The sequence below is a fragment of the Nicotiana tomentosiformis genome, chromosome 9 (assembly GCF_000390325.3).
Source record: "Nicotiana tomentosiformis chromosome 9, ASM39032v3, whole genome shotgun sequence".
NCBI classification, from domain to species: Eukaryota; Viridiplantae; Streptophyta; class Magnoliopsida; order Solanales; family Solanaceae; genus Nicotiana; species Nicotiana tomentosiformis.
Genome location: NC_090820.1, coordinates 22,810,148 through 22,882,236, shown reverse-complemented (window position 1 = coordinate 22,882,236; position 72,089 = coordinate 22,810,148). Strand labels below are relative to the sequence as shown.

Sequence of the window (72,089 nt, the reverse complement as noted above, 5' to 3'; positions counted from 1 at the left end):
AGCTCAAACACGAAATATCTAGTCAAGAGTGGAGGAATCTCCATCCATCCTACCCTACTCTTTGATGGTGAAACGACAACTATTGCTATGCAGTATTTCATATATTTGTAAGTGTAATAGAATATTACTTCATATTTCCTAAATCAATGCGAGGGCTTGTAAAGGCGGATTCAAAATTTTAAATTAATGAATTTTGGATTTTAGAAAATACAGCTTATTTGTTCTAGATAAATTATATATAAATATTCAATAAATTTTTTAATACAAAATATAGTGTCTCGATCAAAATTATTGGATTTTGTCAAAAGTGCAATAGAACTTAGCTTCGCCTCGAATGACTTCGAGTACAAAGATCAAACTTCTTATTTTTCGAATGAGTCTCAATCAAAGCTAATGATATTTGACTCTGTAAATGTTATTACGTTACATAAAATTAGACTAAAAAGTATTGAGGTAATAGTTTCTTTTGAACTCGGACATAAGGATGACTTAGAAAGGTATTAGTATTTGTTTGACATAATTCACAAGTTAATTAGCTTCAAGAAGCCTCATAAGAAACACGTTGTCTTTTCAATCGGATTTTGGATTCTCTGGTGGCCTAAAAGGGGAAATTCAAAATTAAATTAGCCTCATTTACAATTGCTAATTGAAAATTAGTCGCTGTTTTAAAATTAATCAAAATTTAGCTACTTATTTATGCTATAATAAAATCTGAATATAAATACCCTAAGGTAAAATGAGAAAAAATCCAGCATAATATGTTGGAGTTCGAACTTTTTACATATGGATTTCAAGCATACTATGTTGGAGTTCAAAATACTCTATGTTAGATATGGATTTTAATGATAGACAATAACTTAATCTACTTGCAGGAAACCAATTCAAAAGAAGGATGTCACGAGAATTGGAAAGATTCTAGCAGAAGATCTGAAAGTAAAAATCAAGGAGGCAAACGTGCAAGTCAAGATCCAAAGGGAAGAATCAAGGAGTACAATTATTGTGACCGCGCGTTCTATAAAAATTGGATATTCAATTCAACCATTTACGGAAGACATCAATTAATCAGCATAAGAAGATCAATCAATCAGTATAGAAGATCAATCATCTACACAAAAGATCTTCAAAGAATATTCATCTTAACGGCTCGCAAGGTAAAGGAAATCAAGGAAGCAACAAAAGGAAAAGGCCATTCTATTTCTGGAATAAAATCATCTTGATTGATTCTGAGAATCAACTCTCTTGGATTATTGTTCAATTATTACACTATCACGCAGTGAAGAATGGAGACCAACTCGCCATATGTATTCTACAGAAGATGCCAAGGAAGGATATACTTTGATCGAACCAATTTCAATCTCTTTGTTCTACTTTAAACAAGTACTGTAGTCTGCTATAGATTTTCTGTGTAACTAATAAGAGAAGAGAGAGAGAGAAAAGAACACTGGTAATGCATTGTATCGATCATAAGAGAGAAAAAGAAAGTGACAAAAGCTGTTGGTGTATAACAATATCAACCCATCTGTACTAAGCCACTTCATACTTGAAAGAGATCACCCTTGCAATCTAAGGGGACTGGACGTAGCATTCACTCTGAATCCGAACCAGTATAAAATATTATGTGTCATTTACTTTCTGCAATTTATTTTTTTATATTCAGTTTTGAAAAGCCTAGTCGACTAGAACGCAAGTTAGTCGACTGCCTTGAAAAAGAAAAGAAAAGTTATAATTCACCCCCCCTGCACTTTCAATTAGTATTAGAGCATGTCTCACACTTTTTGCTTAACAACTTGTGAGAAAATATTATGGCAAATCAAGTAACTGTTGGAGCACTCTTTCAAGAAGGAACGTCGCAAGTCAGGCTACCATATTTTAATGGACAATACTTTTCTCACTGAAAAGTGCGAATAAAAATTTATGCGAAATCCTATGATGTCAAAGTATGACACGTTATCAAAAAGGAAAACTATCCATTACCAGCAACAACTCAACCATCCGTTGATCCTGAAGATATAGATGAATACACATACGAGCAAATGACTGTCGTTCAGGTTAATGCTAAGGCATGAAACTTGATCTATAATACTATAAGTGGAGAATAGTATAAGAAAATTTCAAGCTGTGATACAGCCAAAGAAATATGGGACAAACTGGAAGTCACTTATAAAGGAATCATCAAAGTGAAAGAAACTCGGATAAACATATTGGTTCATGATTATGAACTCTTCCAGATGAAAGAAGAAGAATCCATTGAGGAAATGTTCGCAAGATTCACAAAATCATTGGCGATCTAAAAGCCTTTGGTAAATCCTACTCAAGTGGTGATCAAGTTTGAAAAATCCTAAGGAGTTTACCTACCACTTGGCAGACAAAAGTAGTTGTACTCGAATCTCAAGATCTAAATAAACTTTCATATGATGAGCAACGGGTAGATCTTATAGCATTCAAGAAAACCGATCTCAAGAAAATAAGTCAGGAAGAAAAGAAGAAAATAATTACCTTCAAAACTACAACTGAAGCACCTAAAAATGATATTGATAACGACGCAGAAGCTCTTGAAGAATAAATTACCACGGTATCAAGAAACATGAATAGATTGATGAGAAGGTATAGAAACACAAGAAGGGGAAGGATGCCATCTAGGCGAACCAAGCAATACAATGAACAAGACAAGAATGGCGTGAAGTGTTATGAGTGTGGAAGGTATGGGCATATTCAAGCTAAATGCCCATATCTTAAAAGAAAAGTCTCCAGAGGGTTTAATAAAACAAATTCTTCGTAAGCTGGAGTGATGAAGACAGTTCAGAACACGAAGAAACAGCTAATTTGTGCTTCATGACCATCTTGGAAAATGACATAAATAGATACTTTGGTTGTTGGACTAATGAAAATGCATCAGACGATGAATGCAAGGAAGATACTAGAAATTGTTTCATGGCACAAGGTGAAAAAAGCGAGGTAAGATCCTATAACTGTGATAGATATAATGAATTGTAGTATATTCTTGACCTTACCCTGAAGGAGTCTCAAAAAATATTGAATGAACTAAGAAGACTCAATAGGGAAAAGAAGGACTGGGAACTTAAGCTTGAAGTCTGTGAAATCGAAAGAGATGTACTTCAAGATGAAATTCAGGAATTGCAAATGAAACTTAATGGTATGCGCAAGTCCACCAGTAATGGTTCTGTTAAATCTAACCAGGCCGACTTACAAGTCAACTGGAAAAGGACTGGCTAGAATTGAGTTTACAAGTACTAACACAAGTGGGAGATTAAAAACTGGATCAATCTATGTGTGCTATTACTGTAATAAAGTTGGACTAAATACTCACCTTGTAGATTTCGTAAATCTAATGCTTCAGGATGGATTTGGAAACCCAAAAATAATTTTGATTCTAGTGAAACTAACCAACAAGGACCCAAGAAAACTTCGGTACCTAAAAGAAGGTGAATTTTTTTTTTTGTAGGAACAACACAGAAATAGTCACAAAGGAAAATGGTATTTAGACAGTGCGTGTTCCAGTCACATGACGGGTGACAAAAAACAGGATGTGCTATTGAAGATGAGGAAGGTAAGAACTTTCTTCCTGGTAAAAGGTATGGAAACATCTACATTCTCGATGGCATTGAAAATCTAGGTAGCCATATTTGTTTAGCATCCATATCTGATGATCAATGGCTCTAGCATAAAAAACTTGGTCATGCAAGCATGCATCTAATTGAAAAGCTCTCCAAGCATGATTTAGTTATTGGTCTTCCCAAGCTCAATTTTTCTACAAATTATGTATGTGATACATGCCAAATTGGTAAACAAACTAGAAACTCTTTTATAACCAAGGATATTGTGTCTACTACCAAGCCTTAACAATTGCTTCACATGGACCTGTTTGGACCTACTAGAACTGCCAGCATTGGACGTAAATGATATACTTTTGTTATTTTTGATAACTACTCACGTTTTATATGGGTGATTTTCTTATCTCATAAAGATGCAACGTTGAAAAACTTTGAGATTTTTTGTAAAAGAATTGAACGAGAAAAGGGGCATCTTATCACAACTATTCAAAGTGATCTTGGAGCAGAATTTGAATGCAAAGCTTTTGAAGAATTCTGCAACGGTCAAGGATACACTCAAAATTTCTCAGCACCTAGGTCACCACAACAAAATGGAGTGGTTGAACATAAGAACAGAACTCTGTAGGATATGGAAAGAACCATGATACTAGAAAATTTCCTCCCAAATCATTTCTGGGCAGAAGCAGTTAGCACAACTTGTCACATTCTCAACAGGTGCTTAATTCGACCTATTTTGAAGAAGACTCCATATGAATTATGGAAAGATAAGAAACCCAACATTGAATACTTTCATCCCTTTGGAAGCAAATGCTTTGTCCACAACAATGGCAAGGATAATCTTGGTAAGTTTAACCTAAGGAGTGATGAAGGTATATTTCTCGGCTACTCGAATAACAGTAGATCTTTTGGAATTTATAGCAAGCATACCCTATGCGTAGAGGAATTAGTTCATATTATTTTTGATGATAATAATTTTATGGCCGAGAAAATGTGATTTTGCAAGTGATGAAGAGATCATCCAAAATTAACCAAAGATTAGTGAACAGAAGACATCAAAAGAAACTGCTAACAATACGATCGAAACTCCACAGTCGACTAATGAAGACATCAGTGAGCATGATCAACCTCAGAATGAGTCGACTAATCAACGTACTAAAGCAGTACCAAATGAATGGAGAAGAGAACCAGAATATCCTTAGAAGTTCATCATTGGAAATCCAACTAATGGAATGAAAACAAGAGGAGCTTTAAAGAAAAAGGCTAACATTGCACTCATATCTCAAATTGAGCCAAAGAAAGTTGACGAAGCTTTGAAAGACTCAAGTTGGGTGCAGGCTATGCAAGAAGAACTTGATCAGTTTGATAAAAATCAAGTTTGGACATTGGTGCCCAAACCAACAAATGCAGCAATCATAGGAACCAAATGGGTATTCAGGAACAAACTGAATGAAGAAGGTAAAGTTATCCGGAACAAAGCAAGGCTAGTCGCTCAGGGTTGCTCTCAACAGGAAGGAATCGACTATGATGAAACCTTCTCTCCGGTAGCACGGTTAGAGTCAATTCGTATCTTATTAGCATATGCTTCTTTTAAAGGTTTTAAACTATTTCAAATGAATGTTAAAAATGCATTTTTAAATGGCTTCATTGATGAGGAGGTTTATGTTAAACAACCTCCTGATTTTGAAAACTCACAGTTTCTTTATCATGTGTTTAAGTTGACTAAGTCTCTTTATGGGCTAAAACAAGCACCTAGAGCTTGGTATAAAAGGCTAAGCTCATTTTTGGTTAGTCATGGATTTTCGAGAGGTAAGATTGACACTACTCTTTTCATCAAAAGATCATCTTCATTATTCAAATCTATGTTGATGATATTATATTTGGAAGTCCTAACCCTGTTTTATGCAAGGAATTCTCACATCTCATGCAAAGTGAGTTTGAAATGAGCATGATGGGAGAATTAACTTTCTTCCTTGGACCCCAAATTTATCAATCAGATGAAAGGATCTTTATATGTCAGACAAAGTACACAAAGGAGCAAATACAAAAATTCGGAATGGACAATGCCAAGGCAATTGGGACTCCCATGAGTCCAGTTACATCTCTTAACAAAGAAGAAGAAGGAAAATCAGTAGATGAATCAAAATATCGTGGAATGATTGAATCTCTACTCTATTTAACTGCTAGTTATCCTAACATAATGTTTAGCATATGCAGATGTGCTAGGTTCCAAGCAGCTCTCAAGGAGTCACATTTAACTATCGTGAAGCGGATTATTAGATACCTTATTGGAACTACTTCGCATGGATTATGGTATCCACACCTTAATAATTTTAAGCTTGAAGGGTTTTCAGATACAGATCTTGCCGGTGATAAAGATGACAGGAAAATCACAAGTGGAACTTGTCAACTACTTGGCAAATCACTTATTTCCCGAAACAGTAAGAAACAGGGATCAGATGCACTGTCTACAACTGAAGATGAATATATTGCCATTGGACAATGATGTGCTCAACTACTTTGGATGATCGTTTAAGCCTGTTAAAATTTTATGTGATAATTCTAGTGCTATATGTCTTTCAAAATATCCTCTGCATCATTCTAGAGCAAAGCATATAGATATCAAGCATCATTTCATTAGAGGCCATGTTCTTAAGGGTGATATTGAATTTTCTTTATTTAACACGAAAAATCAATTAGCTGATATTTTTACTAAGCCTCTTCTAAAGGATAGGTATCAAACCCTTAGGGATTTACGTGGCATTATTACATTTTCCAAATAAGGCTTTAATTTCTGTTTTACTTGAAAGAACATGTCAAAATTACTTTTGGTAAAAAAATTTTTTTACTGTATTATTTTATTATTACTGCATGTTGCATTAATTATGCACCTCCGTTTTTATCTCTTTTTTCCGCCTTTTTGGTTTGCCGAGATGGAAACTAAATCAATCAGTCACGTCTTTTTCTTTTCTCTGCCCTGTCAGTCACGTCGATTCAGTCACGTCGCTTCACTCCTCTCTCCACCTCTATAAGTCTGCCTCTCCTCTGAAGTTCTCTATATACACCCTTCAATCAACCTCTCAAATGGCTAAAGCCTAAAAAAATCCATCTGCTCCCACTCATAAAAGCACCCTGTCCAAAGCGAAAACCCCTTCTCAACCATCAGAACCAGTCACTATTGGCTCTAACCACTCTGAGGGTTTCTCGTCTTCTCTCGAATCATCTCCGACAATGCTCGAGCAGAAAAGGCACTAGAAAGCGACCCATGAAAGAAGGATCAGCAACGTACATTCCAAAGAAAGTAAAGATAGACTTGGACAGTGCACTGGGGTCCGAACTAAACTATTGGGATTTTCTCAATAAAGATAAGTTCGTCTCCTTCAAAGGTAAGACAATTGCTCATGGAAGGATCATCAACTTGGAAGAGATGTAAGCCCTAAATTGCAAGGTAAAAGATTTCTTCACTTTTCAAGGTTAGGAAAACGTATTTGCCCTAACCCCTCCAAAGGTCTATGAAAATTTGGTTCGCATGTTCTATGCCAATCTTCATACCCAGAAATATGATAAAATTGAATCACTCATGCTAGGTCAGCGTATTATTCTAGATTGTTCTACTTTTGATACCCTTTTTAAGTGTAAAAGTTCTGGTTATTCTGCTTTGTTTAAAAACTCTTGGCCTGATGATTTTGAATTGTAGTTTGAACAAGCCAAAGAACGCTTGTTGATTCCCTGTCTCATCCCCTTCCAAACCTATTAGGACTCAGTGACATCAATTTTGAAATCCGTATTCTTGCCCATATTGTTGCCACCACTATTCTTCCCATAAATGTTTCCCACACCACTCTGTCTCAAAGGGACACATTTTTGGTCTACTGTCTTCTCACCAAGCACAAGGTGAAACTGTCTTCCTAGGTAATAAATTTCATAATTAAATGTGTTGAAGATTCCTCGAGCCTACCCTACAGGATGGTCATTACTCGCCTCCTCGAGGCCTTCAATATCCTTATGTATTTATTTCCAAGTGCTATAATAATAGGGCGTTTGTTAGTATGGGATATGTCGTTGTGGATGGTACTTGGGTAAAGAAGCAGGAAGTTGAAGCCAAAGTGATCCCCCTCCAATTCCAAGGTAAAGGTTGATACCTCTCAGACTGCCATCAATAATCCAAAGCAGCTTGAAAAGATAACTGCACTTGATGACAAATTGATTGTCGCCAACGAACTACCGCTGGCCACTCAAACCTCTGTTGGATGCAATTGCAAAGGAAACAGGATCTGACGTGTGCAAGTTAAGAATTATGGTGCTGAAAACCGAAGAAAAGCCAGTGAAAGCTTTCAAAGAGGTGTATGATCGAGTAGATGGAGTCTCAGTCACAATGAACGCTAGTTTTGATCGCCTCAAAGAAGCTATGTGCAACACCCTTACCCATTTCCTCTGTCGTTAATCTGTGTTGCCTGTTTAGACAATTTCTTTTGGTCTCTCTGGATAATTTTCTTTTGCATATTTTTTGGATACTCTGTGGATGACTGTAATTAAGCATATTGTCTACTAATCTTATCTACTAGTAGTTAATCTTACTTAGCTCTCTTTTTGATTTATGCCAAAGGGGGAGAAGTAAAATACATTGCACTAACCTTGCAGGATATACGATATATAGTCGACTGATTACGCAAAAATCAAATAGCGTACTAACTTGCATGATATGGTCAGTCGACTGAATAAAGTCAACCACTGGAATCTGAGTAAGGGGGAGCATCTGAATGAGGGCGAGTCGACTTTAAGTACTCAACTTACCTCATACCAAGTTGAGGGGGAGCCGACTAGAATAGGGAGGTAAATGAATTTAAGTTTTTTTTATCATTATCAAAAAGGGAAAATTGTTAGATATGAATTTTAATTATAGACAATAACTTAATTCTACTTGCAGAAAACCAAATCAAAAGAATGATGTTACGAGAATTGGAAAGATCCTAGCAAAATATCTGAAAGCAAAAATCAAGGAGGCAAATGCGCAAGTCAAGATCCAAAGGCAATAATCAAGGAGTACAATTGTTGTGACCGCGCGTTCTATGGAAACCGGATATTCGATTCAACCATTTACAGAAGGCATCAATTAATCAGCGTAAGAAAATCAATCAATCAGTATAGAAGATCAATCATCTACACAAAAGATCTTCAGAGAATATTCATCTTAAAGGCTCGCAAGGAAAAGAAAATCAAGGAAGCAACGAAAGGAAAAGTCCATTCTATTTCTAGAATAAAATCATCTTGATTGATTCTGAGAATCAACTCTCTTGGGTTGTTGTTCAATCATTACACTATCATGAAGTGAAGAATGGAGACCAACTCGACATATATATTCTACAAAAGATGTTAAGGAAGGATATACTTTGATCGACCCAATTTCAATCTCTTTGTTCTACTTTAAACAAGTATTGTAGTCTGCTATAGATTTTCTATGTAATTAAGAAAAGAAGAGAGAGAGAAAAGAATTATAGCGAGGCATGGTATCGATTATAAGATAGAAGAACAAAGTGACAAAGTTTTTGGTTTATAACAACATCAACCCATCTGTACAAAGCCACTTCATACTTGAAAGAGATTACCCTTGAAACCCAAGGGGATTGGACGTAGGATTCACTTTGAATCCGAACCAGTATAAAATATTCTATGTCATTTACTTTCTGCAATTTATTTTCTTATATTCAGTTTTGAAAAGCCGAGTCGACTAGAACGCAAGTTAGTCGACTACCTCAAAAAAGAAAAAAATTACAATTCAGCCCCCCTCTTGCACTTTCACTTTGTACGTGAACTCCGGCATAATATGCTGGAGTTCGAACTTTTACGAGTTAAACCAGCGTAATATGCTGGAATTCGCATACAAGGTGTCTTTGAAGTTTGAACTCCAACACAATGTGCTGGAGTTTTGTACGCAAAGAGTTTCATAATCCAACATATTATGTTAGAATTTTTGGTATTTTAACTAAGGGTATTTTTGTCCAGATTGCATCTTCGCATTAAATAGTGTATATTTTTCAATTATCTTGAAAATAATAATTATTTTTTAATTACTAGTCCGAAAACTGGCTAGCCCATGCTATTTTGACGCCTGAAAGCGAATGTGAGACAAAATCTTTAGCGGGTATGAGGCTGGGTCAGATAGCTTTATTCCACCCAAATGATGGTCATAAGACCTAGAGGTGTCAATGGGTCTTTAAAAACCGATATAACTGTCTGAACCGAACCGTACCGAATATTAAGTTTCTTTTAATAAAATAGTGAATTTTTATATAAATCTATAACCATGCCGATAATTGAGGTAGGTTTTTAATTATACAAAAATAAACAGAAAAATACCAAACCGCATCGAATTATTTTATATATAAAATATGTTTCATATATTTATTTTAAAAATAACAAAATATTAACTTTTTTCCTTGGGCCTTGTGATTATGAAATATTTACAAGCGAATAAGTAATTAAAACCTGAAGTCTTAACTCCCAAACTTATTATGCTAGTACTATCGAAACTAAATTAGTTCTAGTTGAGAAGCATGCCACAAGGTATTCCATCAATCTTGAGTAGCAAGCTATACAATATTGAGTATCTTTCCTCTCATATGATTTAGATTTTTCTTAGTAGTTACGTAATCTTCTAATAGACTTTATTCTTGAATTCAATATTAATTAATTTATTCTCACTCGTGTGATTTATATTTTTTTTTACTTTGCTTATGTCACGGCCAAAAATCCATAAGTCGTGATGACACCTAACTCGACCCGCTAGGTAAGCCAACTAACAGTCAATACAATCCAAATGAGATTTATAGGAAACAATGAAGAATTATCTGAACATTTATACAATAACTCAAGGACTGGTAATACAAATCATAAGCTTCTAAGACTTAGAATTTACAAAAGCTTATACGAATAGACACATCATCTGTTTCAAGCTTACCTAAACAGATTAACAAATTCTAAAGCTACCAAGGTCAATTGGCAGCTCTAACCGGAATACAGGTACATCTTCAATGCCAGCTCCCGACACACACATCGACTTCAGCTCCAAAAACTGCACGCAGGGTGCAGAAGTATAGTATGAGTACAACCGACCCTATGTACGCTGTAAGTATATTGTTTAACCTCGTTGAAGTAGTGCCGAGGCTTTTTATTTAAAAGATACTTACTGAATTAGCATGTGTAGTAAACTAGCAATAGAACAGTACTACAACATAATAGAAAAGAGTACAAGAAATGAATACGCGAAGCAGTAAATGATTACTAGAAGAAATCACGATTTAATATTCCTAGAGTCATGATGGCACCTAACTCGACCCGCTAGGTAAGCCAACTAACAGTCAAAACAATCCAAATGAGATTTATAGGTAACAGTGAAGAATTATCTGAACATTTATACAATAACCCAAGGACTGGTAATATAAATCATGAGCTTCTAAGACTTAGAATTTACAAAAGCTGATACGAATAAACACATCATTTGTTTAAAGCTTACCTAAACATATTAACAAAATCTAAAGCTACCAAGGTCAAGTGGCAGCTCTAACCAGAATGTAGGTACATCTTCAATGCCAACTCCCGCCACACACAGTGACTTCAGCTCCAAAATCTGCACGCAGGGTGCAGAAGTGTAGTATGAGTACAACCGACTTCATATTCCTGGTAATCTAGAAGTCAAGTAAGATATAAAATAAGAAGGTCACGTAATTCTACAAGGCATAATTAATCATATAATTTTATCCCTGAACATGATTAACCCTGGCACATGCATATATGCTTGTCACCTCATATATTCATTCCCCCCCTCCCCCCCCCTCCCCATATAGCAAACAATGGCAATTAGTAAGAAAAATTCTCTCAACAAAGTTAGACAAGACACTTACCTCAAACAAGCCAAATCGATACACTAGAAGCGTCACCCCGCTTAAATCATCCTCGAACAGCTCGAAACTAGCCAAAAGCAACTCAAAATCATCAAATAATGCCATAGGAAGCAAACCCAATCGATAAAGGTCGAATCTTTACACATTCACTCAAAGTCAACCAAAAAGTCAAGCCCGGTTTCGCACCTCGAAACCCGATAAAAATTACAAAATCCGACAACCCATTCAATTACGAGTCCAAGTCGATGTTCAAAACTCAAAAATTCACTTTAGGAAAGTTTAGACAAAATCCCCCAATTTATCTTTAAAATCATAATCCAAATACCAAAAACGAAGTTAGGTTCACGAAATATAATCATAACCGAGTGTCGAACACTTATCCCAGTCCATGCGGTGAATATTGCTTCAAAAAGCATCTCAATCCGAGCTCCATAGCTCCAAATATGTTAAAAATACACAAACCCTCGAGTTTATATTGTTCTGCCCAGACCTTTCGCATTTGCGATCAATAAGCCGCTTCAGTGACCCGACATCCGCTTCTGCGGAAGTACACTAAGCACAGACCCCTCGCATATGTGGAAACATATTCTGCTTCTGCGACATTGCAGGTGCGAGTCTTGTTCCACTCCTGCGCCAAATCCCATTTCTGTGCCACAGGCGCCCCAAGCTCCGCATTTGCGATTACTCCAAACTCAGACCCTCTTTGCAAGTGCGATCACATTTCCGCTTATGAACATTCCAAACCTTCAAATTTTTAACTTTCGCCAATTCGTGCCAAAACCTCCTAGAATTATCCAAATGACAATCCGGGCATACGCCCAAGCCAAAATCACCATCTGGACCTAACGGAACCATCAAAACTTTGATTTGGGGTCAAATACGCAAAAAGTCAAAATCGATCAACTCTTCCAACTCAAAGCTTCTAACATGAGAATCCCTCTTCCGAACCGATCCTGAATCATCTGAAAACCAAAACCAGCAATTCAAACAAGTCATAATAGGTCATATGAAACTACTCAAGACTTCAAACAACTGAACGGGATGCAAATGCTAAAAACGACCGGTGGGGTTGTTACAACTTAATTTATCTTATGTTATAATGTAGAACAATGGTACAGATCTCTATTTTGGTTATCTTTATATTTTCTTGATTCATCGTTTTTTAAACAGTAAAAATGTCTAGAAAGTTTTGCCGAAGTCCTAAGTAAGTACGTAACTTATTGCGTTCTAACTTCTATTAGCTATTGTGACATGATATTTTAAGAAAAATACAGAAAATTTACCGAACCATAACAATATTTAAGAGAAACCGATATGATTTGGACGGTTTTAAAAAGTCTAATTTTGATTATATAATATAAAGTAACCGAAAAATTGGTATGCTACAAATTTTATTAAATAACCGTCCGAACCAAACCATTGACACCCTCTATTGTGATCGGTTCACTGAAGTTGGCCCGGACCGAGATCCGAGGCTGGGATTGGCCCGACCCGGTTGACATCCTTTACTAACTTTGGACTCATTTAATTTAATTTTCTTCTTTCCCCTCCCATCATCACCCTCCAAATTATACCAAGAAACCTACATAAAAATAAATAAAAATAAATATATATATATATATATATATATATATATAAAAAGAAATACTCCGTGTGCCACCGTCCAATAGCTAGTTTTTTATAGTAAAAAGGTGATTCCAGCCAGATTGTTACAAGGGGGCCTATAAATGGCATCTTTCCCATGCCTAAATGCCACTTTGCAAGAGTAGAGAAAGTGTTCATAAATCTTCTCTTCACACTGCTTCTTTAATTCGATTTCTGAAAAGAGAGTTTCATTTATTTAATGTATTTACTTTTTAAAACTATATATGGATAAAATCTTATGAATCCCACTTTCTGTTTTCGGCAACATTTTTATTATTAGTATTTTGGTTCATATGGTGAAGCAAACGTGTAGATCAATATTTAGTACTTAGTAAATTTGTTTGATGCTGTTTCTACGCGGAGTCAAAAGTAAAGCATTTTGCAGCTATGATTCAATAGTACAAAGCTAGCTTCTTTCACTCTTTTCAGAGTACTCTTCTTTTCCTTACATACATTAGTAGACTTACCAATTGAAGTTCTAAAGTACCAAAAGAATCACAGGAAGGTTCAATAACACTTCTAACATCTGGTAACCTATTAGTAACCTAATTTCCTCCTCTAATGCCTAATCTCATTTTTCGGGAGTCAAATTAACAGCTTTTTGGTTTTATATTATCATAAATTGTCACTTGTCAGTACTTAGGGGTCGTTTGATTATTGGGATAAGGAAATTAATCTCGCAATAGAATATGAAATTATATTTATCCATGTTTGGTTATGAATATTAGCTAGTGGTGGAATAAATTTTATACTAAAACGGTAGAATTAACTATCTCATATAGGAGGTGGAATAACTAATACCATAGGATATCCCAGCATATGTGATATCGATATCTATCCAGCCCGGTTACTTCTTAGTAGGTTTGGACACTGAGGCTCGGCTCGACTAACTTAGTCGGTCCGAGGCTTAGTTCGATTAAGTTATATAATTATTTAAAAATAAATTCATTTGTTACGATGATTAAATAAATAAGTAATTAATTTTACGTATAATAAGGAGTAATTACAAATAGTAATTTCCATGCCACTTCTTTTTCTTTCCTATGAAACCACTCTTTGCATCTCCAATTTCAAAAATCTTAGAGGTACTATTGATCTCTATCTTCTTGCACATGAGTTGGGATGCTTTCTCCACATTAAAATGGACTTTTTATGGCGACTAAAGTCGCTACGAAAACTTATTTTATGGCAACTTTAGAAGTCAAATTTTTAGGGACTTGACTATTCTTAGGGACTCTCATGTCACCACGAAAAACTTTTGTGACCACTTTTCCACTTTGTGTGGCGACACAACAATAACAATAATAACAATCAGTGTAATCCTATATAGCTGAGTTTTGGGGGGACAGTATTTACGCAGCCTTATTCTTACCTTGTGGAAGTAGAAAGGGTCTTTCCAATCGGCTCACAGAAAGTCATTTTTCTAGTAGTGTTTTTGAATTGCAAAGATATTTCACATGTGAAGTATGTATACGGTCAAAACTGGTCTCGACCTTCGTATGATTAGTCAATATTGGAACATAATGGACCGAAGGTCATCTTCATAATATCGAGATGAGATCTGAATCCAGGTTACCAAGCTCGAATTTCTGGGACCGATCAAATACCGAGCTCGAAGTCATTACTGAGCTCGAGTCCAAATCGAACTATGAAGTGAAGCGTTGTCATCGAGCTTAAGAGCCAGAGACCGACCAATATTAAGCCCAATTCGATACCGAGCCCCGAGTCAATATCAAGCTCTTGTCAATATCGAGCTCGAGTTAATATCGAGCTCTAAATCTGAAAATCGACCAATACCAAAACCGACCAAGATCGAGCCAAGAGACAAGAGCCGTTACAGCCGCCCTAAGGGAGAGAATCTCGGCGGGAATTAGGGAAAGACTAATCTATCATGAGATCCTCACTATGTATTTTTAATTATATCTAAAGTATGATTCCTCCACTATAAAAGGGATAGCTACTATTTCTGTAGAAGGATCCAAGATTAAGACATTGATACACTCTCATATTATTGATATTCACAGAGAAAAACATACTGGTATTCATATAGAGATTATCCTTTTTTGGGTTTTGTATATCGATTCATCTTGCTTGTTCATAAACCGTTTTTCACTCAGTTTGGTTTGTATTTCATTCTTTATACAGTCAATACTCAATATATTTCCACTTACTTTCCGATTTGTGCCAAGTTATACCACGTATCCTTAGAACTACGTATAAATTCAACTCTATCCATTTTTTGGGTAAACAGTTTGGCGCCCACCGTGGGGCTAAGGATAACAGTGTTATTTGGTATGAATCTCTACAAAACACACCATTTTACGCTTGCTCTTGGAAGTATCTTTGATTTTAGGTTGAAAACGACAAATTCTCAATTAATGGCCCTACCTATCGACAACGAAGCTGGCCTTCAAGATGAGAATAACAACTTAACCCCCGGGGGTGGAAGGCCACTCTCGATCCCGTTGGAGCTAAGGTCGAAGAGTCAATAGACGTTAATTCATATGTTGCCATCGAGGCGAACCAACATTCCGACCCTAAAAATAACATTCATGGTGGAACTCGGTCTGCATATTGAAATACCCAAAACGAGGAGAACGGAATCAGCTTGCATATAATTTTCGAAATGTTGCAAGCTCAACAAGTAGCAATAGCCCAATTACAGAGCCAAACCTAGGCACCGACCAGACTCGAGCCCAGTCCACCCCAAGAAGTCACCCACAAAACGGGGCCAGCCATAGTAAGGTCAAATGAGAAAGAATCGGGAACTAATCCCGAAATCGTTAAGATGTTCGAAGAACTGACAAAATGAATAGAGTCAGGAGAAAGGAGAATCGAAGAAAACAACAAAAAAGTGGAAACGTAAAACTCTAGAGTTGATCAGATCCCCGGGGCACCTCCGATATTGAAGGGCTTAGATTCTAAATAATCTGTACAAAAGCCTTTCCCCCTGAGCGCGGCTCCTAAACCAATCCCAAAGAAGTTTCGCATGCCCAAAATTCCTAAGTATAATGGAACAACCGACCCCAACGAATATGTCACCTCTTACACATGTGCCATAAAAGGGAATGATCTAGAGGACGATGAGATCGAACCTGTATTATTAAAAAAATTCGGTGAAACCCTGTCAAAGAGAGCAATGATATGGTATCATAATTTACCGTCTAACTCTATCGATTCTTTTGCTATGCTTACAGATTCTTTCGTAAAAGCACATGCCGGAGCCATAAAGGTCGAGACAAGGAAGCCGGACCTTTTGAAGGTAAGACTTAAGGACAACGAGATACTGAGAGACTTCGTATCTCGTTTCCAAATGGAACAAATGGATCTACCACCGGTCACTGACGATTGGGCTATAAAGCTTTCACTCAAGGACTGAACGAACGGAGCTCGATGGATTCACGACAGTTGAAGCAAAATTTGATTGAGTACCCGGCTATTACTTAGGCCGATGTACACAATCGATATCAATCGAAGCTCAGAGTTGAAGATGACCAGTTGGGGTCTAGGTTCGTTATTAAAAGGGATATCGACCGAGAACCAAGGTCAAGCAAGGATCGATATCAGCCGTATAATGGAGATCGTAGGGGTAGCGAACCTTCACGCAACCCCATATGAGAAGAAAGGAGAAATGATCGAGGCCAAGGGTCTCGGCAGCTGATGAACAAGAATGGGTTCGATAGGTATACCAAACGTAAGGAAGCACCACGGTTATCAGAGTATAACTTCAGCATCGATGCATCCGCCATCGTGTCGGCTATCAGACGCATCAAAGATATTAAATGGCCTCGACCTCTGTAGACCGATCCTGCCCAGAGGAATCCCAATCAAATGTACGAATATCATGGCACTCATGGCCACAGAACGGAAGATTGCATGCAACTGAGAGACGAGATATCCCGGTTATTCAATAAAGGGCACCTTCAAGAATTTTTAAGTGACAGGGCCAAAAACCATTTCAAAACCAGGGATTTCAGTAGATAAAATGAATGAGAAGATCCACAACACATCATCCACATGATCATGGGTGGGATCGATACCCCCCAGGGGCCAGTTCTTAAATGCACTAAGATGTCGATTGTAAGAGAAAAGCGATCCCGGACTCAGGATTACACCCCTGAAGGAACCTTGTCCTTTAATAACGAAGGCGCAAAAGGAATCATGCAACCACATAATGATGCACTGGTAATATCTGTACTTATTAATAAAACTCAAGTTAAACGTGTGTTAATTGATCCAGGTAGTTCGGCCAACATCATTCGATTGAGGCTCGTAGAGCAACTCGGTCTAAAGGACCAGGTCGTGCCCACAACCTTGGTACTAAATAGATTCAATATGGCATATGAAACTACTAAGGGTGAAATAATCCTACGAGTTAACATGGTCGGGACCGTCCAAGAAAAGAAGTTCCACGTGATCGAAGGCGATATGAGATACAACGCCCTGTTCGGAAGACCATGGATCCACAATATGAGGGTTGTACCCTCGACCCTCCACTAGGTTTTGAAGTTCCCAACATCGGAAGGAATCAAAACGGTCTACGGGGAGCAACCGTCTGGAAAAGAAATGTTTGCAGTCAATGAAGTGATTCCGATATCATCATTATCATCAGCAAAAGGATCGGGTTCGAAGAAGGAACGAAATACCAAATAGCAATCACAAACGTCATCTTCGACCCAATTAGAAAATTAGAAGACTGACCACTGATAAAAAGAAAAGCAATTTTTCATGGACTGCGAAATGTCAGCAAGCTTTGGAAGAGCTAAAACGGTATTTATCGAGCCCTTTGTTGCTCCATACCCCGAAGGCAGACGAACAACTTTATCTGTATCTAGCTGTCTCGGAGATAGTGGTAAGTGGAGTCCTAACTCGAGAAGAACGAGGTACACAATTCCCTATTTATTATGTCAGTCGAACTTTAGGTGAGGCCTAAACTAGATATTCACACTTAGAAAAATTAGCGCTTGCTTTAATAAGTGCCTCTAGGAAAATAAAACCATATTTCCAGTGCCATCCGATATATGTTGTAACAACTTATCCTCTACGAAATATTTTACACAAACCTGAGCTTTCAAGTCAATTGGCCAAATGGGCCATAGAGATCGTCGGGTACGACATCGATTATCGACCTCGAACCGCTATCAAATCTCAAATCTTAGCGGACTTCGTGGATGACTTTACGCCTACCTTCATACCTGAGATTGAAAAAGAATTACTAATAAAATCGGGTACCTCTTCGGGAGTCTGGATCCTCTTTACGGACGGTACCTCGAACACAAAGGGGTCCGGACTGGGCATCGTACTGAAATCGCCCACAGGTAATGTAGTTACACAGTCTATTAAAACTACAAAATTGACTAAAAATGAGGCCGTGATTGCAGGTCTCGAACTAGCTAGAAGTTTGGGGGCCGAGGTCGTGGAGGCTAAATGTGATTCCCTCCTCGTGGTAAATCAAGTCAACAGGACTTTTGAAGTCCGAGAAGATCGAATGCAGAGGTACTTGGATAAATTACAATTGACTCTACATCGATTCAAAGAATGGACTTTGCAACATATACTTCGAGATCAGAACAGTGAGGTCGACGCTCTTGCAAACTTAGAGTTCGTCGGTCGAGGACGACGAACTCAACTCAAAAACTGTTGTACAACTCATGAAATCGATAATCGAAGAAGGTCTTGCCGAGATAAACTCCACAAGTCTAACCTAGGATTGGAGAAACAAATATATAGAGTACTTCAAGAACGGGAAACTTCCATCGGATCCAAAGGAATCGAGAGCTCTATGCACAAAAGTTGCACGGTTCACCTTATCCAATGATGGAACACTATTTAGAAGGACCTTCGATGGTCCACTGGTAATATGTTTGGGACCGGGAGATACCAACTACATCCTACGTGAGATTCACGTGGGCACTTGTGGGAATCATTCTGGTGCCGATTCATTGGTCCACAAAATAATCAGAGCATGGTATTATTGGACTGATATGAACAAGGATGGAAGGGAGTTCGTTCAAAAATGTGACAAATGTCAAAGACATGCGCCCATGATTTATCAACCCGGGGAACTTCTCCACTCGTTCCTATCTCTATGGCCCTTCATGAAATGGGGAATGGATATCGTCGCCCCCTTCCCATCGGCCCTAGATAAGGCTCAGTTGATTTTGTTTATGACTGATTATTTCTCTAAATGGGTTGAAGCACAAGTTTTCGAGAAAGTGAGAGAAAAGGAATTAATAAACTTTATTTGGGACCACATCATATGTCGGTTTGGGATGCCATCCGAAATTGTGTGTGATAATGGAAAGCAATTCATCGACAGTAAAGTAACTAAATTTCTCGAGGACCACAAAATCAAAAGGATCCTATCAACACCTTATCATCCCAGTGGGAACGGACAGGCCGAATCGACCAATAAAACTATCATCCAAAATCTTAAGAAAAGACTAACCAACGCTAAAGGAAAATGGAGAGAAATACTACCCGAAGTCCTATGGGCATACCGCACGACATCAAAATCCAGTACCGGAGCAACACCATTCTCGTTGGTTTATGGCACCGAAGCTTTTATCCCGGTTGAGGTCGGAGAACCTAGCGTCATATTTTGGTATGAGACAAATGATTCGAATAACGAGACAATGAACACGAGCCTAGAATTATTGGACAAAAAATGAGAAGCAGCTCTCGTCCGATTAGCCGCCCAAAAACAGCGGATCGAAAGGTATTATAATCGAAGAGCCAATCTTCGATATTTTAAAATCGAGGACTTAGGGCTAATGAAATTCACCCTCAACACCCGAAATTCAAATGAAGGAAAACTAGGTCCGAACTAGGAAGGACCGTATCAGGTTCTCGAAATTGTCGGAAAAGGATCCTACATGCTCGGTGTAATAAACGGCAAACAACTACCAAGCAATTAGAACGTGTCGCACCTAAAACGATACTACTGTCAAGGTACGACCCTCATATGTTCTTTTATATTTCAAAATTAACCCTTGCAGGTGTTCGACCAGAAATGGGGATGGAGTATTCAACTCAAAGCCTATAGGCCTGAAAGCACGCATTGCACTCTTTTTCCCTTAGACCGGTTTTGTCACAAATGGGGTTTTCGGCAAGGTTTTTAATGAGGCAACCATTGATCGTGCTAACTTTGAATAATTCAACAGTATCCGAGGCCTCTTTATAATCGACCTCGGATACTGGGGGGCATTACCTTCGAATATATCAAATTCAATTATCATGTTCGATGCAAGGAAGTTACATCATGACAACATGGTTTCGATAGGAAAACTTATAAGAGCCAAATGGTCAAAACAAACCATGCTCGTGTAGTTTGCTCGATCCTTGGTACAAAATATGAACACATGTATAATGACATAAAGAGAAATTTTTTCTTTACCGATATCTCGTATCTCAGAATCCATCCTCTATTTCGTTATCTATTATGCAAACAGGCTTAAGGGCCGACCATTACCCCATAAATCGGGGACTGCCATCCAAAAAATCAACGAAATCAAGCCCCACATAAGCCTAAGGGCTACATCACTTCGAATTCGAACAAAACTCTCACTCGACCATAAAGCCTACAGGCTACATTACTTCGAGTTCGAGCAAACACTTACTCGACTACTAAGACGACGAGCTACATTACTTCGAGTTCGAGTAAATACTCACTCAACTATTAAACCTAAGGGCTACTCTTACTTCGAGTTCAAGCAATCACTCACTCGACTACTAAGCCTAAGGGCTACTCTCACTTCGAGTTCGAGCAATCACTCACTCAACCACAAAGCCTACGGGCTACATTACTTCGAGTTCGAGCAAACACTCACTCGACTACTAATCTTACGGGCTACATTACTTTGAGTTCGAGCAAGCACCCAGTCGACTATTAGGCCTAAGGGATACTCTTACTTCGAGTTCAAGCAATCACTCACTCGACTACTAAGCCTAAGGGCTACCCTCATTCGAGTTCGAGCAATCACTCACTCGACCATAAAGCCTAAGGGCCACTCTTACTTTGAATTTGAGCAAACACTCACTCGACTATCAAGCCTAAGGGCTACTCTTACTTCGAGCTCGAGAAAACACTCACTCGACTATTAAGCCTAAGGGCTACTCTTACTTCGAGTTAGAGCAATAACTCACTCGACCACTAAGACTACGGGCTACATTACTTCGAGTTCGAGCAAACACTCACTCGACTATTAAGCCTAAGGGCTACATCACTTCGAGTTTGAGCAATCACTCACTCGACAATAAAGCCTAAGGGCCACTCTTACTTCGAGTATGAGAAAACACTCACTTGACTATTAAGCCTAAGGGCTAATCTTACTTCGAGTTCGAGTAATCATCCACTCGACTACTAAGCCTAAGGGCTACTCTTACTTCGAGTTCGAGCAATCACTCACTCGACCATAAAGCCTGCAGGCTACATGACTTCGAGTTCGAGCAAACACTCACTCAACTACTAAGCCTAAGGGCCACTTTTACTTCGAGTTCGAGCAAACACTCATTCAACTATTAAGCCTAAGGGCCACTCTTACTTCAAGTTCGAGCAAACACTCACTCGATTATAAAGACTACAAGGTCCGACTTCGAACAAATTTCCTAAAGCCTCAAACTTATGAAAACTTTCATAAGGCATGAATGAAACAAAATCTTCACAAGGCAGAGAATAAGACAAAGATAAGTCGGGAAAGGAAAAAGATCTTTATATATATAAGAGTATTTACAAGGTCCAATCAAGACCCTACACAAAAAGATCAAAATGGAATAAACCCTAAGTTTCATGTTTATCTCCAGGGGAAGTCTCTTCTCCATCGGGCTCCTCCCCGTTCTCAGACCCACTCTTGATCTCATCATCATCGGAAGTCGGGGCTCCAACATCGGCTTCAAGTTCTTTAGCCTTTAATATCTCTTCGGTAAGATCAAAACCTCGAGCATGGATCTCCTCGAGGGTTTCCCTCCGAGATTGGCATTTGGCGAGTTCAGCAACCCAATGTGCTCAAGTTTGAGCTATCTCGACTGCCTCTCTCGCTTGCACATGGGCGGCTTCAGCATCAGCCCGATAGACGGCCACGATTGCATCTGCCTCGACCTTTGCTTTCTCGGCCTTGGCAAATTCGGAAGCCAATCGAGCTTTGAGCTCCTCTATTTTTCTTGCTTGAGCCGAGCTCTTCTACTTCATTCCTTGAAGTTGACTTTCGACCGATGATAATTGAGCTCGAGCAGTCTCTTTCGCTGCAGCAAGACGATCCATACCTTCTTTCCATCCCAAGGACTCCGCCTTTATCGTGTCGACCTCCTCACGAACTGCTCGATCCTCTCTATCTTCTACTGCAGCTGTGAGATGGAAATGTTAGCCACCGTTCCTGAGTCAAGCCCATAAGATTTTAAAATTTTCATTACCTGCTCGATCAGGACTGTCTGATCTTGGTGAGCCTTGGCAAACTCGGCTCAAAGATCTTTGATCTCTTCCTCTTTCTGCCCACTAAGAAGTTTGAGGGCATTTCTCTCCTCCGAAAACCCTCGAAAGTCGACCTCACGTTGGCTCAGCTTTGTCCGAGACTTGGAAAACTCCTCTTGATGAAGAGTTAAAGCCTATACAAAAAAGAGAAAAAGTTAGGCAGAAAATGGAAAAATATGACATCAACAAAGGAAATCGAGACTTACCCGATTCAGGGCTCGTTGAACCTCGAAGAAAAGACCTAACGCGTCACTCGGGCTGGCTGCATCCTCGATACCTGTAAACAAATCACGAAAGAGGTCCTCTCCCTCATGGCCCCCATCTACCTCAAGGGTCCCCAAAGCTCGGGCTTCCCGAATTTCCCCTTCGGAAAAAGCAGGGAGAGTAGGCGAGTCTCTGATTACTATTGCCCCAAGCGAGTCGCTTGGGGTGTTCTCCTCAGTTCGAAGAGCTTCAGGGCCGGCCCCTTCAGTTATACCCACCATTTGTTGACTTCGGTGGGAGGCATCCTTGATCTCCAACGACTCGAGGACTTTGTCGGAGTCCTTCTCTGATATCCCCTCAGTTCAAGATGGAGCCTCATCAACCGCCATCGACGCAGCTGCCTTTGGGGCATCAATGGTTTTCTTCACTCGGGCCACCAGTATGGACCCGTTGTTTTCTTCTTCTTCTTCTTCTTCTTCTTCATCCCTTAGATGCCGAACTGATTCTTCGGTCAAAGGGATGGTATTATTCCTCGGCTTACGAGCCGTCCTTGTCTTAAGTTTTGGATCCTCGGAAGTAGATGCCCTTTTTCTCTTGTTGTCCTTCGCCGGTTTTGGAACTAGGGCCGGAGTCTCTTCCTCGCCAGAGGAGGGCCTCATGACCGCATCTTTGCCCCGGCCTACACACAAGAAAATTGGTTAAGCATAAAAAAGACATTTTGTTAAATCATCGAAGATATGGGAAAGAGGCTTACTATGAGTTTTAGCCTCCCATCGGCCCTTTGATAAGTCGCGCCATGAGCGCTCGGCATATGTGGAGGTCGAAGCCAGGTCCCGTACCCAGCTCTCAAGGTTAGGAATAGCACCAGGCATCCAAGCAACCGCTACGTCACTGAAAAGGATATCGGTGAGAAAAAATTGAAGGAGCAAAACAATAGGAGCTAACAGTAGAATTATACTTACGCTTCATATTCCATTCCTCGGAAAATGGCATCTTCTCGGCCGGGATTAGGTTGGAAGTCTTCACTCGAACGAACCTGCCCATCCAGCCTCGGTCCTTGTCCTCGTTCGAGAATAACACTTTGTTAGCCCGGCGCTGGAGTTTTATTAACCTACCTTGATAGAGGCGGGGGCTGTACAGTCTAATGAGGTCGTCGAGGGTGAAAGGCATCCCCTCGACTTTGTTCACAAAGAAGCGAATCAGAATAACGATCCGCCAAAAAGAAGGATGGAATTGGCCTAGGGTTATTTGGTATAGGCGGCAAAAATCGATGACAACTGGGTCGAGTAGACCAAATGTGAAAGGGTAAGTATAAACACTTAAATACCCTTTCACATGAGTAGTAATATCTTCTTCAAGAGCCGGGATTATCACTTCTTTGTTCTCCCAGTTGCAATCTTTCCTTAACTATTTAAGATGTTCCTCGGTTATCGAGCACATATACCTCGATACTGGCTCGCATCGATCAGGAACACACTCCTCAGGTCGTGGCTCCACCGGTGTTTTATCGCCGGCGGGCCGCGAAGAAGAAGCTTTTTCTTTTTGAGGAACGATTTTTGACGTTTTCGCCATTTGGATTTGAAGATTGAAGATAGAGGAAGATGACAAGATTTGGTGTTCTGAAGAGGGATTTTGCAGTGAAAATCACAGATTTATAGATGAAGAACTCAGAAGATGTGAAAAAGAACTTAGAAGATTTGGAAATTGGAGATGTAAAAGTAAAAAATGGTAAAAAGATGAGCTATTTATAGGGTTAGCAATGACGGTTCCATATCGGCAATGGCGGACCATCGTCTGACACGTATTTAATGCCTTGGTAACTGAACCGACGGGACATCTATCACGTACGTCATGGTTGGGCTCGATGCAAATATCAGTGTATATCTAGTCATATCATTGGATAATCATGTCGTTTCTCGCCACATTCTTCCCAAGAAACGAGGGGACTATCTGTATACGGTCAAAATTAGTTTCGACCTTCGTATGGTTAATCAAGATTGGAACATAATGGACCGAAGGTCATCTTCATAATATCGAGATGAGATCTGAATCCAGGTTACCAAGCTCGAATTTTTGGGACCAATCAAATACCGAGCTCGAGTCCAAATCGAGCTATGAAGTGAAGCGTTGTCATCGAGCTTAAGAGCCAGAGACCGACCAACATCAAGCCCGATTTGATACCGAGCCCCGAGTCAATATCAAGCTCGAGTTAATATCGAGCTCTAAATCTGGTAATCGACCAATACCAAATCCGACCAAGATCGAGCCAAGAGACAAAAGCCGTTACAGCCGCACTAAGGGAGAGAATCTCGGCGGGAATTAGGGAAAGGCTAATCTATCATGAGATCCTCACTATGTATTTTTAGTTATATCTAAAGTAGGATTCCTCCACTATAATAGGGATAGCTACTATTTCTGTAGAAGGATCCAAGATTAAGACATTGATACACTTTCATATTATTGATATTAGCAGAGAAAAACATACTGATATTCATATAGAGATTATCCTTTTTTGGGTTTTGTATATCGATTCGTCTTGCTTGTTCATAAACCGTTTTCCACTCAATTTGGTTTGTCTTTCATTCTTTATACAGTCAATACTCAATATATTTCTACTTACTTTTCGATTTGTGCCAAGTTATACCACGTATCCTTAGAACTACGTATAAATTGAACTATATCCGTTTTTCGGGTAATCACTAGTCCATAAAATATGCAAAAACCGTCCTTCGAGAAGATCACTGCACCGTTTTTGTTAATACGCTTTGTTAGAGAACTAATTATGACATAATTATTTTTCTATTAGCATGTTTTTAGAATCTCACTTTCAGCTAGAAGAACACCGCCACAAAACGGCATAAAATCTAGTCAACTAGACTAGATAATCATCGTAGACTATTTCGAGATTGGATATGCAATCCATTATTAAATCATTAATACGTTAAAGAATTGAGGGATAACTCATAAGTCATAACTCACTGATGATTGAGCTTTTCTTTTATATCAAAAGTGCAAGGTTTGATTCAGAGACATTGTTTTAGTTCAGACCTTGTATATGTATTAAAAGATCTACTTAATATGTACAAATATTAAATTTCGAACCTAATAACTGATCAAATGGTCACTAAATTCGGTGACTTCCCCACTCATAAAGTTTTTAAATTATGAATCTGCCTCTTCGGGCAACTCTAATCCCGAAAAAATAAATTCCTCAAAAAGAATCTTTAATGCGTTATTATTGAGAGGTATGTTTGTTTTGAGGCAAAATGGCATTTGTGATTAGTTTTGTTTGGCACCATATTAGCTATCGGGCAACTATAGTGTAGCGTGCAAGAAAATTAAGATATGTCTCATAAAATCTGATGTTTTCAACAGTTAGATCCAGTTCAAAAGATTAGGGTAGAGACAATTGAATTCTGTTCAACTGAACGTTCTTCAAATCCTTTACAGCTTGTTTGGATAATTTTTATGTATCGTTTTATAATGTATCGTATAATATTATATTATATTATTTTGATATATACAATGTTTGAATAGATTATATTATTTGTCGTCGTTTCATGATGTCATGCACCAACAATATGAAAAATAAACTTGCAATATTATGAAGAAAAAGTAAGATACGAGGTAATATTATTATATTAAAAAATAGGGTAAAAGATAAAATAAGATTATTTAATAATAAAAAATGGCAAGATGAGAAAAAAAATAAGGTAACGACGTGACCACACCAAATTGGTTGTTCCATAAAGTGATATTTTTCGTCGTTACGTAACGGTGAATTTAACGATACGATACAATAAAATTTAAGTGATAATCAAAACAAACATTATATTTAAAGTATCAATATGATACAATACAACAGGTAACAACCATCCAAATAACCCCTTAAAGATCGTAACCGTAAGATGTTTCATCTTTATTTAACAATTGATAAACACTTTTGACGTGAAAATAAAATACAATAAAACGTTTAAGTTAATAACTAGACCTAAGTCGTACATTATTTTACATGATTAGTAGTCCTTGAACATGCCTCAGATTCTCTACCAATTTTCTAGGCATTTGTTTATGGAGAAATACCAATAATGATTTTCTTTTTTCCACCAATGTAAATAGTGGCGGAACCAGGATTTTCATTAAAGGGTTTCAAAACATATAAAAGTAAACATATGAAAAAAATTAAAGGAAATCAATATTATATATATATAGATATATACATTATTTTTTACCTATCTATACAATATATTTTTCTTATGATCTTGCTATAAGGTGGCTCCCGCTGAGTGTAGAAGCCCTACCCAATGTTAATTAATTCATTGAAAAGTGCAAAATAAGTTGGAGTTAGCATATTAATAAGCTAAATACTTTCTTATATACTAAATGCATGTGAATTGAGCATTTAACAAACACAAGTTGGTATCTAAATCATTTGCCATGTTCTAATTATAGAAGCCATGGTCAAAAGACACAAGAAAGGGAGGAAAAAAGGGCAAAAGAATTTATTTTTTGTTAATTAAACTTGATACACTTATGATTGGCATTGACCATAGAAATGCATGTGTGAGAGCACATATTTTTAATATTTAGCTGTATCATTCCTTGCACATTCAATTGAGGCAGTTTTTCCAATAATGAGATTCAGTTAATGAGGTCAATAGCTAGGATTTGAATGAATGAAGACCTGTTTTCTACTAGTCAAAATATGTATTAACCCTTTCAATTATGTTAGCCATTATCTAGGGAATAGTCAAAATCTTTCTTGAATTTTACCAAACCCCTTAAAATCTTCGTGTTGTCCTTAATTTTGAGGTTTACTTTGTCTGCACATTTATGTTGTAATTTCAAGAGGAACGGAAAGAGAAGAATATAAGGTAGAGATATTATGAGATGAACTTTGGCTTGGGTTTTATTGTCCACTTGAACTTTGGCTTGGGTTTTATTGTCCACTTCTTTTCTAATTTTGTCTTTCTTTAAAGAGTTTGTTATATATCTAAAATCTATCGACTCGATTAATTTTTAGATTTGCGTCAACAAGTTTGTATCGTTATAAGGATAAAGTATTTTCTATTGAAAGAAACTTCCATATTCTCGGTATTCGAACTCAAGAGCTATAGTTACGTAAGGAAAAATTGTTTATAATATCTGACTAAACCCTTTGGTGATGGCTGTATATATTTTGTACTCCTTTGAGGAAGAGATTGACCTAATTTACAGGGTTGAAACCTATAAAGGCTAATTAGGATGAAGTAATTATTTGATAAAGTATTCAAATCTAGGTCGTTGTCTTATGGATTTTTCCTTTAATAGGACTATCATATCACAATACACTTTATATCAAAATTGACGATCAAGATATAAGTTTGAGACTAACCGCGTTAGTTTTTCATTATTCATTAGACAATTATTTTTCCAGTCAAATATAAACTCTGATATTTAAAACTCTATGCTCGAGAATCAAAATAACAATAGTGAAATTGTAAGAACAAAAGGTTTTGAGATATGGCACAAAATTAAGATCTAACTGATCGCGTTTAATTTATCAATGGAATTTGGTTAATGCTAAATTAGAAGAGGTCTTTTGTCTTTTACTTCATTCATATTTACCAGGTTACCGATTAATAATTATCATATAGATTTACCTAATTCTGAACCAATTGTGCCAATTTTTTTTCTTTGAAAAAATAACACTGTATAGCCGCTCTTAAAATAATCGTCGAAAAATATATATATTTTTTGTATATATATATATTTTCTATGTTATATACACAAAAAATATAAATTTTATACACTTTTTTGGCTACCAAATATAAATAATTTCTGGCGCGGGTTACAAATAAAAAAAAACCCCATTTTTTTAATACCATAGTACATAATGCAAATAAAATTTTCAATTTTTCCTAAGTCATACGGAGTTTGTCATAAATAATCCTAAACAAGACCATCTTGGAATAACTTGTTGTACAATAATTTTTTCCTTTCTTGGGGAAAGTACTTTTTCTCCAGTAATATGTCTTGAATCCCTTAACAGTTCATTGAATTAAGATGATACTAATTAGTAGCATTAGATTTCTAACTTTGTTCTGAAGCCATTTCTAGATTTCATGTTCAAAGGACAAGTTTCACAGGTCCTTTATTCAACATGTCTCAATCCAAAGAACCTAAACTCTGAAGTTAGATTCAAAATTTAATTTACCAAGAACAATTTGCCCCACAACTAAAACTATATATATATTACCAATATGTTAATAAAAAATTCTTATAAAAAAATTATATACATGTGTGAGTGTACTATAAGATTATATATTCTAATGCAACTAACTCCATAACTGTAATAACTGAAACCCATTAAAATATTTGATATTTATATCATGTGACAGAGCCAAATGTCCGTTAAATAAGATAAGGGGAATCAATTTGAAAACATGGGAATTCATGTGATCACATGACCCTGAGTTGAAAAAAATATTTGTTCAATATTAGTCAATGACCTTTCTCTAACAATATTTTGCATGGCATTGATCTGCAGATAAAGTTAAATAACTTTAGGTTAATTGTGGCAAAATTATCCCATTTGGGATTAATTAATTTTAGTTAATCGTTTTATGTGAATCCTCGGTTGCATTACTTGCATTTCTCCCTTGCCCCCTTATAAGGGACTGGTCTTTAAAAATTATTCTCGTTTTTAAAAGTATTTAGAAAATGATCCTCGATTCCACACACTTATTATAATATGAGAATCTCAAAGTTGAGTTAATACAATTGTGATTTGTATCTGTACTTGCAAAAGAAAATAAAGAGATAAAGAGGTTTTGTTTCCCACTATCCACGCTTGATAATTAGATTTGGTTGAGTTTCAATTATAAGTTTGAAGTTAGTCATAATTTAGATGTTTAATTTATAGTTGGGGATAATTGAAGGTGTATATATAAAGAAAACAATTTTGAAGTACATTTCCAAAATTCTTTATTGGACAAAGAAATCTCATAATGAAGTAGAAAATCATTTTAGGACCACATAAATACGTAGAAATGGCGTGGGATAGCCACTTTTTAACATGGTATTTAGTTTTTATTCAGTATTTTTAATACTGGGAAAAATAGTCACTACTCTATTAAAATTAATACGAAAAGACGTTTTTACCCTTTCTTCATGCGCGTACAACTGGACTGCCTGATTTTAGGCACTTTTTGCTGCTGTATTTATGAATACATGGCGCGTACAACTGGACTACCCTGATTTTTAGGCGCTTTTTGCTGTTATATTCATGAATATAGCAGCGCGAATACATGTGAATACACGCGCGTACAGCTAGATTGCCATGATTTTAGGCGCTTTTTACTGCTGTATTCATGAATACAGTAGCGCGAATACATGCACGTACAGCTGGACTGCCCTGATTTTAGGCGCTTTTTGCTGCTGTATTCATGAATGCATAGCGCGAATACATGTGAATACATGCGCGTACAACTGGACTACCCTGATTTTTAGGCGCTTTTTGTTGTTGTATTCATGAATACAGCAACGTGAATACAACGAATACTACCGTAACGACTGAATAGTAGCTATAGGAAGTAATTATGTATATGGTAGCTATAAGAAGTTAATAATCACTAAACAATAGTGGTTTCTGAAAATTCCTTTATAATTAACTTCAAAAGATAAAGAGTAAACCACACGGGAATTAAATTTGCAGGGTTTTCTTATGGTCTTGGGCTTGGGCTTGTGTCTTCATTTTAACCCATAATGGACCTGGATCATATCTCTTATCTCATGCTATTTTTGAAAAAAAAAAAAGAATTAACCCAAATAGCAGCTCACCCAGTTGTTTAAACTAAAAATAGACGGTAGAGGTATAATATGTGCATAATTTATATATTATACGTGTATAATTATGTATAATCTATGTATATGGCTAGAAAAAATAAATAATGAATATGGACGGCTATTTGAGTAAAGATCCCAAAAAGGAGAATTATAAAAATAAATTTCATTGTTAGGCAACCAAATACTATAGTTTTTGGTGAATAATGGATCTTAATTTAAGAACGAATTCGATAACAAATAATAAACAGGAAAAAAAAGATATTGAGGGAAGAATGTTCAATAAAAAGAAATCATAAAACCAGAACTCAGTTCACGAAACTAAAGTAATTCACATTTCATATACTACATGATTTATTAAAAGGAGTTTATCTGGATCATACGATGTTTTTAAAGCATAAATTGTACTATCCCCTCCTATAACATAAGTTCGTTCTCTTTATTTTTTTTCTTTTACTAGTCTTATATTTTAATACATAACATACATATTTTTTGTATATTTTCTGAATGTAATAATTTTTGGTCGACTGGCCAAATTGCAACTTGCCTATATATATATATATATATATATATATATATATATCGTTTCAGGTTTGTATATAAATATTCAAATATGAATTTTGTGAAAGTTAACAAAAGTCAATTATGATCAGAATTCAGACATATCATGAAACTGAAACTACCTAAAATAAGTTAGCAAACAAATATACAAATTTGGTTTTTAGAATAATTTAAAAAAGAATAGTTGATTTATATACCATGGCATTTAATTTGTCACAACCGTACTCCCTATAAGACTTAAACTTGAAGTCTATTAATCTCAGTACGTTAACCAGTCAATTGCTAGACTAATTGTTACATGACAAAGTGCTAAAAATGGCAAATATGACGTGAAAAGAAATAGGCTAAAAGTACACATGTAAAGCAGAAGTTCATATTTCCAAGTATATTTTAGCTGCTTATTTTCACTTTGGTTTAGAGTTTAGACCAATATTAAAATTTTGGTCTAGGTGTTACAGAATCAGAATGAGTTTGGTATTAAATAGAAAAATTGAACCAACTTGTTAAATCTGGTTTCTGGTTGTTCTTTAACTCTTTCTTACAAGATAAAACTGGTTTGCTGCTTTATTACTTTGATTATAGTTGTTTCAATGGTTGTTAATTTCATTGGTTCATCAACATTCTATCTGATATATCACTTTTTTCATTTGTTTAATCATCTCATCTCATCTCACAGAGGTGAAAACATAATAATCAAGAAAGGAATTCATATCCTAACACGACATGTCCATCCTTTTCAATCCACTAAAGTATTCAAGATGATGAAGGCAGAAGGTTAGTAGGCAGCCGAGCGTCTTTCCTTTCATACTAGTAATGATAGTGTTATTCTCGTATTCCCATAATCTTAGGTGTTTATTACTCCTGATGTTGCGTATGAATCGATTTTACTATTATTTTACTATTATCTTGATGTGTTACTGCTTCTCTTCTATGACTTCTTCACTACTGCGTGTCTTTTTTTATACTGTTATGATTATGCATGCTAGCTTTGAGCAGAAGGTCTATCGGAGACAACATCTCTACCTACACAAGGTAGGGGTAAGATCCACAGACCCTACTTGTGGGATTATACCGGGTATGTTATTGTTGTTGTAAAGACTGTAGGGGTACATTATATATATGAAGTAACTTGTGAACTCATGTTGTAAAATTAGAGACCTGCGCTTTGTAGTCTTTGAATATGAGTATGGTATTCCTTTGATTGACTCAAGTTGAGAAAAGACTATACTCCTTCCAAGTAATGAGTTTCTTTTTTTTTTTTACACGAAATCCTTTATTACTGCAACTCTTGCAAGATTTTGGAGCAAGAACCATTAAAATGGATCACAGCCACAGGACATAGTAAATGCAGGTCATTTACAAAGACATGTTCATCCTGCTGAATTCGCGATTTCTGATAAAAGATTAATAGGAGCTGAAGCTAAAAGAGAATATGAAAAATTGGAGATAGGATTCCATTTCAATGTGTGCTGAAGAAGGCTATACATGAAATCAAATGTAAAAATCCTTTAGACCTTTATGCTGTGGGGGGGGGCACTAAATTGGCCATTTGCTTTTACAATACAGTACTCCAATTAGTCCTTGTTACAAAGAATCTAACTAATGGAAACTATAAAAGTGGACAAAAATGAGACAATAAGAAGAGCAAAGACTAAGTGGAACAAGCTCTAGGTTGAAAAACTTCATCCTTGCCCCTTCTCCTATCTAAACTAGACCTACAATTTTACAAGAGACTACCTTAGAGAAACTTTACAAGGGGCTTTGGATTTTTTATAATATGAAGAGACAACTATCAGAGGGAAAAAGAATCGGTTGGTGGATGTACAATAGTGAAATTCATGATGTGGTACCTTGGACGACGTCCTTCCAACAAACATGCAATTTGTGCTAGAGAAACCTCAGCCTTATTCGCGTAAAAATTGGAAGGCTGGATGTTCAAGCAGTTCTTTTGCAGGTTTTACACCGGTAAAATCAACGTCCTTGAGGGAACTGTTAATCTCCTCAACAGAGATGGGGATGCTGCATTGGAAGCAAATAGATGAATGATAGAACAGGATCAATGTTCATTTTGACAGCAAAATGGAATTTATAAAGTACCTGGAATTATCATCCAATATAAAGTTGTTATTATCCGCCTCCTGCGCATTGTCTGCATCATTCCCGTCTTCGTTTGCTTGATCCTTAAAACTGGAAATCACCTGTTCCGAGCAATATGGTTTAGAAACCAAATGCAGAAAATTTGACTTGAGCTTTGTCATTGAGAGAGAGAATCACTAAAGCTAAGGTGGTTTAACTTCCCAGATAGAAGAAAAATAATCCAAAAACCAACAGTTGAGGATGTAACCAATATCATGTATTGATGATCGTTAGTCGACTAGCAAATCATCTCTAAGGAGCACATTTCATACATAATTAGTAATTACCCCCAGCCCCAAAAGCACCCAAATACTAAGAAAAGAGATTTAGTAAAATAAAATATAAGGAGAAGGAGAACAGAAGGCTTACATCTGCAGATACACCTTGAGTATTAAAATCCTCATCCCAGTAAAGCGTGCATATTCGATACAACTGTTGACTACTCAGAATCTGAAAAGATGATCCCAAGAAAAAAGACACTCAGTGCTAAATGTGCAAATGATAACAACGTGAATGCCAAGGACTCATATCATAACATAAAGATTAACTTCAAAACATCCATCTTAACACCGCAAATAATTCATTTAAGCCCTTAACAATCTGTATACACTTCATAACTTGTCCAATAGGATGCTTTCCGTGCTAGCACTTGAACAACTAACAAAGAAATTTTTACTACCACATGTGGCAGCCTTGAACCGCCATGTATTATCAATATTTGAAATCTCCAAATTAAGTACAACTGAGAAGGCTATAAAGATGAACTTACAGGGCAGAGATCAGTTGTTAGATCTTCAGATGAAAGTCTCGACTTCTGATTAATAACCTGAAAACAAGCTATTTAGACAGGGCAAAATAGATGGTACATTTAAGTTCATTATCTCAAATTTGGAGTTAAATTTCCAAAAACGTGGTGTCACTTCCAAGTAACAGGAAACACTTCTGCAAAAGCATACTAGGACGTAAACCGGATAGAAGGCCTCTATTAGCCTAAGAGTAAACATTTTCGGAGAAAAAGAACATCTAATTGATCAAAATTTGCCCATTCAGAGAGGAGAAACATACCAAAAATCCTACTGCCTGCCTCACATGCTTTAGTTCATCCCAAGAAGAACCAACATACTGCGAAGTAAGAAGGGTTACCTCGAGTTAAAACCTCAAGAAGTATAAAATTACAGATATGTAAATACAGCTCATGATATCTAACATCTACTAATAATGTACCCTTAGGGTACCAATGACAGATTACCTCTTCTTTAACATTGCCACACCAAAGTTCTAGTTCTTGCAATCCAGCTTTTACATACTCCCCGTTGCTGAATGAACAGCACTCTTTATTAAGGAGAAGGCTGCAATGAGGATTAAATAGTATGGTAAGTGGTGTATCTATGAATTTCTGGCCAATCTTTCTGCTATGAGATAGGAAAAAAGTTACCTATTGAAAAGCTGAACATTTATGTACGAAAAAATCTGGTTTAGAATTTTCTGGACAAAAACTGGATGAACCTGAAACAAAATATTCATATAAGTCCACTCATCAGTTTATAATAATATTAGCACATCACACTATTTCCAATAATGAAAAACATACATAATTTTCTTTCAGTGTACCGAGAAGCCCATTTAGGCTCTCAATTAAGCCGTCCCAGGGACCTTGTGGAGAACGACCATCGAGGGACTTCCGTGGTGATTGCGAGGAGCCACCTTTTGATATTTGAGATGCCTAATTAAGATGGAAAGTGCAAGTAAAGTTAGAAATTTGAATATCAGAAATACAAAGACTATAATCCTGAGAATTTTTGAGTCAAAATACAAATTAGTTGGAAGCACAGTAGCTTATCACAATTTTGAGATCAATAGAAAAATTTCTTAAAAAGCCAGAATCCTAGTCAACGCGACAGTGAAAATATAGGGGCCCAATGAATCCTTGTGAGCTAGGGAAAAGTGCTAATTGAGAAGAGGATTTTATTCATGTGATATTTTGATTAACACACGCCGAATGATATTATTCATATTGTTCAGAATATGTATGTGTACTGATTTCAATTGCGTCACGTTCAAAATACAAAATTGTATAACTTCAAGACTACAAAACTAGAAATGAGGACAACATTAAGCTGACTGCACAGCCAAATAAAACAAGACATTGTCATAGTACTTCTGGAAAACATGGTGATATACCTGGATATATGAAGTCAGTAATGAAGACAAGTCCCTTTTCCAGTTATCTCGAATAATTCCATAAATCTTTTCAACATAAGCACTGAGCTGTAGCTTGAAAAGCAAAGCTGGCTGCTTTGCCTCAACTTGGCGTACAGTGTCGAGACCACCAATTGCAATGTTGGCTGATGAAGAACGGAAACTCTAGAAAAGAAGTACAATCCTTTCATCAATAAACCTGCATATTCCTGTTCCTCATTCTAGGTTCCAGTATGTTTTATTCTGAGATTTACATTATGTCCAGCCAACGAAACTGAAACAAGTAACAGTTACATCGTCTTGCTTGGAAATTCGCAGGATATGAGTACATAAACTATTAGAAAGTCAAGGACATCACCAACAGGTAGCCACCTAATAAGTAAGACAATGGTGAAAATAATGTGGTTTTATACCTTAAACCGCACATCACGCCTATATATAACGTGTATATTGTATTTCATATTAATCAAGTTAGAATCAATATGATTAGTTCTCCTTATCTCTTCCTCTACATTCAAACTTTCATCATTCTATCAGAGCCTATTCAATCTGTGTAAAACATTAAAGTTAATTCCACTTACTAGTGCAGTGTTACACATAATTTACTTCCTCTTCATCAGACCCCCCCCCCCCCCCCCAAATATTCAACATCAACAGTAGTATCAGATACATGTCCAATTTTGTAGGTAACAATGTAACATAACAGGGAACTCAAAGAATAACTGTAGAAGCTTTCTATGGATGTGCTTTCAAATACACAAAGTAATAGTGCAAAAGATATAGCCAACTACTTCAAATATGATGGTTTCTTTGCATAACATTATGCCACTCAGTTTTGGTTTATGTTAGTTAGTTAGTTGTTATGTAAATAAGCATAGTCCTACATGGAATAAGAGTAGTGTAGGTATTGTGTATTGTTATAAATAGGGTACTTGTATTATAGTTAACACATGTGAATACCGTGGTGGTGAGACACATCCGGGAACTAGAATACAGAGCCAGAAGTCACTGTGCCTTTTCCGGCGACTTTTCAAGGCTGTTTGCGTCATCTCTCTCCGTCAGTGTTGTGCAAACTCCAATACTACCACATGATCCGTCATCGTACGGAGACCAAACCCCAGTGAACATCTCCGGCAGCAGCCTCCTCACACGCCGTCAGAAGCTAGGATTCCGGCAAGCGCGTGAGCTCACGCGCCGGCGAGTACGACCACTTCCGGCCATTTTTTGAAAAAGTTTATTCATAACAGTTGGGTCGTCTACTAATTCCGACCCCACCTGTACTGTTTTTGTTTGATTCTGACCATTTTGAGTTTTTCCGGCGACCACTGATTTTTCCGGCAGCTACAGTAATTTTCCAGCAAAAACAATGTCTCCTTCGTCTGTTTCAACGAGTTTTCAATTGATTCTTTCTGTTATTTGGTGATAATTTTATAGACCTCCAATCCAACGATGTCTTTGGGAGTTGATGCTTTGGTGTCTAAAAACCCGGGGTCTAGCAGTTCCGGTATTATGATTACCTCAGAACCTTTAATGGGAAGTTCAAACTACTTAACTTGGGCTTCGTGTGTCGAGTTGTGGTGTAAAGGTCAAGGTGTCCAAGATCATTTAATCAAGAAGTCTAGCGAAGGAGATGAAAAGGCCAAAGCACTTTGGGAGAAGATCGATGCTCAATTATGCAGTATTCTGTGGCGATCTATTGATTCCAAGTTGATGCCCTTGTTTCGTCCATTCCAGACATGTTATTTGGTTTGGGAAAAGGCTCGCACTTTATAGACTAATGACATATCTCGCTTCTATGATGTGATATCGCAGATGACAAATTTAAAGAAACAGGAATTAGATATGTCTATTTACTTGGGACAAGTACAGGCAGTCATGAAGGAATTTGAGAAGTTGATGCTAGTTTCTGCTAGTGTTGAAAAGCAACAAGAGCAGCGACAGAAGATGTTTCTAGTTCTTACTCTCGCTGGAATTCCTAATGATCTTGATTCAGTATGCGATCAGATTTTGGCTAGTCCGACTGTTCCCACAGTTGATGAATTATTCTCTCGATTACTTCGCCTTGCTGCAGCACCAAGTCACCCAGTGATCTCATCACAGATACTTGACTCATTTGTTCTCGATCCTAGACAGTGGACAATCGGGCATCTCAAACTATGGAGAATAGACGAGGAAGATATCGTTTTGGAAGATCTAGACCCAAGTGTTCTTATTGTCATAACTTGGACACACTCGTGACGTGTGCTATTCTTTACATGGTCGTCCACCCAAAAATGCTTATGTTGCCCAGACCGAGACTACAAGTAACCAGTGATTTTCTTTATCTGAAGGGGAATATAATGAGTTCCTTCAGTATCGAACAAGTAAGCAGGCATCTCCACAAGTAGCCTCGGTTGCTCAGACTGATACTTCTGTTGCTGGTAATTTTTTTTCTTGTGTTTCCCAATCTAGTACTCTTGGACCATGGGTCATGGGCTCAGGCGCTTCTGATCATATCTCTGGTAATAAATCACTCTTGTTGAATATTGTATATTCACAGTCTCTTCCCACTGTTACTTTAGCCAATGGGTGTCAGACTAAAGCAAAAGGAGTTGGACAAGCTAATCCTCTATCTTCTGTCACTCTAAATTCCGTTCTTTATGTCCCTGGCTGTCCTTTTAGTCTTGCATCTATTAGTCGTTTGACTCGTGCCCTCCATTGTGGTATATATTTTATTGATGATTCTTTTATTATGCAGGACCGCAATACGGGACAGACGATTGGCACTGGGCATGAATCAGAAGGCCTTTACTACCTTAACTCACTCAATCCCTCCACAACAAGTCTAGTTACAGATCCTCCGGACCTAATTCACAGACGTTTAGGACATCCGAGTTTATCCAAGTTTCAGAAGATGGTGCCTAGTTTGTCTAGTTTATCTACATTAGATTGTGAGTTGTGTCAGCTTGGGAAACATACCCGAGCCTCCTTTCCGCATAGTGTTGAGAGTCATGCAGAGTCTGTTTTCTCTTTAGTTCATTCTGATATATGGGGTTCTAGTAGAGTCAGTTCAACCTTAGGATTTAGTTATTTTGTTAGTTTTATCGATGATTATTCAAGATGTACTTGGCTTTTCTTAATGAAAGATCGTTCTGAGTTGTTTTCTATATTCCAGAATTTTTGTGCTGAAATCAAAAATCAACTTGGTGTTTCTATTCACACTTTTCGCAGTGATAATGTCTTAGAATATTTATCCTCTCAATTTCAGCAGTTTATGACTTCTCAAGGAATTATTCATCAGACATCTTGTCCTTATACCCCTCAGCAAAATGGGGTTGCAGAGAGAAAGAATAGGCACATTATTGAGACTGCTGGCACACTTCTCATTGAATCTCATGTTCCGTTGCGTTTTTGGGGCGATGCAGTTCTCACAGCTTGTTATTTGATTAATCGGATGCCTTCATCTCCCATCCATAATCGGATTCCGTATTCAGTATTGTTTCCCCAGTCACCCTTATACTCTCTTTCCCCTCGTGTTTTTGGGAGTACATGTTTCTTTCATAACTTAGCCCCTGGGAAAGATAAGTTAGCTCCTCGTGGTCTCAAGTGTATCTTCCTTGGTTATTCTCGTGTTCAGAAGGGATATCGTTGTTACTCACCGATCTTCGTAGGTACCTTATGTCAGCTGACGTCACATTTTTTGAGTCTAAACCTTTCTTTACCCCTTCTGACACCATGATATATCTGAGGTCTTACCTATACCGACCTTTGAGGAGTTTACTATAGCTCCTCCTCTACCTTCAGCCACAGAAGTCTTACGCATACTAACTGTTGAGGAGTCTAGTGTTGCTTCTCCTAGATCCCCAGCCACAGGAACACTACTCTTGACTTTTCATCGTCGTCCGCGCCCAATATCAGGCCCAACTGATTCTCGTTCTGCACCTGACCCTACTCCTACTGCGGACTTGTCTTTTCCTAGTACACCGATTGCACTTCGGATCACACTTAATCCTAATCCCCATTATGTCGGGTTAAGTTATCATCGTCTGTCATCCCACATTATGCTTTTGTATCTTCTTTGTCCTCTGTTTCCATCCCTAAGTCTACAGGTGAAGTGTTGTCTCATCCAGGATGGCGACATGCTATGATTGATGAGTTGTCTGCTTTACATACGAGTGGTACTTGGGAGCTGGTTCCTCTTCCTTCAGGTAAGACAACTGTTGGTTGTCGTTGGATTTATGCAGTTAAAGTTGGTCCGGATGGCCACATTGATCGACTTAAGGCCCGTCTTGTTGCCAAAGGATATACACAGATATTTGGGCTCGAATACAGTGATACTTTCTCCTGTGGCTAAGATAGCATCAGTCCGCCTTTTCCTATCCATGGCTGTTGTTCGCCATTGGCCTCTCTATCAGCTGGATATTAAGAATGCTTTTCTTCACGGTGACCTTGAGAAGAAATTACCAAACCCGCTTTTCTGTAGCAGCATCTCTTCCAGTACTTCCAAACTAAGGATCTAGGCAGATTGAAGTACTTTCTAGGTATTGAAGTTGCCCAGTCTAGCTCAGGTATTGTTATTTCTCAAAGAAAATATGCTTTAGACATTCTTGAGGAGACATGAATGATAGATTGCAGACATGTTGACACTCCGATGGATCCGAATTCTAAACTTCTGCCAGGACAGGGGGAGCCGCTTAGCGATCCTGCAAGCTATAGGCCGCTGGTTGAAAAATTAAATTATCTCACAGTGACTAGACCTGGCATTTCTTATCCTGTGAGTATTGTATGTCAGTTTATGAATTCTCCCTGTGATAGTCATTGGGATGCAGTTGTCCGCATTCTTCGGTATATAAAATCGGCTCCAGGCAAAAGGTTATTGTTTGAGGATCGAGGTCATGAGCAGATCGTTGGGTACTCAGATGTTGATTGGGTAGGATCACCTTATAATAGGCGTTCTAATATTGTGTTCTAGTAAGAGGCAATTTGGTGTCTTGGAAGAGCAAGAAACAGAATGTAGTTGCTCGGTCGAGTGCAGAAGCAGAATATCGACTAATGGCTATGGCAACATATGAGCTAGTTTGAATCAAACAATTGCTCAAGGAGTTGAAATTTGGTAAAATCAGCCAGATGGAACTTGTGTGCGATAATCAAGTTGCCCTTCATATTGCATCAAATCCGGTGTTCCATGAGAGAACTAAACACATTGAGATTGACTGTCACTTTGTCAGAGAAAAGATACTCTCAGGAGAGATTGCTACAAAGTTTGTGAAGTCAAATGATCAGCTTACAGATATTCTCACAAAATCTCTCACTGGTCCTCGTATTAGTTATATATGTAACAAGCTCGGTACATATGATTTGTATGCACCGGCTTGAGGGGGAGTGCTAGTTAGCTGTTATCTAAATAAGCATAGTCCTACATGGAATAGGAGTAGTGTAGGTATTGTGTATTGTTATAAATAGGGTACTTCTATTATAGTTAACACATGTGAATAATATATTTTCCCGTGCATTCTCACAGTTTAGATAAAATGAGAGGGAGGACCGTAGAAACTTTAATTCAATAGTTTTAGGAGCACATTCAATAATAAAGACGATGTAAGAATTTAAATACCTGCGCCATTCTACCAAAAAACGATGTTGGTTGGGGCGGTTTACTTGGAGCTGAACTAGTAGTTTTCAGCGTATGCTGAAGCAAAAACAACAATGTTGCACCGTTGGACAGCCAATAAGCCATGTGATTATTGTTTGTCTCGTCCTGCAAATTGATATAAGACGAGCATGTGTGTAAATAAGCGTATATCATCAGTTAGAGAGAGCACTTTTAAGCCGTGATTTTAGAGGATAAAAACTGAAACTACAGTCACATAGATTAAGACTTCACCGGGAACTGTTTAAGCTTATGTTTTGTAGATTTATAGCATGTATAATGTAACACCTATTCCGCTTAAGCTGGAAGTTAAGATGATGAGCTAACTTGACAAATCCTTCTGATTTCAGTCATCATTTGCTTTATTTCATTGTCTTTGGGATTGCTTTTGGGATTTTAGCACCTCTCAGATGTAACGGATAATAATGATATTCCTTCCCATTTTTGAAATGATGCATTTTTGACATAGCAGTACAAAAGTCCAATTCTGGACCAATACAGGCTAGTATGTATTACACTGATGTCATGACTCATGAACACCTACAAACACAACCTCTAATTTCTACATGATATTGAAAATTACCTCTATCGCAGAACCAATCATCTGAATAAGACGATCAAATACATTAGTTTTTTCTGCTTCGAAGGAATTCCAATGAAGTAGGCATTTGTATATGGTAAATGCAGCCACTGGTTTCCCTTCACTGAACCCTAGATCTTGACTGACACATTTGATAAGATTATCCACACTCTCCTGAAACATAATATTAAAGAGAATATTAAAATTAGTAGCCACATTATTATCACCACATTCATTCACAGGAAAGTGGAGGAATAATACCTCTGCTGATGTATTATCCATCTCTTTCATGAAATATACCAGTGGGAATAAAACAACTTCTCAAACACTAGTAGCACTAACCTAGAAAAGTAACCCAATATTTTTTGTATATGAAGAACAATTTAAACGCAAATTCATCTTAAGCATTGCGTACACACATAAAAGCGTCCTACCCAGGTTTAAACATATTCAGTTGTGTCCTTATACTATCTTCCGCTGCAGATTTGCCAGCTTTTTTTATAGGTATACCGTAACTTCTGAGAAAAAGTAAGTGCAAGGAAGGTAGCTTTAAAGAAGCATCAAGAGAAGTTCAGAGTGGCCAGCACTCATTACTTGTTAAATTCTTTAGCTGCCACTACATATTGTTGACTATTTTTAACCAAGAAATAGCCAGTGAACAAGGAAGTTTACAAGGGATCATAAAGAATGAGGGTGAGGTAAGGAAGAAAAAATATTAAAAGCCGAAGGATGTAGACACCCATTCCCCAGCACCAGAGTAAAGAAATTCAATTAATCCTCTCTTTCCCCCGACTTCTCATTGAATCAAAGATAATTTTTAATCCTGGTTTTTCTTTCGGGGAAAAGGAATTTGACTAAGCATCAGGTCATAATCTGTAAATCTCACAGTCATAGAATAGAGTTCAAACCACAGGCTTTTCAAAATAAATGTTTGTGTGGCGTAGCATGTTTTATGAATTCCAATATTTGGATATCTTGTCCCATCTATACTCAAAAAGAAAAAGTTCTAAGCAGATAAAGATGGCAAACAGAAAAAGAAATCTGATTGAAAAAAAATTCGATCACATCCTGGGTACATACCCGCTGCTTTTCGGCAATGGATCTCCTCATAGACTCTGTACCAAACCATTTTCCTTGTGCGCCAGCATTGGATCTCCTCATAGAATCTGTACCAAACCTTCTTGCTGGTGTTGCAGCCTGTGGTTCCTGTATACAATATTTCATAACTGACATTATTCAAAGCACCAACCTTACTGTTACTCCCTCCATCCCATTTTAAGACCATATTCGAGAGAACACAGTGTTTAAGATGTTAAGTTTGACTTACATGCTAAACTAGTGATTGTGGAAGAAACGTCAGAGTAATAGTTGAAATGTTAGTTCCTATATTTAAAACTCGAAACACTTGAATGAATTTGAATTCTTGAAAGTTGTGAAAGTTTTCCAGAGATGGAATGGTGTCAAAGGTTTTGGAACGTTTTAAAATGATAAGATTATTATTCAAGTTGGGACAGAGGGAGTATAACTAGGAACTATATCGGTGATTCCTTCACTTACATGATGACCATTTTCAGAAGGCTGCAAGAGGAAAAATGGAAAAAGAGAAAAAGTTAGGACATGCTCAAGAAAGCTATGCAAAAGGATTGACATTTCTATGGCATCAGCACCTGAGTTTTTATTGCGAAACGGTTTGAAGTTTTCCCAGAAGGTAAATGTAACGCTTGCTGTCGAAGAATCTGCTGGTCTTCTATATCGGAAAGTTTCTCTTCAAGCCTGAGATACAAATGCAAAGTTAAACAAGATATTCAAGCTAACTAATTTCACATGATTAAGAAATCCTGGACTTTAACTTGTACATATAAAAGATAAAGCAATTAGATTCTTAACAGAAGAAATCTATCTTCTCTGCTAGTTAATGGAAGAAATATATCTGAGTTCTACATTTTGTTAGCATGAACAGTAAGTCCTAATAAGACAAGCAAGTCCAGTAATTCTGAAGGAAAGCAGGAATAAGGAGTCATAATTCTCAAGAGGACCTAGTCCATATTAAGCAGAGAGGACAATTCTCCTGGAACATACGTGGAGCAAAAGAGGGAATGATGGCACAGGAATAGAAACCAAAAACCCATTGGAAAAGGGGGGCACACAAGTGGGAACATCATTACTAACAGACCACATTAATAGTGCGAGTGCTGTTGTACACCGTGAGAGCAATGAAAAGGGAAAAATGGATCGCATGTTGTTCTCTCTGTTCAAAGTTTGCTCTAAAAAGAAGAGGGGCTATAAAAGAAATATTGGAAAACATACAGAAGCTGCATACATGGATCTATCATCTGCTTTGACATACTTGTATCGAAGCGATTTGATTAAGATAAATTAAAATTTGAAATTTTAACGCAAAAGGTTTAATTTTCATAAGTTAAAAAGCCTCTCAAGAAGACTTGCTGAGTTGATAAGTTTAGAGTTGTACTTCTCTCGATGGGTTTAGAATGAAAAAGGAGGCGAAAATAAGGATCAAATGGAGTGAAGATTTAACAGTAGATATTCCTAGACTAGATCTGTGTTATTGACAAGAAATTTCATTCCTCCTGGCAATTCCAATAGCACGATAATAAAATATGGATCCAGTAGGACAAACTTATGCAATTTTGGGCCAAGCACATTAGCTTCAATTCAGAGGGAAGCTGAGGTGGATTGAAACCACTGAACCACAAATTTATTGGGAGTTAACACAGTTGTTTCGGCAGTGCACAAAACTATAAACTTCGACCACTCAACTATAGGAAAATCAAACAAACAAGGATGATCCTGATTGACTTTCAGCTTGAGACAAACTGCTAGCAAATCTAAACGACATGCAAAACCATATTCTTTTAGAAAAAAAGAACAAATAAGATAAGATGCCAGAGCTTGTTGAAGAAACCAAGCCATATATGTTAGATTTTCCAACCTTTGCATGCTAATCTTCAACTCGATTATCTTAGCCTCTGCATCCAGAGCTTGCTTCAATCGCTCCTCACTTAATTTGCTTGTTTCCTCATACTTTTTCTCTGTTTCATCAATTTTCTTTTCCAATGAGTTAACAAGAACCTGCAACATATTTGATACACAATGTTTAAAGCTAGTTCAATAACTGAATTAGAAGCAGCAATAAAACTGGTTGCAGCCAAATTTCCATCAGGTATTTCTTGAAATTTAAGAACAGCATCTACTAAGTAGTACATCACATTTAAATCTAACATCCTCACCTTGAGCTGCTCATTTTCAGCAGTAAACTTGCCCGTCACCTCCTGATCTATAACCTGAAACTCTACTTCTTCCAACAACTTTGTGGCAGCCTCAGGATCCTTCAGTAGCAGCTCTTTAGAACTGTGGTTCTCTCAATCAGTATCAAATGAAAAAGTAGGAGAAAATAAGGATCGAAATTGGTGTGAGATTCAACTGCAGAACTAACTAAGAGCTTTATTGACAAGAACATATCATCCCCCGGCAATTTCAAAAGTTATTAGAGAATATGGATTCAGTGGAGATCAATATGCAATTTTAGGTCAAATCCAAATTATATTCATTTCAAAAGGGAGGCTAAGGTGGATTAAACAAGAGAATCAAAATCTGCTAAAATAATGTTAACAATTATTACACTTAGACCATTCAACTATAGGGAAATCAACCAAGGGAAAAATTCCTGATTGACTTTCAGCTTTAGACAAACTATGATGGATAATCCAGATTAATACTAAAACATATTAAGGTATAACAAATAAGGAAAGGCGCTGTCAAAAGTTTCCCTACCTTTGCATGACTTCCTTCAACTGAGTTATCTTAGACTCGGCCTCCAGAACTTGCTTCAATCGCTCCTCACTTATTTTGACTGTCTCCTCATATTTTTTCTCTCTTTCATCAATTTTCTTTTCCAATGAGTTAACAAGGCCCTGCAACATATTTGACAAGATATTGAAAGCCAGTTCGACAACTAAATTATGACAATAATGCATCACAAGCTGTAACCATGGAGTACTAATCTTGAGCAATATAACAGTCTATAGAATAATAAATTAGAAGCAGAAATACTTTTCCTGGTCAGACTTAATTCATGTGCTTTTTGATCTTCAAATAGAGTATGTGTGAAGATGTGAATCTTGGGCCTAACTCAAACCCAAAAGCTAGCTCATGAGGGGAGGATTGCCCAAGTCCATATAAGGAGACCACCAGTTCATTCCCCAACAAATGTGGGATTCTAACCTACTCTAACACCCCATCGCACGCCCAGACCGCCAACTGGAGCATGGACAATATAACACGGGGGCCCAAATGGGAACGGGCCTGGTTCGGATATCATGTTAAAGAAATGGACCTTGGGCCTAACTCAACCCAGAAAGCTAGCTCATGGGAGAGGATTGCCCAAGTCCATATAAGGAGACCACCAGCCCATTCCGCAACCAGTGTGGGACTCTAACCCACTCTAACAGTATGCAATATCCATTAAATAGTACAACACATTAAACTTCTACATCCTTACCTTAAGCTGCTCATTTTCAGCATTAAGCTTGTCGACCAGCCCCTGATCTATAACTCGGATCTCTTGTATAACAGATCCTTGTTCCGCAGCCTTTGTGGTAGCCCCATGTTCCTTCACGAGCTGCTCTTTTGCTTCTTGAAGCTGAAGCCTTGTCTCTTCCAATGCAGACTGTAATTTCATTGTTTCCTGGGTTTTAGTTTCCTCCAGATTGTCCTTTGTGGTAGCCCCACGTTCCTTCATGAGCAGCTCTTTAGTTTCTTTAAGCTGAAGCCTTGTCTCTCCCAATGCAGACTGTAATTTCATTGTTTCCTGGGTTTTAGCTTCCTCCAAATTGTCCTATATAATATGGTTTCTGTCAATTAGCTGGTATAGAAACAAGATGCTACTGCAAAATAGAATCACATTTTGTTTCTGTTTATTTTCAATGCTTGCTTGCCTTGATCAAACTCCATAATCCAATAATAAACACTTCATAATGAAACTATAAAACATACACGTTTCCAACATGATTTGCATCAAAAATATTTGAGCTATATAAACTCCAAATACAGCAGAATAGACATATAGGATGTGAATAGCCGAGCCCAACTACTTTCAGATTTAGCTCTAACGCGAAAGAGATATGAAAATTAACAAATTTGATCAAATACTGAAGTCAGAGCAACAACCAGAAGTAGATCTAAAACTCCAGTAAATGGAAATCTATTTTAAGTCTGAAGTCTAGAAATACAATTAGATCTATGTCTCAGTTGTCAAGTTTAGGACCTGTAACTCACAATAATGTGCAAAAACGATGGACTGGTCAAATATGAGAAGAAATCATTTCCTTTAAACTGAGTGCAAAGAGGAAAGATGACATCATAGCTAACCATCCTGTTAGAACATAATTACCAATTATAAAGCTGATAGTAATCTAGAAAGTTCAAAGAAATATATTTACCCTCATGAGCTTCTCCACCTGTAGTCTCTGTGTCAGCTCTTCAACTTCCTTTTCCAGCTTGCTTTTGGCTTCTTGGAGAGCTCCAGTTTCTTTCGCTGCCTGGAGCAGAAAATAAAATCAAGGCATTTAACACATCTATTAAGGTATTTGAACTAAAGCCCGCGAAATCATATGAGTTGAACGTAAAAGTCGGCTTTATGTCACATAAGAATAGAAAACTAAAGCTCCAGCTCTTCGGTTTCACTCCACAAAAGCATGTTCATTTCCAAATAATTCCTCTCTTTTAATGGAGATCTTGCTTTATGTCCACTAAAGAAGAGAAAACTAAAATAGAAATCAGAAGGAAGAGGAGATGATAAAGAACTATACTGGCAGAAAATTTTGCACTGCGAAATCATATGAGTTGAACATAAAAGCCATATCAAAAACCTTATTTGTCATCCTTCGTGACACAATGCTCAAAAGGCACACCATAATGCTCAAGGGTCAACACAGCAGTTGTTGGAACTCCCACTGCTATGACATGGACTTCCCACAAACCACCTGGTTATTTTCGGTTCACCGTTCAATGGTGGCCAGTTCAGCACACACATAAAAATTACCTTCTACCATCGCCCTGATGACTGAACCTCCATACATTAATTATTGGTGGGTAAGGGTGAGAGGACCAATTTGTTTCTTGCCTTTCTATTCAACTATTTCTTGCTTTGTAATTAATACAAAGTACTGAGAAAGTTCATTATTATTCACTGATTCAGAACTAGTTGTTATTCTATCGTAACAGAAAACTGGGAGAATAATGACACATACAATTTACACAGATCAAGGGACACAACAAACTAGCATGTCGTACCCAAAATCTTGTGAGCGGTAAAGGCGAACAGAGTGAGTTCTTACCATCTTTAGCTTTCGTAATTCTCTGCGGGCCATTTTAGCTCTCCAGGCACATTGTAACACAATTGCTGCTTTCTTCATCCTCCTATAATGTAGGCGTTTCAAGTATCTCCGCCAATCACTCTATAACCAACATAATCAAAGAAAGAAAAATTACATCGAAGCTATATGTCAGTCAAAGCATGTAAAATGGATTAGTTACTTGAGTTCTAAATTATCATTATGCTGATCCAGAAGGATAAGAAATTGACGCTAAAATGGCATGTGAAATTCAGAAAAGCCAGTAGAAAATCCCTCTTTACCTGGATAAAGATAGCTGCATTTGTTCGCTTTCTGAATTGAAGCTCATTTCGAGCAGCCATGCCACGCAATCCTGCTTGAATTGAAACAGCTGAAGAGCACAGCAATCCATAAGATTTCCGTGCAAGGTACTTGCGTGCATCTTTTTGGATCCTCAGAGAGGCAGCTTCTCTCCTCATGCACTCGTAGATAGCCCGTGCAAGTTGGCCTGCATAAGGTATCATAAAACAGTTATCAAGCATTTTTTTCTCTTATTGCATAAGTAAAACATTAGAAGCATTATTGAATTTAGAGAAATCAATTCACACGGTGTGATGGACGGCGTGTACAGGATCCAGGTACATATTCACAGCGGTTTCTAGCTTTTTGTCGGGGCATGGTCATACAAATTATATATAAAAGTTAAACAGGTTATCGTACCCCTACAAACAGCTTGGACTTGGATTGCTGAAACCCGTAACAACAAAAAAGTTTTGCGAGCGAAATATGTGCGAGCTTTTGCCTGGATTATGCTAGCAGATCTGCCAAGGACCTCATTTCGGCGGGTGTCTAATTCTGCCATTTGACCGGCTCTAAGAAACACTTTTGTTTTACCAACCTGCAATTATGTAACATCAGATAGAATGCATCAACCGGCAAGTTTAAATTTTATGGGCTTCAACAAAAAGAATCATACAACCAGCTGATACAAGTTTGAACGATGTAAATACATTAAAAAATCTGATGCAAAAGGAAAATAGAAAACCTAGTTTACAGGTTTCCCACAAGATTCTCAACAGTGCTCCTCAACTAAATTGCAGCATCAAAATGACCAAATACTTCAATTAAAGAGAGAAAAAGGCACGGCATTTTCGGAGCGAAAGGAATAAAGCATGATTTTGAACTGTCCTTATTCTATGAAAGGATCTCAAAGATTCCACAATTCTGGATTAGTACACTGTTTCTAGACTAGGAATCCGGATTTTATTGTTTTCTAGATTAGATAGATTATATAATATTGTGGGCAGGTAATTTATTTCCTAAAGGAAAAGAGAATTGGGAGATATTTTACTCATTGATTTCTTGCTGCTACAAACATGTTGAAATAGATCGCCACTTGAATAAAAAATAGAAAAAGGACAAATGGAACTTCTTTACTTCCTTACTTCCCTACAAGTTCCAAGCTTGTCTTAATCAATATCTACAACCTAGCTCGAGGAGTGTTAATATTCTGGGAAAGGATCTCAAGGATTCCAGAATTCTAGATTTGTCAGCTTTTCTAGAGTACGAAACCTGATTTGATTTGTTTCTAGAATAGGGAGAGAATATATTATTTGAAGTAGGTAATATGTTTGTAATTCCTTCCCTAAAGAAAACCAACAGAGAAATTTCAGTTCACTCTTCTTCCATCAGAGTTTTACACGCTGCCCTTTTAAATGATGATAGCAATGACAATTAGTCACAGCATTCCATCGCTGTTAGGAATTTTGTGAGGGCTAAAACCTTATCTGTGGATATAAATGCACCTATATAGCTGCCGATGTAATTCAGCACACAGAACAGAACATTTTTCTCTTTAATAGATAATCTTAATGATTATACCCCTTATGATTAACCACTACCAGAAAAACGACGACCGGTACCTGATAACCTTTGAGGCCAGCCTTCTCTAAAAGTCTCCCGCAAGCGGCGACCTCGTCAATACTATCAATGAGAATACTACCAAGTGAGAAAGAATGTGTGGCGACAAAAAAAAAAACTAAATGTTGACAGACCAAAGAAGAAAATGGATAGAAACCTCGAAAACTCTTTGAATTGTGTTAATGCGAATAGTACCTTCCATTTAAAACCTCAGGAGCAAGGACCTTAAACCGGCTTAAGAATTCATCAAACGGTTTCCGAGTAGGATAGCCAGCACAACTGATCCGAATAGCCTCCAGAACTCCCTATAAAAATTTGGTGTGAAATACCCAGGCTTGCAAAGACAATTTAGTTTATAATAGTCAGAGCAGGTTATTAAAGCTTACCCCACAACGAAGCTGCTGGAGTACATTTTGATTCTCAAATATTTCTGGCTTCAAAAGATTATTTGGCTTCACACAACGAACATAATGAGGCTCTGTGGCATTAAGTGTCTCAAGCAATGCTTGCAATTGTTGCTATACCAGGTACAGGGTAATATATTTCAGAAGCATGAAACAATGAGATAAAAACAGGTCGATCAAAGGAAAGAAGAAAATATACTTTAAATCGAGCGCCAATAGAGGAGAACTTGGTCTGTTTAGAAGATTCTTCAGGTAAAGGTGGAAACAAGCCAGAGACAAAGTGGCACCTTGAAGCAGTAAGCGTTGCTTGGTGCTCTGGAACTACATAATCCTTGTTCTTATCCAAAAAGAACTCAGTTTGGTAAGTGACCTGACACGAAAGAAGTAAAAACAAGATTGAGCAACACTTGCTTTTCTTAGCAAAAATTACACAACCCTCACTCTTGTAATGTACATAGATATCTTTAAGAACTACTTTTCCTACATACATCACCAGCATAGTGGCAAATAGTAAAATCAGTCCGGGACAACTTTGGCTTGCTGAACCGCTTATGATCTTTAAAAGTCTGATATAGCTTTTCTGCGAAGGTTTCATATGTTGATCTTGGGAACATACTGGCAAAAATGAGCCACAAAGAGTAGTCAAAACAACAACCAATGAGTTTTGTGGCTATTTTTGGTAATTATACCAAAAGAAGGGAAAATTAGAGTAAATTAAAGATTTGAAATGTCTACTTACCAAGCCTCATCAAGAAGAGCAATGATCCCGCCAGGTTTCTGAAGGAAACGAAGTATTCAGAACATAAACATGGTAAAATGGAACCATATCAATAAAGTTTAAAATTTATGACATAACAGAAAGATCTGATGAGGACATATTTTGTTTTCCTTTTATATCAGCATATCTGTGGAGGAAAGAAGTGAAACAAACAGTAAGATACATAAGATAATTCGACATGCACTGATGATTTAGTATACTTGGTAGAAAGATCTGCTTTTATGTAACTCCTTATCTTTATATACTTGCATATGGTCTTGCCCATTTTTTGCCTATAAATCTATCTCTATGCATTTTGTAGGCAGTCATCAAAAGTAAAAAGATTGTGATAAAATATATTCATGATCTACATTACCTTTTCTATAAGATCAAGAATGTCTTGGTTATCAATGAACTCTATGTAACTCCAGTCAATTTCCTCTTTGGTATACTCTTCTTGCTCCATCTTGAAAACATGCTGGCAAAGGGAAATAAAAGGTTTTTTAGTTTTTACATAAACATGTCCGAGCTATGAGACTATCAAATGAATGACCACACAAACCTGGTTGAAATGTTGCTGCAGTTTTTCATTGGTCAAATTAATGCAAAATTGCTCAAAACTGCATAGAAGAAATCAATAATCATAACAAAGGAGAGAGCATAAACAAATTAAATTAAAGAAACTAGCAGGAAAACAAACAAGGCTATTCATCTAAATGTGAACTCAACACCAAAAGTGCTTTAAGAAGCAGAATGTGTGTATAGTAGGGGTGGTAGCCCAAACCCATTTAACCCGCCCAACCCACCCAAGGTTGGACCGGTCATTGACCCGCCCATTTGTTGAACTCAGTCCATCTTGACCCAGTCCATCTCGGCCATCTAAAGTTTGGTTGATTTTTAGCCCAAATTGATCCATGAGACCATGAGTAACTTTGCTAAAATATCTTTAAAATAATTCTTTTTTGTTTGATATGTTATATACGACCATAACAAAAGAAAAAAATCTTATTTGATATTAAACAATTCATAAGAAAACAACACACATTAATTAAAACTTGGTAAGAGTTGGGCGGGTTGAGCTACCCACACATTTATTAACTCAGCCCATTTTTACCCGCCTAAAATAGCCCAACCCGCCCATTTGACACCCCTAGTGTATAGGAAGCTTTAAATAAAGCAGGAACAGTAAACCATATCCACAATAAATCCATAAAAGGAGGCAGATGTTGACAGAAATAAAATTATGGTCAAGTTAGATCAGAGAGAATCCAAAAATCCAAATTGGCAGAACAGAACTTTCATCCAGCATTCTGCAAGAACTTAACCACTTGAATGATGAAAACAAAAGCATACCGGTTAAGCACCTGTTTGTCTTGAAACTCTCAAATCCATAGATATCTAGAACACCAATTGAGAAAGTTGAATCAGGATCTTGGCCAATAGAATTATTGATCTTGTTCACTATCCTGAACAACAAAACAACATTTGTGTTGGGTCAATTACCTTTGATACAAATGAACAAGCAATAAAATTTAATCACCTGGTACTCAACTAACCAATCAAACAATCTTGAGTAAACTATCTTGGCTAAAGCATCTCTACTGACAGCTGCAGCTTGTGGATCGAGGGACTTTGTAATGGTCTCATCACGAGTTACCATGACACGTTTGCACATGGAGTCCTCAAGAGACTTCTCATCACACCTAAACAAGATTTCAGCAAAATGATATTTTTTACTGAAAAGCACGAGGGCATCTGGAGACCATAAATAGAAGAAACCACTTACATGAATAGTTCAGCTGCAATCTTAAGATGGAACCGAGACTTATCATCCTTAGGTTCTGAAGCATCAGTTTCTGTTCCCTTTGCAAATTCAACGTTTCCCAAGTGAAGAATCGCAGCAACTACTCTAAAAATAGCATCCTGCAGTTGAATATTAAAACTAGAGACTCTCATGAAGTAGCCCATGTATGCAAAGAATTTAATGATGCTAATACCTGCTCATCATGACTGATCCCAACAATATCCATAGCCCGCCTCGTTGCCAGGTATTCCTCTGACTCATCCACTCCAGCTAGTTCAAAAAAATTTGATTGGTTCAGATAATGAAATGTCCTAGGATTCCCTACTTTGTATTTTTCAACATCCTGCAAGAAAAAGAGAAAACAAGCAAACTAAGTAGCTCCAACTTAGAAGAAAAACAGTATTGCATGTTGCATAAACGGTTGAGATATGTGATAGCTCATCTAATGCTTAAACTGTTAAAGAGGAGTCACTTTTATTTATTTATGTAGCGCTGCAACATATTGTTTTGGGATATTTTAGACAAGGATATTCTCTGGTCTTAGTGGTTGTACTGGTTTAAGTGTAGCACTTCAGGAAGACAACATAACTTAAAACAGAAGCGATAGTTCATTAGTGATCAGGTCACGTAGAAACTGCCCAAAATTTGCATGTGGATTTATTTCTCACCTAAAATCTTATGCCATGTGAGAATTAAGAGAAAAAATGCCTAAAGACAAGTATCTTATATTCAAACTTCTAAATGTACATGTGTTATATTTATCCGATGTGACACAATTGTAAATACCTTACTATGTTACATCTAAGTCTAATCTAATTACAAAACTATACAACAAATCAAAACAATATCATTTCGTGTCAAGTTAAATACTGTCATACAAAATGGGATGCGGTAGTACAAACTAATACTTCTATCATACATTCAAACATAGATTTAAACCTTTTCACATTTCAGAGTATTATTTAATACACTTTCTATCAAATCAGTAAAATAATCTCATCAATCATTTCACTCTTAGTAACCTTGCAGATCAAACCAAATCAATGAAACGGAGGGAATACTATGTTAACAAGAACTTTGGCATGAACAACTAGTGCTTAAATGAAAAACTAGACTGTAGCACCTACTGCTGCGGCTTCGGCTGACCATACTTAGTGCTAACATCTACTGTCTTATTCCAATTCTCTCCGAAGGCATTTACACTTTTGGTGTGAAAAAAGACACGGGAACTTCTAAAGATACCTTTAGTTTCGATGTTATTATCAATTTAGCAGATGAGCGTTGAATGGTTTCTTTCATCCTAATCTTCATTTAATCTTTTAATAAAAAGGACAACCCGATGCACTAAGCTCCCGTTATGCGCAAGGTTCTTAGGTCTATTAGTAGCATTCTTACCTTGTATTTTAGCCTAAGTTGCTCGGACACGGGTGCGGATCTAGAGGTCGGATTTTTCAAGATGTAAATTTTAAGATTCGGGGATATGGATCCTAGTACAGATACGGGTGCGGAGATCCGGCTAAAAATAATTAAAAAAATAAAAATCTCTCTAATTTATGAGAAATTTTGTGGAATACTTAAGTATAGCTTGTAAAGTGTGGATTTCCTTTTTATTCTCAAGTTGTAGATAAGTAAAAGATTGATTTCCTAGATAAGATATGCTATTTTCTTCAAATTTACCCTAGTTTTAGTTCTGATTTCGGTAATCAAATTGTATCTCGTCTCGAATTTTTCTGTCTGTCGTGGTTAAAGTACCCAAAATTGTTTGATCAAATCCGGTACAGATCCCATACCCATACCCATACTAGTATCGTGTCGACACGGGTGCGGCACCTAAACTGCCATGTCAGAGCAACTTAGATTTTAGCAAGTGTTTGTTTCCACGGTGCTTACTTTGGAATTCTTTAAGAAAAATAAAAATAAAAATAAAACCTCTGAATTCTTTTCTTTATTAACATATTCACGTTGCTTTTTGGAGAATAGACAAATTGCATCTGGGGGGGGGGGGGGGGGATGCACCAAGTACGATTTAAATCCGAATAAAGGTAAAGTACTCCCTAACTTGTAGAACAAAACATATTGCAAACATGCAGGGGCAGTAAAATTACCTGAGGTGGCGCAGCACAAAGCAAATAGAAGCAGTGATAATTTCTCTCAGGATCAGAAACTTGACAAACACGTGATCGTTCCAGCAGATATGTTTTTATAGCAGCACCAGATATCCTCCCTCTTTTATCAAACTGGAGCTCCACAAACTTACCAAAACGACTGCCAACATACATGTAGGTGCAGCAAAATTCACGAGTTAAACAGAATGTACGACACGATGAGGAATAAGCATCTGAATTTTCTAATTTCCTCACCTTGAGTTGTTGTTTCTGACTGTCTTAGCATTACCGAAGGCTTCTAAAACCGGATTTGACTGAAGAAAGAAAAAGTTAAATATGTACATATATCAGGAAATGTTTTGAAGCATAGTCAATCAACTGATAGATCCAGAAATATTTTGAACAGATTTTGTAAAGTCAAACTTGATAAGAAAGTGGCTATCTCAAGATTCCACTAGCCGAATTATAGAAATAAAGTAAGACAGCCAAAATTTACCAAAAGTTAACCATACCTCAAGGACTTGCTGTTCCACGCTCCTTCCCTCAGCTGCCGCTCGTCCTCCCATGTATGCAAGATACTGCATAAGCATTTTTGTGCTCTCTGTCTTTCCCGCTCCACTCTCTCCACTTACCAAAATTGACTGGCTTATCCCTTCACTAATCATCAGCCTGAATTCAGAAGCACAATGTTAAAGATTATATAGAAGTTATTACTTTGACAGCTACCCGAAAAAACATGAATCTTGCCTGTAAGCAGCATCAGCAATAGCAAACGGATGAGGGGGCAGCTCCCCAAGTGCAATGCCTTTGTACTGTTCCATCACACTTTTATCATATAAATGGGGTAACCGCTTGAAGGGGTTCACGGCAATCAATATGCTCCCAGTGTAAGTCTGAATGCACCGAATCACATGTTAGCTTTCTCAACCAGTTTATTCAAGACATGACAAAGAAAAAGAAAACACAAGGGGTTGTTTGGTTGAACGGATTAGCAAAAATAATCCTGACATAAAATAATGCAGTGTTTGCTTGGATGGATTAGAAAATAAATTTCCACATTAAGGCAGCATTTGGTTGGAAATATTATCCCTGCATAACTAGTGTTATGTTTGGTTGACGGTATTAAATAAAACCTGCATTAAGTTATACTAGGAAACTTACTTATTTTTTTTATGTGTAATACTACATTATTATTCACTGTACATAATTCCTATCATTATTATTCATTGCATTATAGTCCCCACATAACCATGAACCAAGCCAAACCACCCCTTAATGCCTAAAAATCATCAAGAAAAGAAACAGAAAATATATCTGATTAAAAAAATACATAACAATCGTCCTGAAAGCCCTTACATAAATTTCATTCATGTCATATCGACTTCTCAAATTCTGCAAAACTCCTGGTTCATGCAGATAAGAAAGTTTTGTCATATCATCCACGCCACAAGAAGGCGCATCAGTATCTTTTGCGTACACATGGGATAGATTGGTTACAACCTACAAAGGAAATTCAGGGAGATTTATCAGACAACACATTCAGATACCGGGAAAATAGAATGATGTAATCCTGTTAATCTGTTTTCCTAGCTAGCAGCATGCTGCAAACACTAAAGATGGATACTATTGCACTTTATGATCATTGTTATATTCAAACCAACACTAATTTTAGCTCATAAAGACTAATTTACAAATTTTGCCGAAGAGCACTCTGCTCAGAGACCATAGTAAGCTAAACAAACAACATGGTAAACAGACCTTTACTCAGTATAACCATATCTAATCTTATCAATAATACTGCCTGCCACGATCAGATTTTTATCTTCTGAGATCAAAATTGACTGAAATCAGTAGTTTATGCGCTGGAATTTCAAATCCCACGATGCTATTTATTCTCCCAAGAAAAGAAAAGAAAAGAAAAGGGGAAGTTAAAAGTGAAGATGAAGATTCAACAGATAATTTAGACAATTACAAGAGGACAACACAAGTCAAAACACCAAGGCATCTGCTCAATTACCAGAGCGGACAATACTAGCAAGTTAATTTCTAGTTCACCAACTTTCACAACTATCTAGAAGAATGTATGCAGGAAACAACAAGTCATAATTACATTATCATTCAAGTATTTGCTACGGGCACCAAGGATGTGGATCAAACATAATACAGCAAAAGCAGAATATTAGAGCTTAAAAGACAAAGGAAAAGGAACTTTAAATGATGTAAACAATAGAACCTTGTAAAAGGTGTATGTTAATGTAAAACTTACTGTCTTCCCTGACGTGCAGTTAACTGTGATCTCTTCACCATTGACTTCAGCAACTACCCCATCTATCCAAGCTACCTCAGGATCCTCAACCCATACATGAGATCCAACCACAACACTGGCGGAAACACTCTGCACAACATTTAGAATTTTCAAAGTCTCGGTCACAGCACTAAAACATTTTGTACCTTAAAAACCACTATGCACATAGAAGGTTTGTTTTATACATCAGAGAGGAGATCTAATAAGCAAAAAAGAACTGAAGAACATGACATAAAATCAGAAGAGAAAAGAAGAATAAGAGACGACAGATGTACTACACATGGAATCTATATTTGTCTACATATCTTACTCTTGAATATGCCATTTTGACTCTCAGTAACATATGCTGATGATTTAGAAGTTGAAAGGCGAAGCAAACATTAAGGCGTGTCTAACGGAATCTCGTTTATAGAGTTTAGTTATTAGGCCTAGAGAAATAATACTTTGAAGAGACTAAAGCTAGCTATGAAAATTTATCTTGACAGGGAGAATAGAACACTGGCTAATACTTTAACAGAGATGGGGCCACCCAAACACAAAAAGTTACTTCTATTTTGTTTCCAAATTGAAGCTTCATGCAGGCTAACCTGCTTTAATCTTGTGAAGAAGATATCGACCTTAGGCCTAACTCAACCCCAAAAACCAATATGAGAGTCTAACCAACTCTAACACCCCCTCGCAAGCCCAGACCTCCAATTGGAGCATGGACAATATAACACGAGAGCCCAAACGGGAACACACATGGCTGGCTCTGATACCATGTGAAGAAGATATGGACCTTGGGACTAACTCAACCCCAAAAGCTAGCTTATGAATGAAGATTGCCCAAGTCCATGTAAGGAGACCACCGGCACATTCCCCAACCAATGCGGGACATAACCCATTCTGACAAATCTCAAGAACCTCTAACTTGGAGGTGCGGTATGCAACACTTGACAGTTGAAAGTGAGCTTTAAAAAATAAGTTCCTCTTGGAGTGATGAAAGTTGGCTTGCTTATTGTGAAGATATGAACTTTGGTCCTAACTCAACCCCAAAAGCTAGCTCATGCAAGGAAGATTTCCCAAGTCCATATAAGGAGACCACTAGGCACCAGCCCAATCCCCAACTGATGTGGGACTCTAACCCACTCTAACACTTATGCACTCCTTAGCCAATCGACAAGATGGATAAGGCCAGTTTATAATATACTTACACCGTCATGGGGAAAGCAATTTAACTGCCACTCTCTTATCAAAGAAAATACAGCTTCTCTGAACCTTATGTTCGATTTCCTTTCTTTGAAACAAACTTTGTGATCATTTCATCCAAAAGCTTAAGTAGTAGCACGTGCAAATTCTTTCTGATGATTATGGGTGGAAGTGAGAATTGAACCTAAGACCTCTGTCTCATACCATGTTGAATTATGTGATCATCTCATCTAAAACTTTAAAGTCATAAAATAGAATACACATTTATGGACTTAATTATATCTGAACCATTTATCGCCAAGAAGCAATTATAATAACCCTTCATTAGAACAGTATAGTTTAGCTAAAACAAATACGCCACCTTTCTCATGCAATTGAAAATATAATAACCGCAGCTGTCAACTACTTGAAGAAAATAACAAAAACGTAAGCAAAAGCCAACATGCAAACTAAGAAAATTCTTCAGAAAAAAGCAAGAAAGCCATACCATTTCTCAACAAACACAATGGAAATCAATCAAGACTCCAATTTTTCCCTTCAAATCCACAACCCCATAATAACCAATGATATTTTTCTCCAACAATTACCCACAATGCGGCTCATTATATATGCAAATGTGCACCCAAAAATTTGCCTTTAAAGGCGTGGCCTTTGGTCTCTCATTCTTCTCTAGCTTCTCCACAATGTGTATTAATGCAAATTCAAGAAGATGAGATGGAAAAAAAAAGAGAGAGAAGAATTGAAGGGAAAGGGTTTAGAAATGAAAATAGGAAAGAAAAATATAATATATAATAAGGGCTATATATATTATGAAATCAATCTCCCTATATTATTTTTCTTTTCTTTTTTCTTCCTCAATATATGGAGATGATGAATGAAAAGGAAAGAAAAACAACCCCCTTTGCAAATCCCTTTTCCTTTCCTTTCCTTTCCTTTCCACTGAAAAATTGTTATTTCTCTCCTCGCAATGCCAATGTTTGTTCTACACTTCTATTATGTTTCGTTGAGGCATTTTTGTTTTGTTTGAGGTTTCTTGGTTGGTTATTTTCACGTCAAATGCAGAGAGAATCCACAACATGAATGTGTCCAAGGAGAGATGATTATTTAAATACCCATAATGCCCTTTCGTTTCGTTGTATTTGCATAATTGTAATCAGTTAAATATACCTCTCTATTTTCAGATATTGTCTACATTTTAATCGAGCTAAATTTATCCCTACCATTATATTATCGGGCCAAATTTACCCCTACAATCAGCAAACTTAAAAATTTACCCCTCAATCCGTCAAGTGACCCGGAATCTCCGAAATCATTTTAATTAAGTTACTGATTCTTCTTCTTGGTCCATTATTTTTGAAATAATTGGCATTTATCTGCTTTCTGAATTGGAGAAAAAAAAAAGAGAATATTTTTTAAAATAATACAGTCGTTAATAAACAAAGTATAGTAAATTAAAAAATCTAAATTAGGTAGCATGTCTAAATTCTAAAAGTATTTACAATATCAAAATTTTAATAAATTTGTTGCATCAAATGTATGGAAACTTTGCAAGTATTAGTGATTGAAGTTGAAGTTCCTGGAGATTTTACATTGTCGAATTCAACTTTGCTTTAATCAAATGACTACACATTATGCACTCTTAAGTTAGTCGATCGAACTCTATACTAACCAGACAATGACAAAATATATTTGAATATACATGTACATACATGATGATCAGTTGCATATAATACACAATAAATAGACACACTGAATTCTACGGTATGTATATAGTTGAAAAATAAATAAAATTTTAAATCAATTCCAAACCCATTATTACAAGAAGAGAAGTGGGCGCATTGGTAATTAAAAATATTTATGAGTAATTTGTATAGTCTAGTAACTTTAGCATTCACATCAATAGCAATTTCTGAAAATAGTAAAGCAAGAAGAATAACAAATTATTTAAATAAAAGGAATTTGGGAGATTTTGGAATACTTAACATATCAATGAGTAATTTTTAAATGTTTGTTGATGATAGGAGTAAATTTGGCCAGACAGTATAATGACAGTGGTAAATTTAGTCTTATAGTATAACGGATATTAAATGTAGATAATGTTCGAAAATAGAGAGTATATTTGGCCCTTTTCCCAAAAATTTATTGTTACGTGGTTTGTCTTGGAACTTAACTACCTCCGTGGTTTTGCCATTTTCTTTAATGTTATATATGTACTAGTATATTATTAAAATAACTAATCATAGCAAATTAAGTTTTTATTTGTTTCAACAAATTTACAATTGTTATTTTGCTTCTTAATGCAATGTACCAAAAAATAATTTATCAAGATAAAGGAAACAAATCATGTGATTAGTGAGAAATAATTGAATGGCACAAAATATCATAACCATACAATTTGTGATACAAAAAATTTGAATAATATGATTCAAAACAAATAATCATACATAATAACTAAATACAAAATATATTGAATAACGCCTTAAATTACCTATTATTCACTTCATTTTTAGGTTTCTTAACATCTTAGCAATGTTAAACCTTAAAATATTTTAAATATTTTATAAAATATTTAATTTAAATAACTATTGTACATATGAATTTGCATAACCTTAAAATATGAATGGGACATATCATTAGATTTATACAATTTTAATAGAAAGTGTTCCAATTAATTATGTTCAAAAAACAAAAGTGAATAATAATCTAGCGTCTTGCTTGTGATCAATTTTTTGCTGATTCTTTTTACCTTATTATTTATCATCCCGATTCTTAGTCAAGATCACTGTCGTAAATTCTATTTTATAACTCGAATTTTACTTGTCTCCAGAGATGTCCCGGAGAAATACAAAAATTTGCCTATTCACCCGACAATCAAAGACCAAATAGATTAGTTAGTATTATAGTTCTACTTTTATTTTCACTAAAAAACTCAAAAAAAAGATAACAAATAGAGTCATAATAACTTATCAATGCATATATATATATATACCACTAAGAACTCTGTTAATTAACTCGAGATCAATCATTTCACTTGTAATGAATTGAACTCATTAACTGGTATGGAGGAATTAACCCTATTAACTTTCTTAACATTTGTAACATGCTAATTTCGCAAAATAAAATAAACGGGTGGGAAATAAGATAGCAGCGAGAAAACATGTATTTGTATATTTTGACAAAACTGAACTTAGCCAAAATTGAATAAAATAATCAAGTATGTTATCACATTTTTTTGTACCTAACAATCAAAAGTGAATTATTAACGTATTTGAAATAAACTGAAGTGGAAGAATAAATAAAAATGTTACATCTGTCATTTGGCTGCAGAAATAAGGGTATTTTCGGATCATAGCCCACAAGGCCATAACGATCGTCCTCTTTCCCGCCGAAACGGGTGACAGAGGAACTCCTCTCCGTTACTATGGAAAATAGTGGGGCCTACCTTCAAAGATCTAACGGTTGACGATTGCTCTGAATCAGGTGGTCGACCAACCTGATTAGTTACCCTTTTGTACCGATTTGCTTAAGCATAACATCTCACGACATGAACCTGTTGTGTGACTCAAAATTTAGATTTGAGTTCAACCAATTAAATTTAAATAAAATAAAATTATTTTTAGTCAATATTAATATTCAAAAGATGTATTAACTGATTTTATATTAGAATAATATGCGTATGTGACCGAATGATAATAAATGTGAACAATGCTAACAATATTTAATGACTCTGAAAGAGTAGGATAGCATTAACTAACAATAAATAGTAATGAATGACATTTAAGTAAATAAGAACATGTGAGTCACCCAAAAAGGGGTGAAATCTGTGGATATTCTTTCTGACAATGATGAATGAATGATGAACTTTCAAACATTCAGGTTGTTCTTGGATCAAGGGGAAACGTTAGGCAAGAATCTTAGTAAAAAAGTATTTTTTGTATGTTTACAATAAGGCCAGAATCTCTCTATGTCTTTTCTTACAAAGGAATATCTTGTGTCCCCTATCATTGTGTCTCTTTCTATTTATAGGGAACACATACCTAAAAACCCTAATAGTACTGGTAAAGAGAATATCCACTAGAATATTCTCTTTTGTGTCTTATCCTAAAACTAGCCATTATAACTCTGTCTAAGGTGCTCGACCTCGACCTTGATCTATGATGGCTTCTCGACTTGGTCTTCACTGACTCATCGACCACACCCTTAATCTCTTAAGAGACTACCTCGATCTCGGGTAGGTCTTTATTGAAGTCGTACTGATAACAAGTGGTAGCCAATGAAGACTCTCTTAATGCTGACGTGGCTCACTTATATCAAAGATGATTTTTGGCCTATACAGTTAGTCTCTCCGCTTATTGAGGTTGTCCTCACGGGCGAGTTTGATGAGCAGATAATGTCGATTGTGCTTGAGCTTATCGAGAAGACTATATGGGTCGTGGTCGTTGTGGCGGTCAGGCAACGTGGCTCTCTATGGGCCGCGTATTTCAAATTCCTTAAATTTTTCGGGTAATTTGTTGGATCCATCTGGTCCAAGAGAATGAGTGATGTCATGACATCATGTGACATGATGATGCTGTTCCCCGACGCATTGCGTCGATTCTCGTTTGACCCTTGATAGGTTCTGCCGTTTCGATCTCTGTGCTAATCATGACCAGCCGTTTCGATTCTGTTACCCCTAAAACTTTATAAATAGGAGGAGGTTCGTTGATTTTGAAGTTTTTTCACACTCCTTCTATTTCTTAAGCAAAACCCCTTATTCTCCTTCGTAGAACTTTATCGCTTCTTTGTTGCTTTCTCTGTTTCTTTGTCTCCATCTATAACAATGTCGAACCTCCCATCGGATATCCACATGGAAGATCATTCTATCCCTGTGGATGTTGTTTTCCCTGATCATGGGGAAGACATCAGAGTTGTTGTTAAGGAGGAAACCCTCCCTACTGTAGAGAAGATTGTACCTCGGTATCCCGATGCTAAACCTAATTTTCACAAGGCGCTGGACGTGGTGACTGAGAGGTTCCGATCTACAATGACGGTTGAGCATTTAGCCGAATTTAAGGCTAGGCTCGACCTTCCTGGTCACGTGGAGTTGATCCCCGTGAGTGATGGCGAAGTGTGGGTCCATCGTCCCAGATTCTGTTCCCTTTATGCATATCCGTTCATAATCGGCTATTCATTCCCCTTGTCTTCATTGATAGAAGAATTGTGCCGCTATTATAACGTGTGCCCGGCGCAGCTTGCCCCTTACGTCTTCAAGGTGTTCAAAATATTAGCAAAGTTCGTCAAATTGACCGACGTATTATGGTACGCCATCTAATTCACCTATTTGCCCCATATTTCTATCTAGAGGCATTGCTGAATCTTCACCACCGTGGGTGGAAATGCTTGGTGATGAGGATGGACGACAAGGCTAGACGTCACTTTTGGCTTGATTATTTCTTTGTCAGGACCGAGTTCGTAGTGTCCGCCGCCGCCGACTTCCTTGAGGCTTGGAACCCCACTCATAAGTGCTCGTGTTTTTTATGTTTTCTTTTTTACATTTTTCTTGTTGCGGGTTGGTTAATCATCTCTTCCTTTTCTACAACTACTATTTGACCTCTCCAGTTAGTGACCCATATTGCCTATTGGGTCAGACAAATCCTTCCTCATACGGCGGGGATACATGACTGGTCGAGTTTCTCTCAGAAATTCAGGTTGTCTTTTCCCTCGGTAGGTAGTCTCTTCCCTATTGTCGGCGACGTGGTTCTTCCGTCTATGTCTTCCCCTCATGCTGATTTCTCTAGGTCCGATCAGAGGGGCTGTGATGAGGTCGAGGGCCCCCGTACCCTCGTTCCAAAAGAGAAGGGCCACTACGCCTTCAACCTTTGCCCCCGTCTCAGCCATTGCCACTCTTGCCTTCGTCTCAATTCCAGTTGTTGCTGCTTCTGTCTTCATCCTTGTTCTGGTCGTTGCGACTTCTGCTTCTCCCCTATTTTCACTTATTGACGAGGATGATGAAGACTTGCCCAGCGACAGGGATCTTCAAACTCGAAAAAGGAGGTTCGTGGATGTGGGTGACAGAGTTCCTTCGGCCGTTGACGTTGTGGAAGGGAGGGGTTTCACGTTACATGAGACAACAATGATTTTTATAAATGATGATGTTGAAGTGAGTCTTGAGGACCCGAGGCTGGTTGAAGTTGACGTAGGCGTGTCCCTACATTCCGAGGGGAGAGATACCGAGGATGTGGCTGCTGGCGGCGGCCATGCGCCTTTGCCACAAGAGGAGGCTTCAATCTCCCGAACACCCGTGGACACTTCTTCGCCTACTGATAATAGAGGGAAGAATATTGCCGAAGATGGCGACGAGTCAGAATCTGAGGTCGACTTGGACCACTTGAGAATGATCGACGAGGGGCTCACCAAGCTTGAGGTAAGGTTGAAGGGGGGTTCGAGAACTATCACGATCCCGATGGATCGTGACTTGTTGGTGAACACCGAAGAGGTAGTCCCTGCCATCGTCCCTCTGTGTTCCGATGTTGAGGGTAAGACCCTTAAGGAGAAAGATGAGAGTGCCATGTCGAAGAGCATTACTGTCCTCTCTCTCATGGTAAGTACTGTTATACGGCAGTTTTCTAACTATTTAGAACATTCTAAGTTCAAACTTTTTCCCTTTCATTTGCAGACGGTGATTCTGGAAATTGAAAGTGCCCGGAGGCAGAAAAGGTGCAAAGAGATCTTTGTAAAGTTGAAAGGGAAATACATTGAGTACCGCGGTAAATGTCGAGATCTCTGAAGTCGGCTTCGCGAGGGAAGCAATGTTCGGGCCCTGAGGGAAGACTTGAAGAAGAGGTATGAAAAGCTGGTGTAGGCCATAGGGAAGTGCAACGTCCTTGAGCGGACATTGATAAGTAAAGAGGAGGAGCTTGAGGTTAGTAGGGGCATAGGCCATAGGGAAGTGCAACGTCCTTGAGCAGACATTGATAAGTAAAGAGGAGGAGCTTGAGGTTAGTAGGGACGTAGAGTCCCAATGCAGTGATCTTCAAGTCCAAGTGGTCCTGTTGTGAGGACAACTTGAAAAGTGCCGGTTTCAGGCAAAGGCCCTTAGCGGTGAGATTGCCGAGAAATAGGAGGAGCTTGAGCAGGCGGAGTCTTCCCGGTTAGACGCTCGGAGGAAGGCGTAAATCCTCGAGTTGGTGAATAAGACTCTTCGGGCTGAACAGGAAAATGATCAATCAACGGCAAAAACTAAGAAGGACTAGCTCGAGGAGAGGATCGGGGAACTGTAAATGGAGAGCTCCGACCTTCATGACCAAGTTACCATCATGGAGGATGAGAGGGCTCAACTACTTGCGCTGTCGTCTCCTTCCAATGCTTCTAATTTCCCCAGTGTCCCTCGGGAGTTGTACGAAGAGTGAATCCACGTCGAGGCCCAATTAGATGTGTTTTGGGACATGCACGCAGCGGGCTCTATTTTTGAGGTGGCCTTTAAGGATGCCCGGGTTAAGGCTAGCAAAGCTCGGGTCGCTTGTGGATATGATCCTTCCATACCTCGACCTGACGTGGAGGATAGGAAAGACGTCATAGAACGGTTTGAGGACTTGGGACGATACTGTATATCCTTAGGTGAGAGTGGTGAGGATGATGGGAACTGAGATGATGAGGGCATCGGTGGTCTTGGAAATGATGTTATTGGAAACAGAGCCGATGAGGGCGCAGAGGGTCGTGATGCGATAGCCAATAGTTTTTCTTTTAGACTTTTTGTGTATTTTTTCCGGCATCTTCAAGAGCCTTTATAAAGAACTCTTTATTTACATATGGAATTTTAAACCTGATTTTTGCACATTCTTCCATTCCAGTGATTTATTTCTGCACTTTGTTTGCTCTTTTTATTGTCGTCGTCTTCTAGATGGTTGTAGCCTTGGGGACGAATATTTATGGGCTATATCTGCCCTTTGTTTACATAGGTCGAGTATGTCTCTTCATTTAGATTTGGATGATAGGTGTTGTTTGAACTTGGTTGATATTGAACATTTTTTCAAGTTATGGCCAAGGGCCGGTAGGTGTTTGTTCAAACTGGGTCAAACTTAACCTTTCCTTAAAGTGTGGGCCGAGGGCCGATAGGCGTTGTTCGAACTTAACCTTTTGTTCAGGCATGACCGAGGACCGAAAGGTATTTGTTCGAACTGGGTCAAACTTAACGTTTTGCTAAGGTGCAGCCGAGGGCCCATAGGTGTTTGTTCGAGCTGGGTTGAACTTAACCTTTTGTTAAGGTGTGGCCGAGGGCTGATAGGTATTATTCGAGTTGGGTTGAACTTAACCTTTTATTAAGGTGCGGCCGAGGGTCGATAGGGGTTATTCGAGTTGGGTCAAACTTAACCTTTTGTTAAGGTGCGGCCGAGGGCCGATAGGTGTTGTTCGAGTTGGGTCAAACTTAACCTTTTGTTAAGGCGGTTTAGATAAATTTAAGTTTCTATTACTTTGAAGGTGTTTCTCTGATTACAAAATTAGAGAAAGTTACAAAATTTGGGCATTGAATGGCATCCCAGTCCTAGTCCCGGTCTATATAGTCCCTTCATTTTTTGACTTGGAGAGTGTTGAGGAGTCGGGCAATGAAAGAAAAACCAGTCCCTTCTTCGCATATTTTGACTCGAAGTGTCCCCCTCATTGCCTCATTAAAAACCTCCTTGAGAAAACCCTAATGGGACAAAACTCAAGTGGGGGAAAAAGAGTACGACTTGAGGGGCGCTTCTTCCTTTTAGAAATTGAAGTATTTGAGGTGGCTGATGTTCCAATTGTTCGGTAATTATTTTCCTTCCATTGTCTCTAGTTGGAATGATCCCTTATTTGCTTTGGCTATAATTTTGTACGGACCGTCCTAGTTCGTTTCCAGTTTGCCTTCTTTTGGGTCTCTGCTTGCTTGGGTTTTGGCTTTGAGTACATAGTCTCTGACTTTAAGCGGCCAAACCTTTTCCTTCTTGTTGTAGTAACGTTCCGCCTGCTACTTTTTGGCGACCATTCTTATCTACGCCATATCTCTTCGTTCGTCCAAAACATCGAGCTCTTGCATTTTACTCTCGTCATTTCTAGTGTCGCTTTCATGGGTGTACCTTAAGCTGGGCTCTCCAACCTCGTCTGGTATAATTGCTTCGGTCCCATAAACCAAAGAATAGGGCGTCTCTCATGTGCTTGTCTTGGACGTGGTTCTATACGCCCACAATACTTTAGGGAGTATTTGCGGCCACAGTCCCTTACGTCTTCGAGTTTTTCCTTCATGATGTTTAATATCGACTTGTTGGAGGATTTTGCTTGCCCGTTACCCGCTGGGTGATAAGGGGTTGAAAGTATCCTCTTAATATGCCATTTTTTGATAAATTCAGCAGTTTTCTTTCCCGTGAATCGGGGTCCGTTATCGCAGCTGATTTCTTTGGGTAGACCGAATCGGTAGATGATGTTTTTCCATATGAAGGCGATTACCTCTTGCTCGCATATTTGGGCGAACGCTCCTGCTTCTACCCATTTAGAGAAATAGTCAGTTAAAACTAAAGGAAATTATACATTAACTCGCCCTGCTAGGAGGTGGCCCACGATGTCCATTCCTCACTTGATGAACGGCCATGAAGAGGTGACTGAGTGAAGATGTTCGCCTGCTTGGTGAATTATTGGGGCGTACTTCTGACATTGTTCGCATTTCTTTATAAATTTCGAGGCATTGTTTTTCATGGTAGGGCAGTAGTATCCTGCCCGTATGAGACACCTAACGATCGCTCGATCGCCGGAATAAGCGCTGTAATGGCCTTCATGAACTTCTTCGAGGACGTACTGGGTTTGGTTTGGACCCCAACATTTTGCCTGGGGGTCTCCGTATGTTTTCTTGTATAAGTCGTTATGAGGGAGTTATATTTGGCTGCATGCATTCTTAGTTTTTTTGGCTTCTTTATTGCCGTTTGGGAGTATGTCGTCCTGCAAGTAGGTGATAATACAATTGTGCCAATCCCAAGTTAAACTTACAGACCTTACCTCGATTTGGTCCAACAACGAGTTGATGAGGTGGACTACACTTTTATTCCCGGTCATGATGCTTTAGGTGACTGCGGCCAATTTGGTGACACTGTCCGCTTCAACATTCTGTGCTCGGGGGATCTGATCGAGCTGGCATTCGTCGAACTTGGGTAGCAACTTACAAATCTCGGACTGATATTTTTGTAACCTTTGTTATTTTATTTGGAAATTCCCTATGACTTGGTTGACTACGAGCTGTGAATTACAACGGAGCTTCAACCGCTTCCCTTCATATTTGAGTGCTAGTCTCAATTCTGCAATTAGGCCTCATACTCGGCCTCGTTATTTGTCATATCTGGGAATTTTTATGGACTGACAAATTACTTTGTCGGTAGGGACCTCGAGTACGAGTCCCAGTCCGGATCCAGAAGCATTGGATACACAATCTGTGTATAGGACATAGATGTCTTGTGTTTGGAAAGAAGCTTGGATGACTTCCGTCTTGACCTCGGGCATTATCTTTGCACTGAAGTGTGCGACGAAGTCAGCGAGTACTTGCGACTTTATTGTTGTTCGCGGATGATATGTGATATTATGCTCGCTTAGCTCGATGGCCCACTTGGCCAGCCTCCCCGATAATTTGGGTCTATGTGAAATGCTTCTTAGAGTAAAGGTGGTAACGACCGAGATAGGGTGGCACTAGAAATAGTGTCTGAGCTTTCGTGAAGTTACGACCAGTGCCAGGGCCAGTTTTTTCGAGGTGTGGGTACCTCGTCTCAGAGTCGACAAGTGTTTTGCTAATGTAATAAATGGAAGATTGTGTACCTTTACTGTCTCAGATCATGACTGCACTTACTGCCACTTTGAAGACAATGAGGTATTCCCTGGGTTCGGGCTTCGAGAGCAGAGGTGGTGTCGACAGATACGCCTTTAGTTCTCACAGAGCTTTTACGCAGTCGGGCGTCCATTCGAGGACGTTATCTTTTTTGAGCATGCCAAAAAACCTGTAACACCTATCAGATGACCGCGAGATAAATCTCGATAGGGCGACGATTCGACCAGTCAACCTTTGGACTTGCTTCTTAGTAGTCAGTTGCTCTGGTATCCCTTTGATAACTTTAATTTGGTCCGGGTTGACTTTGATCCCTCGTTGTGACACTAAGAAACCTAAAAACTTCTTCGAGGCTATGCTAAATATGCATTTCTCTGGGTTTAGTTTCATTCCGTACCATCTTAGTATGTCGAAAGCTTTCTTCAAATTATCGGTATGGTCCTCCGTCTTTACGAATTTGACCAACATGTTATCTATGTATACTTCCATGGTCTTGCCAAATTGATCTTTGAATATTTTTGTGACCAATCTTTGATATGTGTCTCCTGCATTCTTCTACCAGAATGGCATGATCCTATAACAATATGCTCATCGGTGGGTGATGAACGTAATTTTGTCCTGGTCCTCTTCTTCCATAAGTATCTGGTTATAACCCGAGTACGCGTCCAGGAAACTCAGCAGCTCGTGCCCGGCTGTTGCATCGATGGATTGGACAATGTGTGGCAACGGGAATGAATTCTTCGGGCATGCTTTGTTCAAGTCTGTGAAGTCTACACACATCCTCCATTTCCTGATTTTATTTTTGACCATCACTACGTTAGCGATCCACTTTGGGTATTTCGAATCCCTGATGGAGCCATTGTCTAATAGGTCCTAGAAAATAGTACGAGCACAACATGTACTACTAGCATACTAAAATACGACACTGACCGACTATACTTACACACAGAACATAGTAGAAAAATGCTCAACTACCTACTAACCTTCAACCCTAATGCTCTCCCTCCATACCTTCCTATCAAGGGCCATGTCCTCGATGAGCTGGAGTCACGACATGTTTTGCATGATCACCTCGCCACGATACTTCTTAGGTCGCCGTCTACCTCTTCTCATACTCGTCAGAGCCAACCGCTCGCACCTCCTAACCGGGGCATCTAGGCTTCTCTTATGCACGTGCCCAGACCATTTAAGCCTCACTTCCCGCATTTTATCTTCCATGGGAGCCATGCCCACCCTTGCCCGAATATCTTCATTCTTAATCTTATCTAACCTCGTGTGCCCGCACATCCATTTCAACATCCTCATTTCTGTTACTTTCATCTTCTGGATATGGGCAATCTTGACTGGCCAACATTCTGACCCATACAACATGGCCAGTCTAACCATCGCTCTATAGAACCTGCCTTTAAGTTCCAGGGGCACCTTCTTGTCACACAAAATGCCATATGCTAACCTCCATTTCATCTAACCTGCCCCTATACAGTGCATGACATCCTCGTCGATCTCCATGTTCCCCTGAATAATCTACCCAAGGTACTTAAAACTTCCTTTCTTGGGGATGACTTGTGAATCAAGCCTCATGTCGATGTCCACTCCCCTCGTGACATCGCTGAACTTGCACTCCAAGTACTCAGTCTTAGTCCTGCTCAACTTGAAATCTACAGACTCAAGGGTCTGTCTCCAAACCTCCAGCCTCTCGTCAACACCTCCTCGCATCTCATCAATCAGAACTATATCATCAGCAAATAACATACACCATGGCACCTCTCCTTAAATATAGTGCGTCGATGCGTCCATCGTTAGTGCAAATAAGAAAGGGCTAAACGCATATCATTGGTGTAGCCCCATAACCACCAAAAAATGCTCCGAGTCTCCTTCTACTATCTTAACCCGAGTCTTGGCTCCATCATACATGTCCTTAATCACACTAATATATGCTACCAGAATACCTTTTACCTCCAAGCATCTCCAAAGAACATCTCTTGGGACCTTGTCGTACGCTTTCTCTAGGTCAATAATCACCATGTGCAAATCCTTCCTCATATCCCTATATTGTTCCACCAACCTTCGGATAAGATGGATAGCTTTCATAGTTGAACGATCCAGCATGAATTCAAATTAGTTCTCAGATATAGACACCGACCTCCTCACCCTCGCTTCCACCACCCTCTCCCACACTTTCATAGTATGACTAAGCAGCTTGATACCCCTATAGTTGTTACAATTATGGATATCACCTTTGTTCTTGTACAAAGTAATCATCATACTCCATCTCCATTCCTCTGCCATCTTCTTCATCTTAAAAATAACATTGAATAGCCCGATCAGCCTCTCGAGGCCCTCTCTACCTCCAAACCTCCAAAATTCAACCGGAATCTCGTCCGGCCTAGTCGCACTGCCCCTGTTCATCTTATGCATAGGGCCCATGACCTCCTCAACCTTAATGCACCTACAGTACCTAAAATCACGGCGACTTTTGGAGTGATCCAAATCACCCAACACAATGTATCTGTCCCCATCTTCATTCAGAAGTTTATGAAAGTAAGTCTTCCATCTCCTCTTAATCATAGCCTCATCCATCAAAACTCTGCCTTCTTCATCTTTGATGCACCTCACTTGATCCGGATTACGAGCCTTTCTCTCTCTCGCCTTGGCCAACCGAAATAACTTCTTATCCCCTCCTTTCTCCCCCAACTCTTCATACAAATGACTAAAAACTGCATTTTTGGCATCAGT

At 37.9% G+C, this 72,089-nt stretch overlaps 1 protein-coding gene across 4 annotated transcripts; it reads right to left on the bottom strand.

Moving 5' to 3' along the window:
* Positions 1-32,660: 32,660 nt before the first annotated feature.
* On the bottom strand, positions 32,661-59,587 carry LOC104115138 (myosin-6). 4 transcript variants are annotated; one of them, XM_070185929.1, is made up of 41 exons: positions 59,037-59,586; positions 57,323-57,451; positions 56,413-56,556; positions 55,804-55,949; positions 55,569-55,725; positions 55,312-55,370; positions 55,057-55,216; positions 53,145-53,294; positions 52,934-53,070; positions 52,704-52,850; positions 52,512-52,613; positions 51,710-51,767; positions 51,524-51,625; positions 51,130-51,167; positions 50,879-51,005; positions 50,590-50,760; positions 50,373-50,504; positions 50,182-50,291; positions 49,989-50,064; positions 48,787-48,964; positions 48,369-48,574; positions 48,070-48,189; positions 47,173-47,271; positions 46,233-46,568; positions 45,506-45,645; positions 44,962-45,082; positions 44,664-44,803; positions 43,381-43,486; positions 43,271-43,291; positions 42,794-42,919; positions 41,717-41,887; positions 41,098-41,241; positions 35,487-35,669; positions 34,897-35,028; positions 34,741-34,811; positions 34,555-34,654; positions 34,371-34,427; positions 34,075-34,131; positions 33,675-33,755; positions 33,267-33,367; positions 32,661-33,188 (listed from the first exon to the last, which is right to left on the bottom strand). In XM_070185929.1, exons 1-41 carry the CDS (start codon positions 59,037-59,039, stop codon positions 33,074-33,076), a joined length of 4,953 nt encoding a protein of 1,650 aa, XP_070042030.1. In that variant the 5' UTR covers positions 59,040-59,586; the 3' UTR covers positions 32,661-33,073. The 4 variants fall into 4 exon arrangements, with proteins under 4 accessions (XP_070042030.1, XP_009624015.1, XP_070042031.1 ...); XM_009625720.2 differs by having other exon boundaries at positions 49,989-50,049; XM_070185930.1 differs by lacking the exons at positions 44,962-45,082; positions 45,506-45,645 and having other exon boundaries at positions 59,037-59,587.
* Positions 59,588-72,089: the final 12,502 nt, after the last annotated feature.

Excerpts from the sequence above, each read along its gene's own strand:
- LOC104115138 (XM_070185929.1), bottom strand. Across the intron at positions 52,614-52,703 it reads TACTCAAGATTGTTTGATTG|GATAGTGAACAAGATCAATA; the intron begins GTTAGTTGAGTA and ends TTTGTTGTTCAG. Across the intron at positions 45,083-45,505 it reads TTGAAGGAAGTCATGCAAAG|TTCTAAAGAGCTGCTACTGA; the intron begins GTAGGGAAACTT and ends AGAGAACCACAG.